Source organism: Phalacrocorax aristotelis, chromosome 3 (assembly GCF_949628215.1).
Source record: "Phalacrocorax aristotelis chromosome 3, bGulAri2.1, whole genome shotgun sequence".
NCBI classification, from domain to species: Eukaryota; Metazoa; Chordata; class Aves; order Suliformes; family Phalacrocoracidae; genus Phalacrocorax; species Phalacrocorax aristotelis.
Window position 1 is genome coordinate 109,357,720 of NC_134278.1, and position 72,089 is coordinate 109,429,808.

The 72,089-nt window shown below is 40.8% G+C and overlaps 1 long non-coding RNA gene across 3 annotated transcripts; it reads left to right on the forward strand.

The window, feature by feature from the left end:
• Nucleotides 1–23,761: 23,761 nt before the first annotated feature.
• LOC142055279 (uncharacterized) lies at nt 23,762–49,875 on the forward strand. Of its 3 annotated transcripts, XR_012659873.1 has the most exons (6): nt 23,762–24,037; nt 33,720–33,931; nt 39,492–39,601; nt 39,704–40,039; nt 43,531–43,624; nt 44,842–44,856. It is a non-coding gene; the product is annotated as an uncharacterized LOC142055279 (long non-coding RNA). The 3 variants fall into 3 exon arrangements; XR_012659872.1 differs by having other exon boundaries at nt 39,704–43,624; nt 44,842–49,875; XR_012659871.1 differs by lacking the exons at nt 43,531–43,624; nt 44,842–44,856 and adding an exon at nt 38,502–38,613 and having other exon boundaries at nt 39,704–40,626.
• Nucleotides 49,876–72,089: the final 22,214 nt, after the last annotated feature.

Sequence of the window (72,089 nt, forward strand, 5' to 3'; positions counted from 1 at the left end):
GATCTGTCAGTCACAACCAACCAGTCACAGCCTAATGTGGGACACTGCACTGCTGAGCACCCAGGCTATCTGGGAGCACAGAGGCCCTTCAGCTGGGGCTGGAGAGACAAGGGGGATTCTGCAGTCCCCTTATCTCCCATGCAGTCAGCTCTAGCTACAGAAAACATGCAGTTGTGCTTAAATTAGGGATTTAATCTGGGGGGACTGCAGTTAAATTGAATCTCTGTAGAGAAGGATATTCCCCGTTACCTCCCCCAGGAAATGAGTGTTTAGAGTTATTTTTCACAGGTCATACTAGCAGAGCAGCTTGGCGATCAGTTGCAAGGATGTTAGGGGGACTTAGCAGATTATAAAATACTGAAGTGTAATGATTATTCAGCAAGTGCCCTTTCCAGTCACCACAACCATCATCTGTGGCTTACCAACCAGAAACTTTGAGTCATGAAAACAGAGGCTGTTGACTAGTGAGCCACGTGTGTCCAGCTCCAGCCTGCCAAACTATCTACCGCAGCAGAGCTGGAGTGCAGCACTGGTGCACCTTAACTTTCAGTGAGGCATATCAGAGGCTATTATATCGTGTTGATCATGTATTATCTTGATGCTTATGCGATGCAGGCTCTTTCATAAATTGTTCAGTAAGGGGTTTTGGCAATGGTTTCATATTACAAGGCTTCTTTTTATATCCCCCGCTGCCTCTTTCAGGGTCTATCCACCCATTCCTTGTGACTATTAATAAAGTATCCCTTCCTCCAGCTGTGAGAGCAGGCTTTGCAGCCTGTTTTTAAGCTATTGTTGCACTTTTAACAATTAAGACTTCACAGCTTACATTATTTTCTTTCCTTGAATCCAAAGTGCATTTTTAATGGATCTATGTCAGCTGACATCTAGTCCTAAAAATAGGCATTCAAAAACCTAAAACCTATACAAATGCTTTCAGGGCTTTGAATTTGAGGGAAAAGTTAAACCTAAACCAACTATCCTGACAGCACCCAATGCTCATGCTGCCCTTTTAAAAAGCCTGTCCTCTTGCTGCCTCTGCATTGGCTATATTTACCCACCAAATGGACAGATGGACAGAAAGATGGAACATATAGGTTCTATATGCATTATCATATACATTCTGTAGCGGTTACATCTATTCCCCATATGGTACAGTCAGCACTGATCTCACCACCATCTTAGCAGAAGACCACATCTAAATCCTAGATAAAGCGCTAGAGCAATTAGGAGGTTATGGAAGAGAAGTGCAGAGTCAGGGATTGTCACACTGCTCAGCTTTGCTTCCTTTAGCCTGGACCAAAACAGGGTACACATTTCAGGTTCCAGCACAGCAGTACCCAAATCTGCATGCCTCAGTTCAGCAAACCAAAGACCAGACACAGAAGTGATGAAAAGTGAACAAGGGTTCTGACTGCATCCTTTTTTCCTTCTTTCATTTTTTCTTATCATATTAACACATCCCAAACACAACTAAGTTTTAGAAAATTCATGCTCTGTGCTTCTTTAAAAGCCACCCTTCTCTAAAATTTCTCAGTTTTGGACCCTTAAAGAATGGATGCACTCTAAACAAATAATCACTTTGAAAATCTTGGCCTATATCCCAGTAGGGAGTGCATCTAGTCACGTACACAACCACCTTCAAACTACACAAAAATTAAGCATTAGAGCAGTAAAACCACAACAAGCAATGTGGAAACAAAAAACTGAGTATGATGCAACAGCTAAAATCATGTAGCTCTCACTTATCTATTTAAATAGTAATTGACCGCTACTTGGTTTATTAGTCCTCACCGTGAACCAGAACCCCATTGACTTTCTGTTCCTTGAAAAGCAACCCGAAACACAGTTCGTATGCCATCAAATTTAAAATATGTGCAGTCAGAGCCAATATTCTGTGGTTTTTTCCCTGTGCTGTTTCTTCTTCCTTACTGAATGCCTGACGTGAGAAAGTCCCAGATTTCTCTTACTGACTGCTGCCATTTCTGTCTTTTTTCAGTTGACTCCATCTTTCAGAGGACTTGTTACCTCTGCAGTTCTGGTTTTCATTTTTGATGTAATGAGAAAGTAAAGCTGTACAAAAGGTATATATTTGATTAGTATTCTTCTTCTTTTGTCTAAGCATACTTATTCACAAAATCAAAATGCATGGCCAGAAGTAACAGGAAGCATCAGTTCTTGAACAATAAAACCACTGAAAGAAAAAGTTTTACAAGCCAGCTCTGGTCCACAGAAGACAATGTAAAAGCAGTTAGATTAAATTATTTTCATTGTCTAGGGTGAAAAAAGGAAGGAGAGAAAGAAAGAAAAAAAAATCCTTGTACCTCATTATCACATCTAGAGCTGAAAAAAAGATGGGAATGTAATCATTCAAGGTACTTCAGTATTCCACATTTTTTTCCTAAACTGGGATGAATAAATAAATATCTTTTTTTCATGTTTTTGTTTTTTTTTTTTATTTTATTTTCCAATAAGCAATAAAAGTTTGGGGTTATTTTGGGAAGAAAATCCAAATTTTAGTATTCATGAATTGAAAAATTTTGTTTCCATTTGCTGGACTCTTCCTATTGCATTTCTCACGAGAGTTACAGAAGTGGCTGTCTGTATCCCTCATCCTTTTCTATGGGTTAATGACCGCCATAACATACCAAGCAGCACAAACAGAACTAGGATTCTGCTGCTTAGTAGCAAACACCAGTTGGCAAGTTAGCTCAGACCAGCAAAGACACTGGGAGCAATAGGCATGCAAACTATAAATTGGCTAAAGAAATACACCACAAGAGGAAATGCAGAATTTACTCAAAACTAAATAGTCTCAAAATGAAAGGCTCCATTTACTTTTCCGAATGAAAAAGAAAACAGCACAAAGTTACAAAATTAAAATATTTTTCTCATAACACATTAATTTTTCAGAAGCTGCATTATAATATATCATGATGGCAGATTCCTGCCCTGTCTGGATTTGCCCCTTTGAATCCTAGGTATTTCATATTCCCTAAAAGATAATTCTGTTATCACAATCACCTTGGAATATGAGACAACAACAACAAAAAAAAAAGGTTAGGGCACAAGTGGTAGAGAAGCTATAGTAATATTTTCTTGGCATCTATTAAGAAAACTTTCCATGTTAGGGGAGAATACAAAGCTTAGGCTTCTGAACATGTAGATATCACAATGCTATTGTAATACAGAGAAGTAGGTCAGTTTCTAGTTCAAATATACAGAACTGGCCAACACACCTCCTAACTTCTTTTCCAAGCTCTGCCACTGACCTACTGTAGCCTTGCAGAAGTCATTTAACCACATTTGAAAGGTCTAATAGATACCTATTTCTTCCGCAAGATGCATAAGACATAATTCATGTGTTTGCAATACTATACAGATCCACAGTCAGAAAGGGATGAGGGAAATGGAATGTGGAAACAAATATAATAAATGCATATTTGATGCTGTTGTCTAGCCCTTAGTTTTATTAAATAACATGCCTTTCCTCCTGTAGCTGTGTTGAGGGGTTCCTACAGCACACTGTAGGAGTCCTGTCATATCAGAACTGCTTTCCTCCAGCATGATTTAAAATTATTTTATTTTTAAAACAATGTTTTAAAATAGATAAAACAAACTCATGAGAGAAGCTCTCAAATATTCCTCGTGGGTTTTCTCAGGTATTTTCTTCATACTGACTTAGCACAGGAACTGAAGAGAAGGACAGGAGAGGAGACAGCTTACACTCCTGAAATGCCCACAGTTGTCTTGGACAACCTGGACGCCTGTCTAGGCTCAGAGCCGCTTTATTTTATACTTGGGTGAAAATGATTCTTGAAGCTGGGCAGGAAACAAGCTTCATGAGCCCAGACCACAGATGGCATGCTTGCCTTCACCGTATGATTCACCAGGGGTTGAAATCTGGGAGACACCATTTGGAAGAGCTCACGATGTCACTTCCTAAGCTCTGTTGTTCATGGGCAAAAGGCAGGAAGGGTCTCTGGGTACCAGCATACAAAAGGAGCCTGTATGCATGAGAGGTCTTAGCACTGGCAGGCTCTAGGACTTGCAAAGTCAGAGCAATGAAGCCCAAAATACATATATATGCAGAATGAGCCACAAACTTTCCACCCCAATGAAAGCACAATGAGGAAAATCTTTCCGACAGATTCACAGCTGGTTTCAGTCTACAGCCTAAGCATATCTAATGGGCTGCCTTTATCAGAGAAACTCTCATAGGGTTCTGGCTGCTACTGAGGGCAGTTTGCCACTGTGCAGACCCGTCAACAGAAGTCAGAGAGGACACTGTGTACTCCCTACACAAACTGAGGCATGGGGTAACAGAGACCATCTGCTACAAATTCTGGCCCTACTTGCACCTTTATTAAACCATTCCAGTTCCTAAGATCTTAGTGCAGTTAATGTAGCTGCCCTATTAAAGTATCAGAAAAATACAAGGCATACTTCACAAGAAGCTTATTTCTTCTTATATCGCTCTCAAAGGTAATTTAAAGGATTCTACTCATGTGAACACAGAAAGTAACACCTGGTCTCAAATACTCCTGGATGAAACTCTGGCTTCTCTAGATACAGGAGAAGTTTTTCCATTAGGAGAGGTTAAGAGAAGCTACCACATTCAGTAAAAGCAGGACCTTTATCTTTTACAACACGCGCTACTTACTAAACCAAAAAATGTTCAAAACCTCACATCCATTTATGAAGATTCTCACACTAGGGACTTGTTGAGAAGTTATTGTGTGCATGTCATGTAGTAAGTAAAAAGTACTTCAAATATACATGACTCTATTTTTTCCCCCCAGTGGTTTACAGATTTGTCCTGGGACAATAGAAGTTTACAGGGAAGGGAGAGATGTCTGTGATTAAGGCAGCTTTCAGCTCTTCTTCCTACAGATACCCTGTGGATATTGCTGTATTCTCCAGAATCTAAGCTTCCACTTGAAAAACAATGAAGTTTCTAGCCCATCTGGGTTTGCGGAAGCAGAATGTAAACAGATGTACTGTTGTCTTATTTTAGAAGCTATAGCAAGCCAGACTGAAACAATAGCACTGAGAAATGTCAACTGCTCCCATTCATCTCAGTGGGGTGGGGTGTTAACTTTGAAGCCTAATTGTGACCGCTTTAAAGCCAACCTTTTAACCATTTCACTGCTATTGCCACACCAGAAACTCCAAAGTAATGAACTTACCCAGCCTCTGTATTTGTATGCATTACTCTCAGATCTTCCATTCACTTGAAAAGGACACTGCATTACAATCGAGCTACTTTGAATATTCTTTCACTTAAGTTAGCTGAATTGTTTGCTACTGTCTTTTAAAATTCAGGTTAAAAAAAAGTCAAGGGTGAAAGGTTAGCTTCATTGTTGATGCTCTCAGAAGTGCAACACGTGGGATTTCATGCTTTTTGCTTTGATCAGGGTGCACGGATAACAGTTCATTTCAATAAACTGACAAACAGATATGTACAAAACTCAAAATAATTACTATTCAAATAACACAGCACTATCAAGTAGCAGTTAAAAAAATCCTAATGACATGGTAACATGTACTTGCAGCAATTAAAAAACGGGAAAGAGAGAGGGAAGGGGTCTTCATTTTCAAGAACTTGTGACTTTCCTTACCTTAAATCTAGGTGCATTGGGCCTGGTTCTGAGAATACAGAAAAACCACCTTTCTGAAGGTGTTTTATATCCAGTTTCCAAGATGTTGAAGCATTCTTCATTAAGTCGCTCTTAAGCCAACATGTGAATTTTCCTCCGGAACCAACTGTTGAAGACTGGCAGCTCCAAGCACACATTTTTGTAAACATTACTTCAGACACTGTAGGAACTCGTAGCTGAAAATGATTAGGGCGAGTTACCCTAGCTCATGTTTCTGAGCATCCAGAAGCCCACTGGCATGGAGCTGGACTCTAGGTCCCAGAAGCAGTGGTGCTGCCGGGCACAATGGAGATGCACTGGTCTGGTTTGGTGAGGCTGTTTGCAGCTCTCTGCTCAGCCGGCCCTCCTGCCCGTCTCTAGTGCAGGGCCTTTCTGCAGTGTCTGCCTCATGTCTGCTTCAGGTCACGGGTGGCACAGGATGGCTGCAGAACAATATATGCATTATATTAATAACTCTTCCCAGCTCCCATTTCTACAGTTACATCTGCACTGGTGATCCAGCCACAAGCCTTTTTACTTGTCATTTTCTTCCTAACGTCGCACATATTAGGCTGAGAAGTCCACACTAACAACAACACAGCACTACTCTTGGCCATCATTAGTACGTCCATGTTAGGTACCTTAACTAGATAATGCTCATGTCTCAAGGTGCCCTCAACACAGCTACAGCCACCAGCTCAGTGGGAATGAAACAGGAAGGGGAGTATTGTCCAAGTCAGCTACATGGCACAGCTAAGGGAATGGGATCACCCAGCAAAAGATCTTGAACAAACAGCTGGAACAGGAGTAACCTCTCTAGCTCACAGAGCAGCAGCTGGAAGAAAGCATGGTGGAAGCATCTACATAACCCACACTACATTTACAGCAAGATAACTTCTTGAGTGCACATTCTCAGTCCTGAATAAAACTGTCTTCACTTGGGAAGGTCTTGAACTGGCATAAGAGTGCCTACGTGTGGTAAGCAGTAGGGTTATTTTGGTAGAAGGCGGAAACTTTCCTGTCTACACAATGCCTAGGTGTTTGTGGAAACAAAGCCCTAATTCATGCAGTTCAGGTTCTTTTGCCTGCTGCAACAGACAATACTCTGCCATTGTTATTAGCACATTATGAATGCACAATCCTTCCATGTGTAACTTCCACTGTAAGCTAGGAATTAGGGTGTTTGGAGTTTGCCCTAATAAAAACACCTAATCCAAAAACCTTGATTATCAAGTATCTGTTTCCTAAATCTTCATCTTTAAATCACTACAGAATATTTGTAAAATGCTCATGATAGAAAATTGAAAATAAAACTGTTTTCACTTAAAAGCCTGCAACACTGACTTCACATGTGAAAGGCCTTGTATGGAAAGACAGACACCTTCGCTTTCTATTGACTTCAGTCAGCCGCAGCAGGGCAATCAGTTCTCTGCAGAAGGTGCTGAATAAGATCACATATTATTTCACAGAAGTGTCTGAGTGCTGTTGAACATGTTTTCTGCAGATGCTTAGAGGTATAGAACAAAGGCAGATGAAAACAGACTTGGTAAGTTTACAGTTTTACTTTATCACTGTATTAAATTCCTATTCAACATCAATAAGGCACCACACACTTGTTATAGAAAGAATAAACAGCCTCATAAAAACTAGACTTGCCACTCTTTGCTTTGCCTCACATCCCTCTTCTTTTCAACTGCTAACAAGTAAAACAACCCCCTGACAGCTGGATGTGCAGAAGCCTGTGCCGGTGGTGTCCTGGTCCAGAGCAACACTGCAGGCTGGAATGCTGATGCTGGCAGGGCTGCCACCGCGTTTACTTAACACTCATTTCTCTCAGTCTGCTTCAGACCAGAAATGCAGGCAATGAAAACCTAGTCAACCTTTGAGAACCTCAGCCGTAGCAGTTAGCAGGGTAGGGTCTTTGCAGGTACATGAAAGAGGCATTCAGAAGACGCTCCCATTCAAGGGAGGTAGAAAGAGAGCCCCCAGCTGTCTCTGGTTACCTTTTATTGGCATGAAAAGGGGGAGGCAAGAGGGGCAAGGTTTCAGGACAAATGAAAACAAGCTTTCTAAGGTTCACTGTTAAACCTCAAAACAAAAGCTCAGCGAATTTAAGGTAAAGGAGCTTAGTTCCATTTCTTTCAGTTTAGTAATTTATTATAGTGAAAAGAATGAAAAAACTGTTTTGAGTAGGGGATTAAACATTATCCTGAAACAGAAGTAGAGTGGAAAGAATATACATTATGAATTCAGCAAGTTTGTCAGGCAAATAAATAGCAATTAGCAAACACATGAGAAAGTGTACCCTACTAGTAGGTGTCCAAGGACCTTTGGGTGAAAACGTTTACATTGTGATGATAGCTGGACAAAACAGCTGCCACAGAAGCATTATTAAGTAGAGGGTATAATGTGTAAACACTCACCACCCAAATTAAACTAAGGTCTGCTGAAATGGAGGAGAAATGTCTTGTTTCAGGAGGCAGGCGCAATGGCTGAGGACAGCCTAGTGCTGCCTTCCTGAGGAATCCAGCCCAGGGCAAGGTGAGGGCGCAAGGGTGGCACCAGCAGGAGTGTCACTCCCTGGAAAGCCACTGTCAGCTGGGGAAGGAGACGCACAGGCCAGCAGATACCCCTGCCCCTCTAAGCACATGGAGGCAGGCAGCCCTGCACTGTCCCAACCTTGCCACAAGCCTGAACTAAATCCAGTTTTGTAAACCTTATATGACATGGCAGACCTTCCCCCAGGCATAGTGGACACCCAGGTTAATCCTGGGTTCACTCTGTGTGTGCAGTGTCTTTGGAGAGAAGATGAATGGGCCAAAGCTTCCCCACAAGTATTAGAAAACTCAGTGGTCCCCATGCATCCACAAGCAGTTCATCTACCAGCCAGCCATGCTGCATGGTGGGGCATCGTGCAGGGGCTGCAGAACAGCTCCAGGCACCCTTCCTGCAGCCCGCAGGACAGCACCGCATAGCAAGCATGGCATGGTGCTGCACCAGGGTCAGCACACACGCTTGCTCACGTGGGGTGAAGAGCTAAATCTCAACACAGCATTGAGTCTGAGTTCTTCCTATTAAATGAGGAAGGACAGTACCGTGTTCCTGCTTCACAGGATCTTGTACATGAATGTGAGGTCCTCAGACACTGTGGAAGAGGGAACCCAATAAGTATAGATCAGGAATGCCTGCTAAATATGTACAACAGTGAATTTAACAATTTAACAGATTACATCCATTGGGAAGACATAATTAGTAACCATAATACCTAATATTTACATACTTCTCTATACAAACCTGTTATTTTTCTGTAGAGGTGTACAAATATTACCTAATCAGTCACCTGAAGATACGTGGCCAAAGCCTTGGCTTCCTGATGAACTGCGGAAGTCTTTTAAATTGTGAACATATGCTCCAAGGTTTGTTGCATTAAATCTAGGCAATACAAGTTTAGCTGCATTTATGTAAATACCTTGAGATAACTCAGAGCCCTTTATAAATGTAGGTGACCCTCATGCCACCTAAATTTAGGTGGTTTTGTGAGACCTGAAAAGTAACACAGACTAAGTTATTAGCAACTTCAATAATTCTTCAAAGACCAGTATTTGCCATCTAGGTTATAAGTTTTTACTACAATTTTAGTTTCATGTCAGCATGTCTCTTAGAGGTAAGCTAGCCAGAGCACAAGCTATCTGGTTGAAGAAATGGTCTGGATCATAGCATGCTAGCTATCACCTTGGTACATGATAATATACAGAAAAACAGGAAGGATTTATTTGGAAATTCATTTGGCAGTACTGTAGGATTTGCTGTAGGGGAAAATATACAGGAATTTATGTAATACCTTAAATCTTTGAAGAGGTGAAATGGATAATTTAGAAAAAGTTCTTAGAAACAGTTAAGAAGAAAAATATTTTACTCACTGCAGTAACTTCTCTTTTCTAGATCGTTCTTTTGGTCTCTTAACATATCTTCAAGCAAACATAGTCTGCCAAATATTTTAATCAGACTACTTCTGATCTGTAATCTCTCTGATATGGATCATATCTTAATAAATCATTTCACAGTCTAGAAGAACCATTAGGAGCAAACTACAGCACTCTCAAACAGGGTATACAGTAGTCACTTGGCATTACTGTAGGTGATATAAGAGGATAGAAACAATGGTCAAAATTCAGTGTTGATACCTGAATGTTTAAAAACTGGTGGATAAAGCCTTGGTTCCTGTCATTCGTCAAGCAATGCTACTGAAGCTGACCTTAAAAGCTAACATTAAATGTTATGAGAGAATATAACAAGGTGCATTCCTATAGAAACCTTACTCAAGTTAGTAGAAGTCATCCCACTGATGTGAATAGGATTTGGTCAAATCCCGGTGTTCAGTGGTGTAACATGCACACTGAGGAGAGAGACAAGGTCAGAAGCAACAGAGTTTTAGTCTCTTGGGCTCAAATTTATCGGTCTCAGATCTTCTTGCAAGACACACAATAGATTTTGGACACTACATTAAATAAAGGTAAATAAACCGGTATTGGTCTTACTTTCCTAAAAAGAGCACATACTGGTACCACCCTTTCATGTCTTCTCAGATTCTACATTGATGGCAAATTGTATAGGTAGTAGGATACACACTGTAGCAGACATTTGCTAAACACAACATAGTTATACTCTGTCATTAAAACTGCACTCTTTCTTGTAGTTTGGTTTTTTTTTTTTTGTGCAGTATTCACTGGTCTATATAACATTCTGTTTTACTGGTATCCCAGTATGTATGTCCTAATCAATAACTAGCCTGTTTTTCACCCAGGTCATCCTTGCCCACCTGACTCCTCATTTGCGGAGTTCTTCTAGCACTGGTTTGGGCAAGCTACACTTCCCTTTCCATTTTAACTATTATAAGGAAATGTATGCTAGCCTCTTGTAGAGAATGGACACTGCACCTGCACCTGAGCTCCCACCTCCTAAACAATATTGGCAGAGTGTTTAGGAGAGTCTTCTGGTTCACATTCCTGTCACTGGGCCAAGTTCAGTTCTGTCATGTGCTGCACAACTCTTCCTGTTTATTCCTTGACCCTATGCCCTTTCCTTCTCCTCCTCATCCATCCCCCCACCCCACAAGCAGAAAAAGGAGCTGGTCCCACTGGGGCCAGCAAGAGACTGTCTAAAGGTTGCTACAACTCTGCTCCTTCACTACCACAATAGCCCTACCATTAACTTAGAAGTATCAGCCACTTCTAGGGAAAGTCTACTCCTCACATAACACACTGGCTCAGGAGAGAAGTAGCAGTCTTTAAGGGGACTTAGCTCTATTCAAAATGAAACCTTTTTTTCCCCATTTAAACATATGAACAGCTGCACCCCTGTTTTACCATCCCCACTATCTAGGGCAGGAGAACAATCAGAAAGCTTTCCAGGAGTGGCCTTCAACAAAGAAAACAAAAGTGAGTTAAAAGGCTTAAAGCCACACAGAAAGACTCTTCCCATCCAAGAACTAGAATAATGAAAAAGAACAGTCCTGTGGCAATATTTGCTAGTGAATGGATCCAAGCTCTGTGTGATTCCTGACACGTAGTAGTAAATGCAAGAAAAGACAGTGTCTTACCTGCAGGAAAATCCAACTGAAAAATTTATTACTAAATATGATTAGAAAACACTAAAGAATTTGAAAGATTTGCTTCAGATATAATCGCCGTTCATTAGTGCAGGGAACTCACACGAGGAGCTTTCTAGGAAGGTTTTATGATCTTATTCCCAAAGAATTACAATAAAAGGCCAAGAAAAAGGTTTGAAATAATCAAATAAATCAAGCTATCGTCAATAACATTGCATGGACATTGAGCAATAATATTTACATACCATGAGATAGTAGGTATTTAGGGGTATTTGGGTAAATATTTTACTGACTCACTTCTTAAAGGCATTTCTGTTAGAAGGAGCTCTTGAAAAGGATACAGTAGACATGTTTTAGAACAGCATGCAAAAGGAGTTGCAACAGAGGCACAGAAACAGAGATTAATGAACAAGATTAATGAAGCTTTAGATATCATCAGTTGTTTATCCAAATGTCTGCAGTTTCCTTTGGTTTAGAAATTAGGCTTACGTAGTATCAGTCAAGCGAGAAATAACCACCAAACTCTCTCACTGTATCTTGATGACGACTCCTCTTTTCTTGTATTTGAATGTTAGGCTGTACATCAATAGAAAACTATTACAACATTTTTACAAATCTTGGAAAAAGGCATCTCCCAGTCTGGGGAAATCCTCTTCTCATCTGGACACATTCACACAACGCCACTAAAATCCAGTAAGAATACACTAGTGATACTTTATGCTGCTGCCACTGTCTCACAGAACAGGCTGAAACTAACCTTGTACACAACCTTAACTCCTATAAGTAAACATGGGTTATACAAAAAATTCCCTTCCCACCACTGAGACAGAATGCCCAACCAATTACACAGTGCATAAAACTACAACAAAACACTTCGGAAGAGGAAGCAATGGTCACAGCATAACTATTTGATGCTGCAGGGGGAAAAAGCCATAATTTAACTTGTTCACAGCACCTGGGTGGAACGCCTTATTCTTATCACTTATTCCATGTAACAGAACTCAGCCAGTTGATCGTTATTTGGATAAGTACCTTTGATGACTTCCGGATCATTAAAGCATTTCCCCCTTCTATCTACCATTATGCAGACTACAGACTGCAAAGTTTTATGAAGTTCTTGGAAAGGGGCTTTCCTCACAAGTTTTAAAAACAGCCAAAGTATTTAGTTTTCAAAGGAGGTGCAGTGAACTTTCATGAAAGACTTTGTCTGCTTTTAAGTGTTGTGGCTTTTTTTTTCTGCAGGGTAACACTAGTAGGATCAGTTTCTGGAAAAACAACTGAAAATGCTGTGAATACATAATATAAAGTAGGTAACATGGAGGAACTCAGGAGATTCAGCTACACACAGGATTATGCACCACTTTACAGACTTTACTAGGTTACAACTAGCAACTAGAGATGGAGGTCTGCATGGTTTCTATTTATGGTTGTCCAAAACCACACCAGGAGATAAAGAGTCACAGCTGTGAGGTACAGTGGGATGGGGTTTCAGAAATATAGCTCCACTTTCATATCTCAGTTGGGTCATGCTTATACAACAGGAACGAACAGTTTGTAATTGAATCAGCTGAACTGGACTTGTATAAACAAGGCATGCGGAAGTTTAAGTTTTGTCCTACAATTTCAAATATTCATCTGCAGCTTTTTCTAAGAACTTCCTATTCCTGGCAATTATGAATCTTTCATGAGGCCTCTGATGAACTGTGAGGACATAATGGGAGACTAGGTGATGGAAATTAATTCCTGTGTCTGGTTTGGCACTTAACTACCTTGGTTTCAAACATTGAATTGGCTACTAAATGTGTTAAAGGTAAGCTACTCTAAACACTAATTAAACTATTTGTAAATTGTTCTAGGATGTTTTAATGTGTTTACATGCCTTGTTCACAAATGTTTCCAGGATTTTAAGTAGTTTAATTTAATATCCCCAGTAAAGACTAAGCCTAAAAGTAATACATGTTGATGTGATCAAAGTCTCTCTCTTCCCTAATGAATATACAACTCAGTGCATAACTAACACAATGAAGTAAGTTCTGTAAAGTTATACAGGCCAACAAATCACAAACCCAGGAGAATGTCTACTGGTAGAAGACTAAGCCATTCCTCTCTGTCATCCCACACTTCTGACTAGAATTTCCAAAACTAAAAAAAGCAACCCCACCCAAAAAACTAAAACACACACCACCAAAACAAACAAACAAAACAAAAAAACCAAACACCACCGGTCCCCTTTTGCCCAAAAGTTAGTCAAAAATCATTATAAGAGGATGACATTAACACAGTCATCCATCATTAACACACCTACCAGACTAAGCAGAATCTCACTTCATATGAAGTCTCTCCTTTTTTCTTGTCCACAGTAGCATTATTAACCTAAGTATTATGGATTGATTTTCTAGGGGGGGAAACCACACACTACAAAGTAAACGTCAAATAAAAGTATTTCAATATTTAAACTAAGCAGTCTTTCTATCTATATTAATAAAATCTAGGCTATTATCTCTCTGGTTTCTTTAGAAAAAGTATGCATATTTAAACTCATGGGGACAAGGAAGGAGCGGAAGGTGGGCAACTGTTAGAAACAGTAACACAGATTTGCCCTAAAGTTAAGAGGAGGAAGAGTGAGGACGTATTCCAGAGGCTCTTCCAATTCCTGTCACCACTATAGGAAAGGACAAGAATTAAGACTGTTCCTGTCTGCTGCTGGCTCACTTTGTATATTTAGTGGTGTTTCACTGCCTCAGTCTAGGGGTCAGTGAGAGCTTTCTCACCCAGGAGTCTGTATCAGTTACTACCAGAGACACCACAAAGAGAGAAACCAGCAGCAGCAATGCAGTTCTTTCAGCAGTACAAGAGAGAAGTTATAGAAAAGAGTGAGGTGCCAGAAGATCTCTGGCCATCTGTCCATCCACAGCAAAAAAATCTCGGGGTGGGCTTGAGAGGGGGAAGTGGCCATTTTTTTCCCTGACAGAATAAGCAGAACATTTTCTAAATTGAAACATTTCTGACAGCATCATAGTTGCTACCGCTCTGTTGAAAGAATGAGACTATGAAATCTGTCTGTGGACATTTCTGAGAACTGCAGTGAACTGTCCTGTAAATGGCCCGTATTTATGTTAGCAACCTCTCTTAGCCGGTGGAATTGGGCAGCTACATGTAACCTGCCTATTCGGATGGTCTCTGGGATGCCCTGTCTCCAGGGAACGCTCTAAAGGGTCACAGGCAAAGATGACCACATCCCAGTGCATGGGAACATTCCCAGGCACAACTTAATTACTGGTACTTATGCAACACTAATGTCTTTTTAAACTACCACACAATACCTTTGCCTTTCACTAGGCAGTCACAAGTGACCAGCAATCCTGTTATTAACAAGTGGTGCGTGCCATCTCTGTTGACCCCAGGGACAAGTTGCAGTTTTTTGGGGGACACCTAAGAAGCAGGTACACCTCCACATCATCAAAACAGACAGACACCCTAGAATGGACTCCCTATCTAATATAATGAATTTTGTGTTATAGGGCTTTGTGGTAACAATCCTTAAAATTTTTCAAGCTCTAACACACACACACACACACACGCACGCACGCATTATAGTCTCTCACCAGCTAGATTTGCATTCATTGTTACTCCTTAACCTGAAACCTCAGGTTTAAATAACTGCCAGCTGATATTATCAGTGTTTGCCTTATGAGTCATCCTGCCAGCACGATGGGCCAAGGAAGAAAACACAACCTTTACAAACATGTCCTAATTTTTCTGCTGCCATGGGAAGCGGGAGAGGCAGGGAGAGGGCACATGAAGGATTTGAAGCCTGGACCAAAATATACATCCCAGGCTAGGATTATACCTGTTAGGCACATGTAAATTCATAAATCAGGTCATGAAGAGAATGGCAGGAAATCAGCTCTGGAACATTAGTCCTAGTGTTTCATTATAGTTTCAAGTTTCAGCAAGAAACTTTCTGCTAACTTGCATCCTATTAAAATTTGCTCCTTCACATAAACGCCAGATTTCTTTAAGTATTTATTTCTTTTCCTCAGTGAGGCTCCAGAAATTTGAAAAGAGGAAAGGGAGAGAGAAAACACTGCTCTGGATTTGGCTTTACACAAAGAAAGGTCATTTAAAGAGGAACTGTCTCCCCTGCCACACACATGTGATAAGGACAGTTTTTCTAAAATCAGCGGAGCACAGAATCAAGTTGTCCTCATGAGTTTTTTTGTCCTCCTCAGAATTCTGCAGCGTCCTGGAGCCCAGCAGACTCAGCCTTGCCAGGTGCTAAGCACCTCTGCTGTCCACTGCCTCCAACAAAAGCAGACACCTAGCAGCAGAGAGCGGGATGCAATCGCCAGCCTCACTCAGGTTGCACAGATATACGATATGCCCAGACTAGAATAATCTGGGATGCATTAGGATGGGAATTCTCTTGTCTCTGCTAGCACACCTGCTTTTTATTTAGGGCGAGTGGCATTGCAACAACAGTTATACATTAGACTGCACTGATAATATTGTCAGAATCTGGGTTTGTCACTCTTATCTCAATACTAAAATTAAATATTTCTATGAAAATTAGCCTTGACTTCTGTTGCACAAAGTAAATCAAAAACCATTTGTTTTGTTTAAACTGGTGGATTGCAGATATCTGAATAGAACATAACGAGTGGAAAATTTTGCATTATGGCACTAGGTGATTCATTATGTTTTATCTGTGCTGCAGAATCATTTTCAAGGGTACCATACTCTCTGTAAATTAGTACAGCTTCTAAACCTGATCACAACTTCAACAGTAACAGACCAAAACCAGTATGCAAATACTGACTTAATATCTTGTGCTCAGATCCTGCTACAATTGTTCTTCTACAAGCATATTTAAATTACAAGTGCTTTTCATATCTGCATCCTTTTTCAAAGGTGTGGACCCTTACACTTTTATGATGCCTGGTTAATGTTCTGGGCTTCAGCCTGAGAACAGCAAGGTAACAGCTTCTTTCATGTATTTTCCAGTGCTCCTTTGCTTCAGCCAAATCAAAAACATAGGCAGCACTGCATTACTCAGACTTTCGCCATGGACAAAAAACAGCCCCAGAAAGTTGCCTGGCCTCCCTGTGTGGTCAATTGGAGTAGGCAGGCCCTTCCCAGGGGCACTTATTTCCAGGATCACCACCCCCACCTCCCCAAATTAACACAGGTGGGATGAATTGCCCTCTGGACATGCTTATTTAGCCTCACTGACTATAAACAGAGCTTAGGTGACTAGATGCATTGCCCAAGATAGGCAAAATCAATCTGCTACTGGAACCTAAGCCTCAGGAAAGGGAGGGAAAAAAAATATCACATTCAGTAAGAACGTGGGTGTATTTTCCTTTAAAAGCAGTAGCCCTACCCTGCTGATGTCTCAGACTGGTATTGTGGAACCACTGGGAAATATGCAACTGAGTTGGCTTCCAGCTAGCTCTGGCGCAAGTCTTGCTGTTGATTTTTGAACTTTTGGAGACCTCGCTGTGTAAGGTAATACTGCTCACCCACCCCCTCCCCAAAACACACAGAAGACTGAGCGAGGCAGGAAACTGAAAGCAATAGCAGCATTCCATTAGGCAGGGAAAGAGTTAAAGATATGAGGATCAGGAAAGCTGACTTTCTTTAAGAACTCCTACAGTTTCAGTCACTTATTAAAAAAGGATTTATATTTCTGAAGTAAGGATCTGTACTTCCTCCCTCTTCTGAAGCTAGACATTTCTCTGCCAGACTGTGATGAAAAAGGCCCTCCTTTGCCCATTGCAAGCCAATGCTGAAGTCATCCTGTTATTCTTTTTCACCTTGCACACATGTTGAGGCTTCTCTGTGGAAGTCTTGCTGAGACACACATCTCTCATTATCTCTCATTCTTCTTTGCTCATGAGGCCTTTTTTAAATCCCGGATTTCTTTTGTGCATAGTTCAAGCAGGAATGTTTCTGGGATTGCAGTGAAGTAGGATCCATACATGTAGACAATGCTGTTTTCTGACTGCACATAAACCCAGGAGTCATTTCTATGAAGAAGGTATTGTAAAGAGCTCTAACTAGAAAGTCTTGCTCACCTCTTGTTTGAAAGCTCACCTGCTGTACCTAACTACAACTGATGAAAGCAGTAGGTAGGGAAGATGGGCCCCTTTCACACCACAGTAGGGTTTGGTAGGTTGCTGCTTTTGGCAAGTGGATGTGGAACCAGCCACAGGGTGATCTGGCTGCAAGAGACTCCTCTCCTGCCTGCATTGCTAGAGAAGTGTTGCAAAGGCTCAGAGTTGTTCACAATACTTCTCCATGTTGGAAGGGAAAGCAGCAGAGGCTACCTCTGCTCTCTATTTTAGGTAATGTTCATCCTTGAGGCTGAATTTAAAGAGATAGTTAGGGACTGTCTAGATTTTTTTACCTGCTGATATGGTTGTTTCCATGTATCCAGTATGTCCTCCCAGTCAAGAAAGGGTCTTTCATAAATGGGCATCACCATCACTTGCCAGAGGAGGTAGAACTCATAGGTAACCTGAAGTCTGTGCAGCAAAGACATGATGAGCACTGCAGGCTTCAGACCACCCCAAAGATCAGTTCACATATGATGCAGGTGTAGCCACATGCTTTCCTCATGGGAAGGACAGAAAATTGGATAGCTGTATGTGGTGTATCTTTGGGGTTGTTAGAACGATTAGAATAAAGTGAAGAAAAATTAAGAGGTGTACTAAGCAGTCTCTGACAGATCTGTTCCACTTGTCAGGAAGAGTTTCCCACTGAGCTCCCGGGAGGTGCTGAGCTCCTGAGGACTCCATGCAGAGGCTGGAATTTGCAACCACAAATGGCACTTTTTTTCTGTGCAAAGCTGAGCTATCAGGGAAGGTATCAGTGCAGCCTGTTGCTACTGATACTGTAAGCAGAAGACAGAAACAGTGGATCTTTTGTTTATCAGCTCTCTGCAGTGTACAGCCCCTTTGTGAATAGTAAGCCACCTTTCTGCAGCTCTTGTGTAGTGCAATGCAACATTTTCAGGTCAGTTCAGCTAAACTGAATCTACAATCGCCTGATATCAGTGAGTTAAAACAGTGCTGATAAGAAAAATGTCAGTACAAGAAAATTCTGAGGAGCACAGTGCAAGAATAAGTTCAGCCAGAGAGGATGTGTTTTTTCTAATAAATGCAAGTTACTTTTGTCTGGTCTTTGCATCTCAGACTTACTACTTGTACTATGGGAACTGTTGTATTACCTCATCACAGTGCTCATGTGAAGCTGTGCTTACTCATGCTTGCAAAGCACTTCAAGATCAGAGAGAGCAGGGTCTGTGAAACCATAAAGGATACTTCGTTACCATTATATTTGACCACAGCCATGGGGAAATATGCTTTAAAAATGCTTCAGTTCATTAGTTCATTACTATCTTCTAGTAGCTATAAGTGTAGCTGAGAACCTAAAAGCAAAAACAGGCAAGCTGCAAGGCAGAAGGTTCACACTTCATATACCTCAATTTAGGCCTATTTTTTTTTTGCTTCACCAGAGCCGGTGCTTACTTCTAATACTGTCTTTAATCCAAAGGTAACAAGTAGATGCAGAAGTAAAGTAAATGCAAATTAATCTGGGACTCACCCTAAAACATCTGTCTCCCAAAATGTTACCCTCTGGCCCACATCCCAGGTTGCTATTCTTCTCCCTGCATAAGCTTTTGGGGTCTCATTAACGCACCAGGCAAGTCTACACAGCAAAAGCCTGTTAGATATCCTAAGGTAGCTTTGAGGAAACTGGCTTGTCTACATGGTACATTGCAACGCCACGCATGGATGCTAGCTTAGATCCCAGAGGCAATTTAGCTGTGTCTGTATAGCAAAGCACCCACGCTAATTAGCCTTGCCCCTGAGGATGCTACAGGAATGGAGTTAATTAGGTATGCTGAGAGGCACCCCTGTTAATTAGCCCAGGGAGATCACAACACCACTAACAGAGCTTCCGATCACGGCATTAGCTCAGGGATTTCTACAGTGTACTTGGCTGTGTAGCATAGCTGAGCCCACAGGCTTTTGACCATCAGCCTAAGAACCTAAATATCTTCTTTCAGTCCAGTCTCACGATCTGACCCTGCCTTTGCAAGTATTCATAGGGGTTTTTTTCTTGATGGTAGGAAAATTAAGCAAATAAATAGATTCAAAAGAATGAAATAAAAAGCCAGTATAAACTACACTACAATAGTCTAGTAATATACATGTTATTAAATTCAGCTACAGGTAGCGACATGCCTGTAGGGAAGCACTGGATATTCCTAACCCATCTTGATAAAGGCATGCTTTGGCTAGTGGCGCATGTTTTGCAAGCAATGTATCTCCAAAGGTACTGTTAACTCAGGCCAACTCAGCCATAAATACAGACTAGGGTATATTAAGTTGTAATCGTGCAAGATTTTCCATTACAAGTTCAGGACTGAATGAAATCCCTTAGGCACAAGCCCACACCTAGGAAAGACAGAGCTCCCAAGAGAGCAGTTTTGTCCCCTTCCTTCTCCCCTGGTTGCATCACGTGGGACAACGGGGCTGTTCTGTCTGGTACTGCTGCCTTCTCTCTCTGCGAAAGCCTCGGCTCAACAAGCATCACTATCCATGGCTTTGCACAGCATATATAAGACTCTCCCCACAGCTGCCACTATCTGGCCTGGCTGCCAATGCTAAGCAACGTACGCAGTTATGCCTCTAACTTCCATGGGTTGCTATACAACGATGCTGAGGTAAATAAGAGTCTGTCTCCACTACAGCCAGCACAGATATGAGGATGGTGATGGGACTATTGTTAATGAGTGCTTCCAAATGCTATTCCAACCACCATATTGTAGGTACCCATTAAAACACTAAGTTAATGCCTTTCAAAAAGAAAATATGCATGCTTGTTTTCATTCCAGGAGAGGGGGGGTTATGGTTCTTTTTTTTGAAAAAAAGATCACAGTGATTTCCAATTATCTTCCAGGCGCATGCATAGAGACACCCAGTTCTTTCCGATATATTTCAGATAAATGTTTTTGTACATGGGTAACTTCTGAATAGGACATAAGCCCTTAAGTCCTGGCTTGAGTTCTTTATCAAACTGCAAAAATGCACAGTGAAATTTTAAATCAACCTCAAGAGCTTATAATGTGGAGCTGCTGGAACATTTGAGACAAAAAATATTTTTAAGAAAGTTGATATTATGAAATTATAAATACCAGAGAAGACAGAGGTTTCTTTTGGAATGAGTGTGGTTTGAGTAGACATAATACTTAGGCTTCTGTAAGGTGGCTATATTTTAGGTGTACAAAAGCTAAAAATTTCAGACTTTTATATTTAGGTTCCCAAGAATTTACTATTTAGGACAGGGTTGGGGAGTGGGGGGTGTAATATATCTGAAAATCAAAGTTCAGTATTTAATCTTTATTTCGTATGCTTTAGGAAAAAAATAATCTTAAAAGTATGGTTTCTATTTACATAGCTTTATAATTCTTGTCAAAATAATATAGTGTGCTATAGCATTGACTAAGGCAAACTGGGATATCTCACACAACCTTGACTTTACAACACGAGTTCTGGATGTATACCAGACACACAAAATAGTCATTAACTTGATATGATATGAGAAAGGTGTTGAAGTGAATAACTTATATAGTAGTAATAGTGGTTCTGCCTATGGACATTTTATCTTGCTCTTGAACAGCAGTGGGGAAAAAAAAAAAACATACCACCAACCCTTTAACATGCTTTGTCTCCAGGCAAGTTTAGAGTGACCTAGAGACTTCTCAGTTTCAGAGTTCAAAATCTGCCCCTCCATTTATACTTGGCTAGTGCTCAGACCAAAGCTGTAATACATCACATCATCTTACAGAGACCTAAAAAATAGAAGAGGCTGAAATTCTAGGCGGGAGCATCTCCTGACTCCATAAAAGCCAATACCATGTGCCAAAATAACAAAAATACCCCAACTCTGTTTCCAACTGTATAAATAGCTTAGATTTTCAGCTCTACTGCCAGAGCTTGGCTAATACCCTTCAGTTTTCCATCCAGTTTTACATCTGCCTATAACTATTTTCTCCTCTTCTATCTATTCAAAACAAAACCTGAAGCACAAAGGTTATCACCTTCCAAACCCTCTTGTGCATAGACAGACCCATAAGGTCTCTGTCAATGAACAACAGCTCATCATTCATTCTCATCATACTGGCAAATAAATCTTCTGAGTGGCCAGGGAAATGGGAAGCTTGCTAACCTCATAACATTCCTCACGTGCCTGCTGAAGACGTTTTGTCTATACATTGCCCGCAATTCCCAGAAATGCAGAGTTAAGAATAATTCAAGATACGTAACAAAGACATGGAGGGAAGGACAACCTGCATGTAAACTTTGTCAACAAAGTCCTCAAAACTAATTGCTGGAGGTGGTTAGGAAAATAAGAAGGAAAACTGTGATGGTTTTTATTCCATCTCTTATTCTTCAAAGGCTGACTGGCCTTAGTATAGCTTTGCACACCACCTGGAGGGAAAAAAAAAAAAAAAAAAAAGAATTATGGTAAACACTAGAGCTGAGGCTCATAGTTTTATTCAATTTGGAAGCCCTTTAGAAAATTTTCTAATGGAGGTGCTATATGGACAACAGCTTCACATTTCTTGAGTTACCCTGCACTGACGTCTCCTAACAGTCCACAGAAATCAGAGGTCCAGCAGACAACGGGCTGACTGCCATGGAACTACAGTCATCTGTGAGACAGAAAGGCTAACTGGGTGAGCAGCAGTGTGTCTGGGGTGCAAACATGGCATTTCCCAAAAACAGCACGCTCCAGACCTGCCTGATGTTTCCATACAGACCTAGCCCATTTCTTTTATACCTAGGAAGAGCTGCCATTTCATATAAAAAATAAACATCTGTCTGTCCTCCAAACTTCTAGAATTATAAATAGTTTGAGTGACAAATACTTCTGTCACAGTGTTCAGGATACCTTCAAAAGATATCCCTAGCACTGTATGTGATTAACCATTGCCTGGCAGAGTTCACCCTTATAAATGCATGCTGGATAACCTTGTTGGTTTGAACAAGAATTTATGTGTCTGTGTCTAAAGGAAGAGAAAAAGCAGGAAGGTAGGTTTTGTCAGTCAGTTGTACACTTTTCAAGCTGACTGGTATAGCTTGATATCTGTGCTTTGACAGTACTAGAAGCATTAAATTCCTAAACATTGTGTGCTATGTTGCTCAACAGATTTTATCACAGGAAAACTGAGTAGTCTTGATGAATGAAGTTTCATATAGGAGAATGTTAAAAAAAAATTTAGACATTATTTGCATAGATTGCATTAAGTTGCTTGTTTCTCACCCCTCCCAAACATCTCGGTACCTTAGAAATAAATTAGAGTTAGAGAGTTATTAAAATTAAAAAAAAAAACAAAACTGAAGTCAATCTCAAACCACAAGACAAAGCAAACAGCACTGTCGTCTATTTTCCGACTTCCTCAAAGTTGTTCGTATTCTAGCTGTCAAACAACCATGCATCTTCCAGCCGTCTTTTTTCCTGGAATTCTACTATGGTGTCTTCCACAGACACATTTAATTATTTTCTCCTCAACACATTTGAAAAAAAAGGAAAAAACAAACCAAACCCACCCTAAAGTCACATGGGTTTCTCTTTAAGAAAAAGCGTCGCCCCAGTTCAACTTAATAAGGAGAATAGGCCTCTGTTAATGAAGTCATGTTTCAATTTCAAAAATATCTAGGTTAGAAAGCAGTAGTATTAGTAGCAATGTTATTGTCACACAAGGTAGAAAAATTCCTTCTAAACCTTTTTTAATTCTAGCCTTCCAGGGACAATGTTTCAACCTGTACAAACCAGATTCTTTGCTAAATTTACAACTACGTTGAGAAACACATTACTTCAGAGAAGAACAAGGAAAGCTGTGCGAAATACTAAGGTTTAAATGCTCTTTCAAAAATATTTGTTGTCATTCTGACCCAACTAGAAGAAAAAGGGAGGAAAAGGTTTGCAATAGCAGCTTGCCTCAGTTGGTAGAGCCTGAATATGGGATTTTGCCTGGTTTATTTTAAGTCTGAGCAGCTAGCAGCTGGAGTATGTCCCACATGCTAACACTTGGAATTCCCCCAGGGAGAAGGTTTGTTTCAAATGTAACATTGGCCCTCCAAAGCTAGTCGTCTTTCTGCTTTATTAAGTTTACATACTCCATAACTGCCTCAAGTCTCGATAATGCGCATATTTTGAGTGATCGAACCTCCTCACCTACTTTATATGAACTGTTTTTTGATTTAAATGCAATTTATTAGCAATATCTACTTACACACACATACACACCCCAGCCAGATACTGAACAGACACAGTCTTGCAGACTTACACAGCAGCTGTGACAACAACTGATGTCACCTCCTTTGCAGAAATTTCCACAAGCATCTTCCAAAGGCCAAGTTAAACGAGATAGAGCTTATCAGTTTCTTTAAAGTGCTCTGGATGAGACCAGTCCATGTGACCACCTTCCCAGCCGCGGGGGTGTGGTATGTCACAGCTCCCCTATCAGCTGGCACATGGCGGTGAGAGATATGAGACAGCAGAAAAGTAGTAGTAACAACACCACCCAGACCGCCGAAGACGGAACGAATACGCTGAGTAACTTCAGTGTGTGTGCACTTACTTTCCGAAAACAGGTGGAGGGTTTTCAGCCCTGACTTCTGCTTGCACATCGCAGTCAGCACAGATGGGTGGTAATATTGCCTGCTACGCGGTGGAAAGGCTATGGTTCGTTAGCATCATATTAACACCTTAAGCAGTGAGTTGCAATTCTATTTTTTTTTTCTTCCCAAAGTTTTCCCCTCTTTTGGCTATTCCATGAATAAAAAAGAAATTACTAGCAGGGATATTCTTCAAAAAGCAATTCCTTAAAATAAATTCTCTGCTTCTGTTCTTGCATCAGAAATATTAGAGAATTTCAGAAGATATTCTCCTAAGTTTTACTGCTGAAACCACTGAACGTTTTAGGTTTTCTTCACTGCCTATAATTATGATTAAATTATCAGTTGCAAAGAGTTAATTTTAAAGCTTTCACAATGATTTATTTTATTCAAAATATTAACTAGCCAATAACATATTAACAAAAGCTTATATTTAAATGTTTGCAAAACATCTAATTTAATGTTTCAACCTTTCTAGGACAAAAAGGTTCCTTACTCGCAGTAATTTAAAAACATAGCCATAGTATTGAGCATTGCGCTCAGACAGCTTGCAACTTTCACCCCAGGGTTCTCCCAGTTTCCTTTCGTGGGCCTGTTAGCACAGAAGACAACCTTAAAATCTTACCAACATCTGTTAACTAAAATATGATAATTAGCTGGAGGTAACACACCTTTTTTACTTGTGAATGTACCCCTTCAATTCCTGAACTTACACGCATTTACCCCTCCTGTCACCATTCTACTGGACTTTATTAATAGTTACCCCACCATAAACAGTTCTGATTTTAAAAAAAGCTGGAAATATGCTGGGCGGAGGCAGGAGGGAGAGAATAATAAAGAAAGAAAATCCACTGAGCAAGGACAAACAACTTTCAGACATATTTTTTTTCTCACATTTCAGAAGTTAGGGGATTGCCTTCCTCTTTGCAGAACAGCCATTTGCTTTTTCAGTGCTGTACCACTGGACGTAATGCATCAATATATTCTTCTATGTTCTTTTTTCCCCTTCAGATTGTCATGCCAATCTGCTTCTATGAATTCATACTCTGCATGACTAAGAATTCACCTTATATGGGGACTTCTTTCACGAGCATAGTTATAGTCACTCTAGGTCACTTGGGCATGCCCCTTGTGAATTGTGCAAGATTAACAGATTCTGTCACAGAGCAGCACAAGGTTTAAATTCTGGATCTAGCACAGCAGTGAAAAGTTTTGTATATAGGTACATAAGAATTTGGTGACAAAGATAGTCAGAGAAACTGAAATCCAGTCTTACCCTTCATTCCTGAGGTCCTTTTCCTAGCCCCTCTACTGAGTGTTGATTGACACAACTATTTTTTTTTTTCATCCCATTTTCTACAGTTCTGCCAGATTGCTCCCATTTTACTGCAATCTCACACCGGTTAAGAATCTCACTGACTGGTCTAGCCAGCTCATATAGGATGAAAAAACTAGATCACCTTTACCCATTTCTTCTTTCAAAGTTAAGTGCCTGCAGGCAGAAGTAAGCTTTCTAGCGCATGGACAGCCTCTTGTATTTCAATTACTTCTTGCCCAGCACAAATCTGTAGCTGAAACCTAGATGTTAATGCCATCTTAAATAAAAATATTTTTTCAGGTGCTGGCCAGAGTTTTAAGAGATAGTTCCAGCAATAAGCATATTGGAGTAGCCAAGACACAGCTGCTTGAAACAGCAACATACAGCAGTTATGCATGCAATACAAAAAAAAAAAAATACCTCCTTCAAGAAAGCTATTGAGGACAGCTGCAGATCAGTCCTCCTCAGGGTTCATTAGGTTTTTTCCATCTTCTGTAAGCCAACCCTAGCCATGACTCTAGAAGATGACTAAACTAAAGATTTGTGTGTCATTACACCCTCTCCAACTCCAGCTGCAACTTTTTATCCATGAAAGCCCCAGGATTCATGATTCAGGATAGAAGCTTTCCTATCTCCGACATTTCCTTGGCATGCTGGTTACAATCACTTCTCCTACCATCACCTATTTCTGAACTGTCTGTGGTTAAAGATCCTTAATCCTTGCTGGAACCGTATAAACAGAAGCCACCTAAAATCACATGTGGGCCCTGGGCTATGACAGACAAAAGGCCTTTCAATATTCTCCCCAGCAAGACTTCCACAGAGGTATAATGGCTTTCGGGCCCAAGTCCACTTTATTTTTATGCTGTAGGGATGCTCTAAATGGTCCTGTTATGTACAGGACACATATATTTATATGTAATCCTGCCCATACAGATGGTGAAATGCCAGCTATGAATCAATAGCATTTATAAAGGTCTGCTGAAGGTACTCATAGCTGTGAGTTGCACACATGGGTGCTTTAAGTGCTAAAAGAGGCCCTGCTTTCTTCACAGCTGAAATACGGGCCTGTAGCCCCTACACCTACAGAACTGACAAGCCAGTGCACGATAGCCCGCGCACAGTGAATTTTAAATGCAGACACATGACCTCAGATTCCACTAATAAAGGGTGATCTGTACTGCAATGTTTGAGACTTACAAGTGCAAACATAGCAGAGGCACTATAAGGCTTATGTGAAAAATTAATTATTCCATGTAGAAAGGAAGTTGGCTTGCTTTGAGCAGAGGTGTTAATAGACTAACCTTTTTTCCCAACACCAGCCTGCTTACCTGAAAATATGAAAACATCTACTGACGCAGTGTTGTATTTATTTGAGACAGTATCATATCCCACACACGTTAAATGTATTGCTGTGATTCAGATGAAGAAGGCAGTTAATCTGAATGCCAGTTATAAAAGTCATTTACTAAAAAATAAGCCTTGGACAACTGTGCTACAATTTTAGTAATTTGGGGGCAGAGAGGCATGCAGATCATAGTATACAAATAGGGCTGAATTTAAAAGAGCAGCTTCAGAATAGATACCTTCCACCCTTCCACCATGTTTGGGATAGTTAATAAATGCTGGATCTTGCATGACAGTAACCAGACAGGGACTTGGCATAGAGACGACTTGCTTCATCACAGAGATCCACCAGAGTAAGGATAAAACCAGCAGCAACTGGAAAAGGTGAAAAGGTGGAAGGATTATACAGTTCTATGGTAGAAGAGGTATTTGGGTCCCCCTCAAAGGCAGTATAACTTTGTTTCCTAAGCAAGGTTTCTTCTCCGCCTCCTGTCTCCAATACATTTCAATTGCAACCAATAGTCATTTCCTAGCAGTGGCAGAAGTGACAACAGTTGGGTAGACAAGGCATTAGCAAATTAAGCACTGGGCCATCAGCTGTTCTGGTTGCACCTGATTAATGTCCCCCTAGCCTCCTGTCTTCCTCCATCAGCAGCAAATTAGTTTCCTCTGCCAGCATAAGCATGAACATAGTAAGTCCCTAACCTATCAAAATGAGTCAGGCCTGAAAATGGGGAAGACAAAAACCTATAGAAAGTGTTTAACTAACTGTAACTGTAACTCTAGTTACAACTAAGCCAGACCTTACTGAGAGAACCAAACAGTTATGCAGCTATGCCTGCAGACTGGGTGGGATCCCAGCGACACTGAGGGTGTGGGACAACCTCCTCACCTGCTTTCCTTCCAGCTGAAACTGCAGTAGGTATAAGCCAGAAAACACCTCACCAACAGCAAGACAAATTAGTTAGTGTCTAGGAGCGAAGGTCTATTGATGGAAACTAGGCCACAGTGACCAAGGGCACTTGTTCTCCCAGGAAATCCCTCATACCTCAGGGAGATGCAAGACTGGCATGGATGGGCAAGACATAAAAGTCTGCATCTCCTACCTTGAACTTTAAGTATGTAGCTAGTCCTGTTTGGTTCTGAAGTACTTTTGGATAACGTTTGGGTAAGAATAGGAAAGGATAAACTTCGTTGTCTCAGGTTGGATACACCCTCCCTTACATTTTATCTCCAGCCTAAAGGGGTTTAGAAGAGGGGCAGTGTAGAAGGTCATAAATTTGTGTCCTAAAGTAGGAAAGTAGACATAAAGCTGCTAGGACACTCAGTGGAAGATGCTGCTGGTCAGCTGCTAATCTGTCAGGCAAGGGGTCCCTAGACAACCACACCTCAGTGGATGTCCTCCCACACTGCTTCCCTCAGGAGCCTATTGTTCCTTGTTTTAACATCTCTGCAATAACCCAGTGACACATGATCTAGAAGAGAAAAATGAAAAAATGGCACTTGCATCACACACCCCTATCTATGTAACTCTTACATCTGCTTCCATAAATAGATCCATCTACTTTGCTCCTCCCAGAATTGAAATTGACTGCACTCAGGGGAGGGAGATCTTTGCTTTTGCTCTGTTTTTGGAAATGGGTGTGCTGATTTGGGTGTGCTTGGGTTTTTAGCATTGTTTGATACGCTCTAAAATAAGCAAGTTGCAAGGCTGCTTGTTTTATGGAGCTACACAACATGAAGAAATAATTTCTCACCAACAGCCCAAGGCAGATCATGCAAGGTCACTTGTTAAGATGTTGGAGTGCTAATATATGGTATGTATGGGCACCTTTTACATGTATCACACGCACCTACTTGCCTGGAAGCAAATCAATACCTCCCTGCACCAAAGCTTGCATTTGTCTGCTCTTATTAGAGGTGAGATGGTGCCCTAGGGAGTGCCACAGGCATTCCATTACTTAGGATCAGCGCCTGAGCAAAATGGAAATGCTGCTAAAAATAAGCAACATTTGCTCATTGGTATAAATAACAAAAGCAAGAGAGAAAGAAAAACAGAAAGAGAACAAGACGAAAATGAAAACTGGCCCCAGACCAGGCCTTGCAGAATGACTAGTCACCTCCTCATTGCCAATTCTGTCACCATCCTCAGTATGGGCAAGATACTTTCCACTGCCAAGTGCCCTTAGCTTCTTTCCTGAGAGGACCATTACTTGCAGATTCGCAGTGGGCCTGAGCATAGGAGGTAGTTCCCACAGCACACATATCTTTCCCTACGAGTTTCAGGGCTTGGGTGTATTGGAAAAAGGGTGCAGCACCTCACAAGCCAGCACACAATGCCAGTTTGATCCCTGCAGTAGCTTGTGAAGCAAGTATTTGGTTTATCTCTGTTTTGTTTTTAAAGGAAATTGTGGGGGTGGGCGGGAAGGGAAAGGGTTGCACTTCCATAAAGCTATCATAATTTAGAACTTTATCCTCTCTTTATTAAAATACAAATAACTTTTGGATTGCCATTTTTCTAACAGACTTCTCTAGCAAGTAGTTCTCAGAGCACATTTGGCTGCCTATTCTCAAGTACCGAAGTTGAGAAAGATAAGAAGTGCCTTGTCTATATTTGGAGGAAAATAAGAAGACTAAGCTAATTAAAAATTCACCCTTGCCCTGTATTCCTAAAAGCACTGTACACCCCCATGGCACCAGACGTTTCAGTGTGGGCTGCCTTTTTATACAACTGGAAAGTTTAAAGCCAAGTATGCTTCTGGTTACTTTTCATTTTAGGCTCTCATTAATAAAAAGGAATAATAATTGGGAACCAGCTCCCAAGTAGTACACTCAATTTTTCCTCTGCTTCTATTTCATTTGTTCTATTGTAATAAAGCACACATACACAAAAAATCTATTAGCCCTACAATTAAACAAATAATGGTCTTAACAACTCCCACTCACTGCCTTAAGCAGGTTTAGCTGGGAGAGCTGAAGCAGCTGTCTCTGTCCTGTGTTTCTGCCAGAGGTCACCATTCTGCAGCAGGATCAGCTGATCCTTCTGGATAAACTCCTGAGCAAGTGCAGTCTACAGGCTGCAACATTAACATAAACCACCTCCAATTTCAGTTTACTCTGGCAGTAACTTCCTAGGAAAATAAAAGGGAGGAAACCTAAGGCTGGTAACTGTTTCATCTCTTAGTATCAGATAAATCCACCTTTGATTACATTTCAAAGCCCTAAAAAATGGAACAGTCAAGAGGTTTATAATAATGTTCTGGCTTGCCATGAATTAACATGAATTCTCGTAATGAAAAAGGTCACTAGCATAACCATTGGAACACACTGCTAAAATAAGAGCTAAGAAAGGTCCTCTAAAGTTTATCCAGGTATGCGCAGACATCAAACATTTTCAAAAATAGCTATGGCTGCTAACTATGTAACGAAGCTCTTACCAAAAATTTGTCCTTGTCCTAGGTTTGGGATCTCTATATGGCTCTGACGATGTCGCAATATCCAAACTATCACAGCTACAATATGAATTCTCAAACAGTAGAAAGATGAGAGGACGAGGTTCCTACCTCAGTGAGGTTATTTTTCATGTCAGATGATTGGCTCAAAAGCTATCAATGTCTCTTTGGCATCCAAAGTGGAGATACAAATACTTATAGTGCATTTGCTTACTGGTAACTATAGAGAAAACAGCAGGTGGTTACAGTTAGGTTTCTGGGTGCACACATTTCACGCTGTCCAATTCACATGAAACAGAGGAAATGTCGGGTTTTGAGTAATGGTGTGAATGAGTAGAGCACTAAACAGTAGGTATACCTTGAAAGCTGGAAAAAAAATACAAAAGGAGTGCCATGGTCTCCATAGCATGCAGATTGTGTGCAACAAGTAGATTAAAAAATGAGGGCGAGATTTATTATGCTTAGCCTAGAGTGTGATGCTAAGGAGTTTGAGGCTGGGAGGAGGGGAAGGCTGAAACAATGAAGAACTTTCAAAAGGAGAATGATTTGTGATGTTTGGAAGGGTTTAGTTTTACAATGCTTGAACCACACTTACGTAGCTGTAATACCACAAAGTCCTGGTTATAGGTGCATTGCACTGAGATGAGAGGATCTTCTGTTGTGGCTTTCACCGCACTTGTCCTAGCCTCCTACATATGGTTTGCACTGATACAGCTCCAGCTAGCCCCAAGACATCAAGCCCTGACACAACCATCTCGTGCACCCCTCTCATGCTCCCCTTCCAAACACCACAGGCAAGCCCTTCTCCTCTCTGTCACATTTGTAGCTCTGGGTACCTCCCAGCAGATAAGGTAAATTCAGTACAGAGATGAGCATGATCTGGCATCTAATATGTAAACGCTGCCCAAAGTCAGCCTCTAAAACTGCAACTCTACGTTTTCAGAACTATCTTATTTAAACGATCCAGAAACACTGCCAGTGCAAGAGAGGAGGAGAGGCAGTGTGACACTGCCAGCTTGATGCACATGTGACAAGGGCAGGCGCAGAGCCAGCCAGCTCCCTAAAGGCTGGGGAGCCAGCCCCACTCCAGCCCAAAGCAGCTCTCCTTGCTATTCCTGACACAGGCTGCTCCGGAGAGCCTCTGCCAGCCAGTGGAGGAGGGCACAGGCACCTGATAAGGATAAGCAGGAACTCAAACGAGATGGCACCAAATTAATTTCGCTTTGCATGACCTATGCACTAGATTTTCTGGCCTCTCAAAAGGCACAAAGAGAAACCCACTGGAGTAAGCAGGGCCCTGTGTCAGCAAAATACTTCATTTCTTACCTGAAACATCCAGGCGGGCAGAGCTGCAAACGTAAGGATTACTCACTGTTTCCAAGCACAGTACCACATGTTTAAAAGACAACTATGAAGGGGTAGGCTAAGTATTTATCTCATTTTCCTTTCTTCCTTCTTTAAAATGACTTAGAATGCGCAATGAAGATGTGAAAGCTGCCTTTTTCTGCTCTCAAAAAATCAATACAGGGAGAGGGAGTCCACTGGTTTATTACCAGGCAACACACTTATTATGAAACACTCCATGGACGACCAAAAAGCAAATATGATGACATCATCACAAGCATCACAAAAGTAAAAACTGAAAGAGAAAAGGATTTATCTTCAACCTGCCTAATGTGCAATCAGGCAAAAAAATCTTGCCAATTGTAATTCAGTTAAGAATTGAGGAAGGTCTGAAAATACATTTAAAAGTGAAGGTCACAAAGTCTGACCTTCTGTATTGTTTAGCCAATGAAATTTCCCCCTCTTACACTTTGTCCATGGCTTTTGCTTGCCGCAATTTTTTTGTTAAATATTTCAGCCAGCAAAAGGAAATAGCAAAACCAGAAAGGAGACAAGACATTCTTTTTCAAGGAAACTGGAAACTAATTTAGCAAAGTGGGTCAAAGGAAATGCTGAAAAACACAAATCCATCCTACAGTTAACTTAAGCCAGAAAGTACCAGTCTACACATAGTTTTTGTAGCACTTAATAGACATATTAAATTTGGTTTAGAAATTAAGAGAGAAAAAGCAGAACAGTCACCCAAGGTGGATAAATAGGCCAGCTTTTGGAACTCATGTTATGCTAATAGAATAATATTGTGGCAAACACATGTATTTTCCAAAGATCACATAGGTCCCTTTCGAGGAAGAAAGACCTGCACTGAGAAATGCAGGAGCCCGTTATCTGTTTATCTACTAAAGGTGCAGCCTAAAGAGAGGTACCTGACAGGAGGGGCCTGGAGGTCAGGAGAAGCTCTGATGACAAACCATCTCCCTCCTTTAGACGAGGCTGATGGTGGCTTTAGTTGCATTACAAGGGAGCAAAGCAACGGAAGCAGCCCTCCCTCACAGCAGGATTAAAAGAGATTGTAAATAAGATGGGATTGTGCATCTGTGTAGTCCTGAGAGGAGGAAGTAACTAAACCAGGAGAAAAGAAGTATGAAAGAGCAGTACCAGAAGGAAGTAGAGGAAGATAGTCGAGGATGTGGAACAGGGATTGTCTAGTCCAAAAACATACTGCTGGAAAAGGTTCCCACTGGCTACGAGCATCACCACCTACTTGCAGCGTGGCTGTTTTGATTCAGGTTTTTCTGGAGGCTCCTGTGAGCAGAAGTAGGTGCACTAAAGTGGTGGGGAGGCTTCGTCACAGACTGTTTTGCTGAACTCTGACACTCCATAGCCATGTCTTACACCAGGTTTCTCCCTCACAAAAAGTGAGAAAACATTTGCAGCAAGCAAAAACTTTGAAGGGAAACCACAAGTACTGAGGAGAATTGTTTGCAGCCATCAGACTTGTGCCCTATTTTATGTCTACAAATACAAAGTAAATGAGAGGTGATTTGGCAATTGTACAAAGAGGCTGTCCCTCCGAAACTCCAACCTTTCCCTCAGTTTCAGGCCATGCCATGCCTCCTATTTTACTTTCAAAGAGCTAACTGTCAGAGAAATCCATTTTGTAAGCCTGTAACTACACAAAATTAGCTCTAGCCAGCTGTGAATTCATTTGTTCTTTCTATTTGCAGTGTCTCCTTTGCTGAAACATAAAACTTGGTACGAGTCAGCTTATTTCACCGTATTTTAAACTATAACAACAAGGACAAAAACACAAAGAAAAATATCACTAATACAAAAGATGAACAAAAATCTAGCCTAGGGACAATCATGCCAGCAGAGCAATTTAGTATGCCTGAACTACCGTATTGCTACCTTTCATTTGCTAGTTGAAGTATAGCCTCCTTACCCCCCCCCCCCAAAAAAAAAAATTAAAACTTGTAATCTCTTCCTACGGATGATATAGAAAAAAAAAATACACACCCACCAAACTAACCATTCTTCATGCTGACTTGTAGGATAAGACTTCTTCTGCAAGCTTCAAGTACCTCTGTATAATTAATAGCAAAATAAACACCACTTGCCAAATCAATCTGCACTAATCTAATCTAACAGCATCTAACCACTCTCGTGTTTCCCTATTGTTTTACCCCTATGGAATGATTTTGCTAGCCCTCCCCTAAACCCATTGCTTCCTGTACCTCCTGCATCTCAAAGGCATGCAAATGAATCCTTAACAGCTTTTCCCCCCTTCTTTGACACATACACTTTTTTTTTTTTAAACAGGCTAGAAACAAACACACTTGCATTTATTTACATTGTGATAGTCTCCAAAGGCTCCATCCAGCATCGTGGTTAAAGCAAACAACGAATCAGCAAAGCAAGTCCAGAGTTCAAGCAGCAACAATCAATGCACTGAGCTCACACGCTGGCAAACTTTGGCTTGTGGGTACCTGCACAACAGTGAAGTGCTCACCGGACTGCAGCAGTACTATGAGGTATAAATGCTTCCTCCTCTAAACTGTTTGGTATTTGAAGTATGGGAATGTATTTCTTCTTTGCAGGGTTTCTACACTTTACATTATCATAAAAACTGGTTTCTGTCACCCCTGTCAATGTATACAAGCTATTGGGATAACTAGGCACAACCTTTATTACTGGTCAGTTAAATCTACGTGGGTAGGACAAGCATTATTAGAACAAAGCCAAAAAACATACACTTAAATGGAAGTATGGTTTCTTGACTTGGATAAGATCTAAAAAAAAAAAAAGAAAAAGAAAAAGTCAAGGGCAGCATTTTCAAACATCAGGGCAAACAATAGGCCCCTAAATCTGTACAGTGACACACTAATTAAAACCCTATCCCTTTTTAGGAATCTATTTCAGTTTAAATAGGATCATTTGGATTTAATAAGATCTCTTTTGGTTAAATCCCAGACAACATACCTACGAAGCAAACTTTTAACAGCAGAGCACAAAGTGTAGTTCCACCAGGACTGCCCACCACAGGAAATTACAGGGCTGTGATTGTTGACTGAGATATACTTGTGTCCCCTTGTGACACAGTTACTCTGAGCAAGTACAGAAAAGGGTTCATTATTTACCTCTCTTGCCAGCACTGCCTCTGGTAAAACTTACTGCAATAATCAGCCTACATCACTTACCTTGCTGCATAAAGCACATCCCTACGTCTCTCTGAATAACCATGGTGTCACTTTTTCTTCCTAGTTGTGCGAAACAGCTTCTGAAAGTGCATCACTTCAGGACAGAATAAAAGACAAACAGTAAGGCTGGCTCTAGCACAAAAAAGAGGACTGCCCCTCCTAGTCTCCACAGCATCACACTTGGCTGTAAAAGATGATGGTCAAAACAGCAAAAGCTGTCAAGAGTTAGTTTTTCCATGGGGTTTACCTACTAGGAATCTTTAAGAAAATAAATCTAGGCTTCAGGTAAAGATGCCAAACTGTGTCAGTGATGTTAGGCAGGGGTCACTGAGGTGCCCTTTCCACACTTAAAAGTTTGTATTTGGATTGGAGGAGGGAGAAGGTAGGAAGCTTACACTGAATAGAGATTATTCCTGAATTTTGGGGCCAGGAGATGTCTACCAGATTAACGCAAAAGACATTTCTCCTTCCCTAATCAATCAAAACAGACATTTCAGGGAAAGTGGGCACCTCCAGATGTTCCCCTGAACCACCCACAAGTATCCAAGCATATTTAGGCTGAGCTTTAACCAGATGACTGATAGAGAGAATCATCCCACTCTTGCAAGCAGTTCACTGTGTGGTCTTAAATAAATCGCTTGCATATAATCAGCACTAGAGAAGAAGGAAGTTTTCTGCTCCTTTTCTTTTCATGTATAGAGGCATCATATGAAAACAGGCAGAAGTATTGGCTGTTAACGGGGACGGGAGGGGGGGAGCAGAAGGGAGGAAAAAAGTTGATACTTTGTTATTTATAGGGAATCTTCACTTTTTTAATTTTAGAAAGAGATTTTTAAATGAGATCACTGTACCACAAAAGACCACTGCAAGTAAATGAAAAAGGGAAAATTTCAGTTGGATCTGGTAGCAGGTATTAGGGTATCATCCCGAAGTAACACAAATAAACGAAAATACTTGAAGAAAAGTCTTCATTAGAGAAAATTAGGGATTGTCATATCTTAGAAAGAAGAGAAACAGCCATCTAAGAGCTTGACAGGAAATACAATGTTCCTCTCCCTTGCCTTTGAAGGTCACTTTTATTCTTGGTGAGATTCTCTCTGCAGAAGGTGTGAACAAACAAAAATGCATCACACACATCTGCTAATCTTCTGTACAGAACTAAGTTTTCCCTGAGGTTCCTTGGTTTTTCCTCGGACTTACCACCTATTGATACTTCTCTGCATGTCCAGAAACCAGTTAATTTTTATCAGTAGAATGGGTATGTGTCTATAAACTGATCTAACTGGTAAAAGATGACTCTACCTACAGATCTGCTTTTAGGAACTGCCATTTGAATTAGGCAGCACCAGGGATGGATTAAAAAACCCTGGGTGAAGCACAAGGTACAGCTGGACCATGAAATGAAATTGTATTTTCCGAGGCCCCTTTCCCCACACCCCCAGTGCTGTGCTCCCCAGGTGCTGTGCTCATGCCCTGTAGATACGCATGAGCTGCAGTACAAAGCACAGTTGGCAGCTAATTTGGATTTAGCCATTTCACACTTGCAAGCCAGGGATTCAAAGCCAAATACCCGGGCCCCCTCCTACTTTCCAACACAGAAACAATTTAAAACAGATCTAACACCTATGTAGTACTGATTTGGTTATCTTCAAAATCCCCATTGTTCTGTTTAAAGAGCATATCCTCCTAGAATAGTCTCCTTTTGATAAACAACTCCTTCTGCATGTCAGCCAAACAACAGTTTTGGTCTTTATCACAAGTGGGCCAGCAGCAGAAACAGTGTGTGGCAAAGCGGGGGAGGAGGGGGTTTTAGCTGAAAATAGAGTTCATTGTCAGCTGGGCTTTAGACTCAGGTTTTTAAATAGGTTTTGGAATGTGGATATGAAGCAGTTAAAAGAACCCTAGCTCCAGCCCTTAAAGGAAGAAATGTCTATTCACACGCTTAAAAGCGTAGTAGGACCTCAGGTAATGGCATCATTCGTGTGTTGTACACAAAAGTTTCTTGTATAAGATGATCAAAATATACAGGAAACTAATTATTAATTCCTCAGGTAACAAACAAACACACACACACACACTTTCTTAAATAGAAACACACAACTCCAAAGAACCCATTTAGAAAAAAAAGATTAAAAAGGGATGAAATTGAAATGCATATTTTAAAAAAACATAATCAAAGATATATAATTTTTTAAAGTTGTTTTAGAGAGAGATTTCTGTGCCTTTAATGCAATTTGTAGGAAATTAATGGAGGTACTTACAAATTATTGACCTTTTTTTACACTCCAGATATGCATTTAGTGGAATGTGGCCATTTCTGAAGTGTTTACTTAATGAAAAATATTAACTCTTTTCAGTAAAATATCATTGGCGTGAATTTATAATGACACTATATAATTTGATTGTATATTTTACTTCCATTATCCCCTCAGCATGGTTGAAAATGGTTTTACGTCTTCAGTTCTTAGGATTAGTGGGTATGCAAATGTGATATACGCACTCTAAAATCTGTCACAAGAAAATGTTGTGTGTTTCTTAGGAGCAAGCACTCCTAAGAAAGCTGAACCTTGAAAAGCTGATGCGACTGATTTTAGTGACCATCAGCACATGTGTTAAACAGTAAAATGGAAAAAATGTGCACCCAAACACAAAAATAATGACCAAAGGAAAATACAGGCTAAATGCCATTTGTAGTCTATCTTCTGGAAACCATGCAACTCTTGCAATATCCATGTGTTTTGCTAGCAACTGCATAAAAGGTTCCTGTAGTTAGGGAAGAGGTGGTATTCCTAGCACAGTGTTAGGTTAAAAAATGCTCTTAGGTCAACAAACCACCAGGGAATCCACATCACTTTGTTCCAAAACGTTTGCTGAAAAGCCGTAAGTGGCCTAAACAACACAAACTTCAACATCTTCAGCAGTGCTATCTCCTGTCAGGGCTAACTGACAGCACACCCAGGCCATGGGGTGACCCCCACTTGCACAAACAGGCTAGACCTCGGATAAGACAGTTGAATTTGGAAAACACTGGCGGTTGGTGCTGCCTGGTTTCTAGGTTTCCCACAGATAGAGCATCTGGGCAGCGTTAACTGTGGCATCCTGTAAACACCGGCTGGACGATAACAGAGTATAAGGCAGTCAACAAAGTGACTGTGTAAGACTGTTTTCCTCTGTTTTGGTGGTAATCAGATGGCATAGCCAAATGTTGTGCCTGTGGAAACGAGCTCTGGAAGTAGTTAAAGAAGTGTTTACAGCACAGTCTGCAAGAGATACAGAGACAAGATGCTCTTCAAAAGTCAGGAAAATCTATCCAAGTGTAAGCTTTTTTTCCTGTTCAACACCAAGAGCCAGAGATACCTCAAATGCAACATCAGCCAGGAAGTCAGATGGGCTTTTTGGCAGATTTCCAGTGTTAGGGGCTAGCAACACTCGACAAAGTCTTGGTCCACTAACATCATATGGCAAAGCTCCCCACTGATCAAAAAGGCGACAGAAGTTGTCAAAAAAATCTTCCATATAAGGCAATAAACTTTTCAGGTCTTGCCATTACTATTTAAATAGGCCAACCAGCCTACATGCACATGCATATATGCAAATCATCAAACAAGGTGAGAAAAATTCATTGTTGTGCAACTGACAGGAAGGAACTAATGTTGATTTTCTTTTTACTAATGAGTTTTTCTGCAGCTTGGTGGCAAATGTAAAATATTGCCTCAATTGTAGTTTCTAAACAAATACAAGTTAATTCTATTCATTCAAGGCTCTATACTGAGAAACGAGTAGCAGCAAGGATTCACAATTGCTGAACCGATCTTCCTCCCATTTATGATCATCTAACTTCCTTGTAGCAACTACAGTAATTGCTGTTGCAGAACAATAACTGTTTTAAATCTGTTTTGGCTAGCCTTTGCTGAAGTTCAGCGGTTGAATGGAGGAGGATGACTTCTTCATGTGACCAGCCTCCAGAAGTTCTGCCTGGACTGCTGACGAACACTCACTCACAATGCGAGAGCCTAGTCTGTGCAGCTCATTGAAAATTACATAAGTTATAAAAAAGATACATCAAAGGAAAATAAGTAACTCTTATAACAATTTTTTATGCTTGTAAAAACCTAGAAATCTGCTATTATAATGAGGACACTTGACATTTTACGTTCATCTCAGATTTAACTGCAAGAAAAGAGATACAAACTATCTGCTCTTGCAGACACCTTTTGTTTTCATTAATTTGGGCTTTGGGCTGGATTTTTGTTTGTTTTTTTTTTAAAACTTAATTAACCTACATTCAAATAAAGCATATGGTTGTTTGCCATGTAAAGAAATATAAATGCTTTCCATCTTTTAAAGTCAGCTAAAACTGAAAGGAGCTTAGAGACCAAAAAAGGAGAAAAGCCATAGATTTCTTTTTAAGGAAAAAATAATGGATTTACCTAGTAAAGACAAGACTTAAATTTAAGGACTTTGAGCAACACTACTGGGGAAAAAACAAAACAAAACAAAAAACCTATAACAAAAAACAGTCCATGCATTCATGCTATCATGCTGCAGACAGAAGAACATGCATGTGGCAATTATGTGCAGATATTTTTACAGCAAACTAAAAGGTGAGGAGAAACAGAGCCCAATTTTGGACCTAGGGCTCTGACAACATGCTTTAAATATTCATAATACAAGCTTGAGGTCATCAAGATTGCTGTGAAGGGAATCTAGGTTTGTTTCAATGACACAGAACAACTCCTTTAAGGAAATCAAGTCATACTGCAGAAATGTAGAGGCCTATCAGATAGCAGAGGGGATTAGAGCAAAAAGAGAGTCCCTTACTCTCAATGCTTCTTGGTGCAGCTTCTACAAAACAAACATTTTTCTCACACTTTTCCTTACTTTTCTTTTTAAGAAATTTGCAAATTCTTATGAATAGAAAACAGAGACAAGATTGCATCTGGTTTGTCTATGGCGCCATTCATTGCTATAGGGAGACAACTTGGAAAAGGTGATGAGTGGTAAGTTGGTGAATTATATTAATAGAAAAACAATAGAAAATTACTCTCAATGCTGTGGTTAACCCTTTAGCATTCATATTTTGGTTTCTCTCTCTTTCTCGGGAAGCCCAAGCAGAGGATAATGATTACATCTTTCCCTGCACAAGTCGTTAATTGCTTTCCCCTCCAAAATGTTAGCATTTTTCTCCTTTTCACTTCCATGAGCACTGTGTATGTAAAAATACTTTTGGAAGAGGGGGGAAGCAACCCGCTGAAATGTTATCTTTTTCCTGATTTGGGTCCTTAAGCAGAACTGAACAGCATTTCAGACTTCAGTAAGAAGGATGATTTGTACCTTCAGCACAAGCCAAACACCATCTGATATTGTATTTTTTTCCTGAAGGTGTAAGTGGAGAACGTATAGGTTTAAAGGAAAAACTCCACCACTGATACCCACTGAGCGGTGAGTTGAAGCATGCAAACCACTAAGCACTTATTGTAAAGATATAACTTTGTTAAATGCAAAGAGCATCCCGTCAAGAGCCTTTAATAAAGAAAAAAAGGCCACATAGACATCATCTGCAGTTTCCCAATGAGCACATCAATTTACTTAATTAAATATTGCTTTCAAAGTTTCAGTCACAATAGCTCTTGTCCCTTGCCAGTTGCAGTAAGAAAGATACATTGAACAAGGATGTCAGCTGAACACTAGCACTGACGTTAATGCCAACTGTCCAAAGCTTTGCCAAGTAGCTGACGTTTAGGGTGAGGACTCCCTCGTTTTCAGCTCTTTTTAAGGCTTTGTTAAAGTACTGAAATTCTAGGAGCCCATTTTTGTGCATTTTGCAGAGACACAGGAGACCTTGTATTTTCAAACAGGACAAGATTCATCTACCATGCTGAGGTTCTTTAATGGAAAGCACTTGTGTCACAAATTATTTTTATTTTCATTGCTGTCTACCAGATTTTGGTCCCCCATTTTGTTTCATTAGATTTAAGCTCACTTTGCAAGTGCACTTATATTTTAATTCAGATTAAAAAAAAAAACAACTTCCCTCCACAAAAATGCCAGTCATTTTCTGAAATTAATCTCCCACATCCAGATCACTATAGAGTGACACCTACATTTTTTTCTTGGTTTCTCATTTCTGCACAGGACATGGAAACTCAGATACATGCCCCTAGGTAGATTTATGTGGTTTTGCCTACATCCTCAATTAACTCCAGCCTACTAATTTTTAGAAGAAGAAATAATTGTTTTCTCCTTCATCTAAAAACTATGTTTCTAAGGGAAGAATCCAAGAACAAAACCAGTTTTTAGCAACAGTGTCATTCTGCAGCTCCCTAGGCATCAGGATTGAAGGGTAGGATCAAAGAACTGCGAGAAGAGTGAAGACAAACCTTCCCCCCACTGTCCATCCATCCCCTGCTTGCTTCTTTTTCACTTTCAGTCATAGAGATATAAAAAGCAGCAGTAAAATATGTCCAGTGACACTGAAGACAACACGTTATATACACACCTATGGAACCTGTTCAGCTACCAGCAGGCTTAATATCGACTTCAATTCCCCTGAAACAGAATCACAGACTCATAGAATCGTTAAGGTTGGAAAAGACCCTTAAGATCATTGAGTCCAACCGCTAACCTATCACTGCCAAGTCCACCACTAAACCATATCCTCAAGCACCACCTCTACCCTTCTTTTAAATACCTCCAGGGATGGAGACTCAACCACCTCCCTGGGCAGCCTGTTCCAATGCCTGACAACCCTTTTGGTGAAGAAGTTTATCCTAATATCCAACCTAAACTTCCCCTGGAGCAGCTTGAGGCCATTTCCTCTCGTCCTATTGCTTGTTACTAGGGAGAAGAGCCTGACCCCCGCCTCGCTACAACCTCTTTTCAGATAGTTGTAGAGAGCGATAAGGTCTCCCCTCAGTCTCCTCTTCTCCAGACTAAACAACCCCAATTCCCTCAGCCGCTCTTCATAAGACTTGTTCTCTAGACCCTTCACCAGCTTCGTTGCCCTTCTCTGGACACGCTCCAGCACCTCGATGTCCTTTGTGTAGTGAGGGACCCAAAACTGCACACAGTACTCGAGGTGCGGCCTCACCAGTGCCGAGTACAGGGGCATGATCACCTCCCTGCTCCTGCTGGCCACACTATTCCTGATACAAGCCAGGATGCCGTTGGCCTTCTTGGCCTCCTGAGCACGCTGCCGGGTCATGTTTAGCCAGCTGTCAGCCAACACCCCCAGGTCCTTTTCCTCTAGGCAGCTCTCCAGCCACTCCTCCCCAAGCCCGTAGCATTGCATGGGTTGTTGTGACCCAAGTGCAGGACCCAGCACTTAGCCTTGTTGAATCTCATACCCTTGGCTCTGGCCCAACAATCCAGCCTGTCCAGGTCCCTCTGTAGGGCCTTCCTGCCTCCAGCAGACCAACACTTCCACCCAGCTTGGTGTCATCTGCAAACTTACTGAGGATGCACTCAATCCCCTCATCCAGATCATCAGTGAAGATACTGAACAGGACCAGCCCCAACACTGAGCCCAGAATTTGCATTGATGACACTTCCTGCAAGTGGGTGCTTCAGCCCAGACTCTTGGTGGGGCTGTCTTGGTCCTTGTGGACTTTTAAGGCAAGGTGCATAAATAACTGGTCACAGATACTGCCTAATCACTCTGTTGTCAACTTGATTCCAGAGGCAACTGCATTTTAACTTTGACTTAGTCAGGCAGACATACTCGCAGGCAGCTAAGACTCACATCTTCTCGAAATTAAGTGAATGAAATTTTGACATTTTCCCCCTGACATTCTCAAAATCCCCTCTTGCACTCACATTCTGTCCAAAGTCAGATGTATAGGGAGCATACACAGAGTGCAAAACCTTGCCCTTCTGAAGTTTCATTCAAGGAATCGTCCTTTCTTTTTTTTTTTAAGGCACCTTTAGTTAATCCTACTTTAATGCTTAATATCAGACAAGTAAGTTTATTATTTGCTTGGGCATAAACCAAACTATTTTATATTGTGAGGTCTAATCCATATTTGGAAATTTATATTTTAGGACACATCACTTGTAACTCACTGAACAAAGGTTTTCTTTAAAAATTAGTGACCTCCTAAAAAGCATAATAGGTTAAGACTCATTTCTTGTCAATTACATTTTAGTGTAACACATACACAGATCGTGCCCAATAATAATCCAGCATTTTTTAAAAGGAGTTTAAAAAAGCCCCAAATCTAGTTCTGAATTCCTATGACACACGCATAGTTTTTAAAACAATATTTCCACTCATCTGAAGCAGCAGCTTATCCTCATAGCCTTATTATGTGCCTTGGAGTTAGTCTTTTAAGCAGAGTTAGAGACTTGGATTCCAAATGTTTGATCTAAATGCCATCTCAGGACTGGAACAAATGTCACTGTGGTACACAGCCATGGGAGGGGAGGGGAAAAAATAAATCTGAACTATCACTCTTCAAAGCTACTGTCGTCAGAAGGAGCAGAGGGTGCTGAACACCTCGTAAGCCTGAGTTCTGTATTTTAATTTAATTACAACTGTAATTTTACTCAGAATACAAAAAAAACAATAACTGAATGTCTTCTTCATGATTCCCTAGTGCATAAGTTGCACGTTGCATGTTCTCTCCATTGCTTTGTCCAGGCCTCCAAAGCCTTAGAGAGACTGTTGCACCATTTCTTGAGGCATTTGTCCCAAAGTTTCAATGGCAAACCAAATAAGAGGCAGAGAATAAAAGGGACTATAACAGCGGAGGGTGATTCTCTCTGTTGCATAACATCACAGCTTGAAATTATAATGAAATTAGTTGTACAGAAAAAGGCCAATGTCTAAGTCATATTACATGTAAAAATGTTTCATATTCTTAAAGAACTCCTCATATCCCAGTGGATTCATGAGCCAGTTTTAAGTGAGTTCCAGCATGAAATTTTGCCCACAGAACCAAAGAGGCTGGATGAACAAACATGAGAATGAAGCACGAAGTGAACTTAGAGGTGTGAGCTTGGTGCCTTCAGCATTATGAGTATCACCTGGTAGGTATATCGAGGTGTCTCTACTGCTGCATTTTTGACACTTTCCTTCAATGCTGGCTAACATCTGACTGATGCATCATTTTACAAGCAGCCACAAAAATCATTCTCATCTTGATGGCCTAGTGTGATGGTTTTGGCTGGAGTAGAGTTAGTTTTCTTCACAGTAGCTAGTATGGGGCTGTGTTTGGATTTGTGCTGGAAACAGTGTTGGTAATACAGGGATGTTTTAGTTGTTGCTGAGCCGTGCTTACACTAAGTCAAGGCCTTTTCTGCTTCTCACCCCACCAGCGAGTAGGCTGGGGGTGCACAAAAAACTGGGAGGAGACACGGCTGGGACAGCTGACCCCAACTGACCAAAGAGATATCCCACACCATATGTCATCATGCTCAGCATATAAAGCTGAGGGAAGAAGAAGAAAGGGGGGAGGACATTCGAAGTGATGGGGATTTGTCTTCCCAAGTAACAGTTACACGTGATGGAGCCCTGCTTACCTGGAGATGGCTGAATACCTGCCTGCTGATGGGAAGCAGTGAATGAATTTCTTGTTTTGCTCTGCTTGCACACATGGTTTTTGCTTTACCTATGAAACTGTCTTTATCTCAACCCATGAGTTTTCTCACTATTACTCTTCCAATTGTCTCCCTCATCCCACCAGGGGGGAGTGAGGGAGTGGCTGTGTGGTGCTTAGTTGCTGGCTGGGGTTAAACCATGACACCTAGTTAACATACGCAGTGCTCAAATCATTCTTTTGCATTTAGAGTTCCTTCTATTTTTTCTGCCAACAACTGAGACTATAAAACCATCTCTATGTTTTGCTTTTATAAGCAAAGGTCTTTCCATAAGTCATCAAATCTGCCTTTTTCCCTGAGCATTACATACAGCTCAAGAGAGCCTAACATCTGGCATTGCACCATTTAATCAATCCTGGAAAACTGCCCTTTATTACACACTGAAATAGAAAAAGACTAACAGTGTTTATTCAATATAGTGCAATTGGTCACTATTACTTAAAGAGTCTTTCATGTGCTCCAAACACTGTTCACATGCCATGAAACTGCACTGTGTAACATGCTGGAAAGCAGCAGCTAACTGCACCATTGTGGAGAAAGAAGAACGTAGTGACTCAGGACAAAAACCCAGCTCACCCAGAAAATGTTATGTGCTCTTGAATGTTTACACAGTGCAGACAAACCTTTTTTACTTTGTTGTTTCCAAGGACGCATCAGATGCCTCATGCCACAGCAGAAGCCAGAATTTTGCTTCTCTTCTTCCAAAGGATAAAGGGCTGAATCAACCATTACTATAGGTCCTGCAATCCTAAGGAGCCTGTAGTTTTTCAAACCTAAAACTGAGAGGCTTTCAAGTAGCAGCAGTGTCTTCACACACGCTTAAAAAGAAAAAAACAAAAAACACCAACCCAACCACGCAGCTCTTTCAATATAAGCTGCTCTTGAGAGCTCTACATTGTGCTATGCTTTTTCATTCACCCTTCTTGTTTTGATCGAGCAAGGATGACTAATGTGCTATTGTGATGCACTTTTCTCAGAAATGTGGCCAACTGAGGCTGCTTCCACCGTAGTTCCACGGGTGTTTAACATTTAAAAAGAGCCCTCAGCCGGGCAATGGGTAAGTCATTACATTCCACTTTAAAACAACAGGCCCCATACATAAACCATGCTCTCATGCAAATCTGACCTACATAATGTTGAAATCTTCCAATGTCAGGAAGATTTCACAAGTAATCCCATGTGTCCCATAGCTGTAAAACTGGTGTTACTTCAGCACCACAGGAAGCACCGCATGTGCCTCAAACAGCTTATCGTGGCATGCTTCAACCCCCTTGCTGCCCTTCCAGTTTCTTACAGTTTGGCCAGGAAGTTTAGATGGGACAAATGTCTTCAGGACCATTCATCCTATGCCAAGAAATGCTCTTCCAGCTCAGTATATACACAGTTTAACCACCTGGTAAGGACTGTAACAACTCTTTATGGCTTAAAAAAAGATTTAAAAAAATTAAAAAAGGGAATACTCTAGACTGAATATATGAGATCACTGTGAAAACAACTGACTTCAGCTGGACCAGGGTTTTAGTCCTTATCCCTACAGAACTGCTGAATATTCATTTAGGCCCTAAGGTACAAAGACCAAACAGCGCCCCAGAACACAAGCGATAAGGAAGATATTATTTTGCTATGAGAATACTTCGAATCGTCCCTTGAAAACCAAACTCTCGAGCATAATTATATCACATTACTGGCCTCCTACACTATGGCCAGAGTATTTTAGACAGACTCTGCTCCAACAACTTTTACTGCATTTAAATGCTCCAATTTGAACAAGGCCTTGACTTCTTTAGACTGAAACCTGTCAACTCTTTGCTTTGACAGAAAATTATAACACGTTTCAACTTTTTAAACCATTTTTCAGCCCAGAATAATGACTTTTCTGGAACACAAGGACATGAAAATGTACATTTTTAAGATGGGCATCTGTCCCCAAATCCATCTAGTCTTTTCAACTGACCATGTAGGTTAGTAAAGTTTGTTGTAGCACAAGCCATTAGATCTCATTTCACATTTCAAGACTTCTTTTTCACTCTTTCTGCCAAATGAACACTTGTCTTTCCACTGCTTTTGCAGAAGACCTGCAGTTTCAAACTCAGGTTTAAAACTGAGCATTTCTACACAGAAAAGGACTCCTTACTTTTGACGTTCACATAGGCCTATGGTTATCTGCATGAAAAGGTTATTAAAAGAGCATTTTTTAATAGCAATACTAGATATTCTTAAATACATTGCTCAGCCACAGTAAATACAATCATTTTATTCATCTCTTCCTGGAAAGCTTACACTTATTCATGCCTCATTAACCAAAAGATCCTTCATCATATTTATCATAATTCACTGTCTTTATTAAATATAAAAAAGAACATTTTCTTACCCTAATCAAAAGGATGATATGCTCCTCAGAATCACATTATGAAACAATACATGCATCCACCTTATAAGGATGCCTTATAAATCTCCTTCCTTATAAGAAGCAGGAATAAAAATGTTAAATTAGACTAAGTTGATTAATCTCTTGGGCCCAAATCATCCATATCTGATACTTGCAAATATTCTAATATGTCACAACATGCATGTTTTAAAAGCTGACAGTCTTCAAAACGGTTGGCAACTAGATGTGTTGCTCAGAAAATTAATATTGCTTTTTGAAGTATTTTTTAAACAACAAAACCAAAAGCTTGAACCTAATTCCAAACACAAAATTAAATTCTTTCCTCTATACTAGGAATTTCCATATGATATTTCACACTTGCCCTAAAACAACACTTTTTCTGACCCCAGTGAAAATTCCTTGCATTGGAAGGAAGATTGTGAATAACAAAATCCCCAAGACATATCAGTGGAGAAAATTTTAGCAGCAGGAAAAGCTTCATTACAACTATCCAGGCTTGAAAAGAACAAATTTATAGTAAGATCCTCCTTAATAGTTTGTGACCGTGTAATGCATTTCTCTTACACATGTTTTATGCTAGTCCTTCTCTGCAAATAAATATATCCATAAATATTAAGTTTTGGTTTTTTTTTTTTTTTTCTTTTGCTCTGACTTTCACCCAACTATCTCAAACTGAATCAAGAAGACACTAAGAAATACAGGAACTAGTTACTTATATGGGTCTAAGTGTGACTGTATTTCACCGACTTCTTTTGTGGCAACACAGAGAAGGTTCAGGACAAATTACTTAATAATGATCTTAGCTAAAGAGACTATGAAAGTTTGAAAAAGTCCTTACTATGCTTGCTGAACAAACATACAACTGATCCCTTCATGGAATAACACTGGTGTGAAAGACACTGTCATTACTGAGAAAAAAGCAGAACCTAAACCTGTTTGCTTTATTTCCCCATATTATTTCATTAAAGGGAATGAAAGCATCCCGCTCATTAAGATTATTTGACAAACAATCTTATGTACTGGAGGTAAAATGTAGATATTGCATTCAGCTGTGAAAAAAAGCTAATTGTCCTGCTTTTTCTTTTCCATGCTTGACTTGGTAGACAGCAGTTTTCTAATGCTCTTGCTAACAATAGCAGACAGGAAGAGTGCGGTTCAACCTAGTTTATGTTTAGGAAGAGGAGCACTGACTTCCCACAATTACTCCTTGAATACAGCATCGAGCCAAAGGAGCAGCAGGGGAAACAATGGAAGGCTTCCATGTGCGTAAGAATATTGTTTCTCTCCTTTGAAGAGCTTGTCATTAGACAATCCCACAACATAAAGGAGACTTTAGGAGAAAAGAAAAACACTGATCTGTATCTAGTGAATAAAAGCAAAATTACAGAACAGTTGTGCCACATTTATCACTGTAGAATAATTTCTCTCAAATAGTTCTCTCAAAAGTTCTCTCAAAGAGACAAATTTATGCAGTGAATCAGAAAAGTGGAAAGGTCTGCATAAGGGAAATTCCCTAGGCTTTTCTTGAACTGGTCTTGGCACTTGTAGACCCCCATACATTAACAGTTTGGTTCAGTAACCCACCAAAAACTACCCAAGACCTGCCACACCAGTGAACTGAATGGGTGTAGCATGGTGGTCCTATGTACACCAGAGCTAGCAGCATGCAAAGGGAGGAACGGGCCCCTTTTCTCAAGGGTGAGCAAGCAGATCATGTCAGCTGCACTCCTGAGCCACAGCATCCAGCATCTTCTGCTCTCTCTGCCACAATACAGACTGGTGGCAGGAAAAAAAAAAAAAAAAAAAAGAAAAGAGTTTACATTTCCCCATCAGATATTCCATATATTATCATTATGTCATGCATTATTATTGGTACTATAACCATAAAGGGTGTGTGCAAGCTGAGGAAGAACAAGAGAGAGGAAATGAACAGAGGAAAGATGCTTTTTGATTAACATACTGACTGGAACTTGTGAGATCTATGTTAATTTCTGAGTTTCTTACATATTTCCTGCATGACTGCAGGTCACACGTGGTCTAATAACTTTTCCTGTTCTGCATAATTAGCTTATCTAGCAAGAACATTGGCATTTTTATACATTAATAGAAGCTTCTCAGGCAGAATTTGCCTATCGCTAGATTTATATAGCAAATGAGCCTATATTTAGTGCATGAAAGTAACAATAGTAGGATTGAGAGGAGATATCAGAATGGGAAGAATAAGAGGGTATGTTTTAACTCCATTGTTTTAGATAGAAACGTGCTTCTAAAATTTTATTCTGTGTATTACATGTGCAATCCAATCCTATTTTAGCTAAAAAAAAGGCATGAGGTCTAGTATACACAAGCTCTGTTGAGTAATACCTATGCACACAAAAAAGAACATTGTCCTCCTCAAGCAACCTATCTGTTCTTTAGTTGTATTTCCCATCCAAAGAGATAATTCACTTTATAGAACCAGAGCACTAACGAAACCCAATATATTGACTTGTAAGATGCAAACCCAAACAAATTGCACAACACACAGAGTGGAGTTAAGCAGTGATGACGCACAGACTGTACAACACAAAAAGAGAAGCATCATAACACACAAATGTACAAGTACACACAGGCTGGAAATTGTCAGACATTTAGATATGTGTTCTTTCTTTATGTTTTCGGACTTTGGACATAAGTCCTTTGATGTTTATTAGTTTATTGTTTTTATCAGTTGTAAAATTAACTAATCAGTCTGCAACTCTTAGGATCTGTTATTTTAAGCAATCTTCATGAGAAGCACAAACAGAAAATCCAAACTCCATGGCTAAAGTGTAATGCATTGCATATAAATAAGCACAGAGGCTCATCCATGTGACAACACACTATGTCTGTGCCAAAGTATGTCAGCAAGCCAAGTTGTCCTTACTTACAGCACATAACAACTGGGGCCTACGGGGATTCCTCCTGACTTTGTATTTCTCCAGCAGTGGGGCTGAGCGAACACATTGGAAGAAGAGACCCTGATAGACATAGGCATGTGTAAGTTGATTAATGCTGAATGACCAATATATGGTTGATATATTCCAGACTCTCTGGCCTTTTGATGTTGATTGTAAGAATGAAGGTATCTATTTGTGCATTTAAAATTGCAATAAAAGCCCTAAATTAGAGTTGCTTCTTTCAACACTTTTAAGAGCAGAAGGCTGAAAGGTTCAAAGTAACCAGCTTCTCCTCTGGAGATCCAAGGTTAAGCAAATAAAGTTCCTCAAGTCTCAATAAGCTATATCAGCAATAAAAAAAAAAACAACAAACGTATAATGATAAATACGGTAGCATAGAAGCAACCAGGCTGAAGAAACTGGAAAAGCTTACCAACCTGAAGGGATGAAGGCAATACCTGGTCAATATCAGCTCTGATCCACAACAGAAACCTTCAACCATTGCTTTTCTTTCCTTGTCCTATGAAAGACACAAATAACTGGTACGTTACTGATGTACAGAGCACCCTGGATTCCACAGAGCACGCTGGAGTCCAGTGATGATGGTATAACTTATTCCAAGCTGAGGTGCAGAAAACCTAGACTTGTGTTTAAATGATGGAAGATTCAGACGTGATTATAGTATCACAGTACCGCCACCACCAATAGTGCTTTACTTTCTAAGGGCACTCTCCTGCAAGTATCTCAAAAACTGTTATAGACACCATTGCATTAACCAGTGAGACAGGCAAATATAGTTCATAGTTTACTTCAGTGAGGAAGGCGGGGGGGGACATGGGGGGGTGGTGTAAGACCAACAACAAATAACCCACCACAACACTCAGATCAACTGAATCCCAAAGCCTCAACTGTCCTTGCTCAGTAATGAAGATATTTAAATCTGAGAACAAAAGGAAAACTTTTGAGACCTACCCATAATAGGCTGTGCTGAGAAGCAGCTCAAGCAGAATGGGAAAGCTGCCCAGGAGATATCAACACAAACATAGCTAGCAAGGGCTTATCTGAGGGAGAGGAAGAGCTGCGTAACGCTTTAGACCCTTGAGTCTTCCAGCACATCCACATTGGTTATGCAGCTCAGCAGACATGAGACACTTCTGGAGATACACAAACTCAGCTGAAAATGCTGACGTAGCAAGAGATACACCAGTCTGCTGCGCTGCTCATCTGTGTAAGCGTGGGCGGTAACTGCGTCAGACGACCCCATCACAGCCAGGAAAGAAAAAGAAACAAATATTACAAAGTTCGACTCATCTTTCTGTGCAGACAGGACTTCTCAAGCAGTGCAGGGCCTCAAAGAGAAGCCCAAATTTAGGCCTAATTTCACCAGATTTTGGAGACCACTTACCCAAGTGGTTTTATCATTTTAAGTCATTACTTGGGGGGGGAGGGCGCGGTGGTTCTATGTCTATTTAAAATTGTATCCGTAATTTGTTCAGACTTACAGACGTTTCCTGTGCAGACTTGCATACTGACCTCTGTCCACTAAGGATTTTAAAATTGTCTAGTTGCCAAGAGGCATGTGAACAATGGCAAAGAGTCTATAACCTTTAATATTGACTGATACGTGAAAAGCAATTGCATTATCCAGTTACAAAATGTGTCATTCTGCAAACTTCTGGAGGTTTCCTTCCTTCAGGAGCTGGCAGAATTCACTATATTGGGATGATGGCATACACCTGGTTCCCAATTGCTCCAAGAGTTAATAATTAGACCATTACCAGTAATGATTAAAATACTGAGAACAGAAAGACAGCGTTTTCTGTCAAAGGTCTGGGAAAAAGACATAACACAAAGTGCAAGCCCCATCAGCACAGGTAGATCAAAAATGCTAGTCCATTCCTTCTGAGATGGCCTCCAAAAATACAAAGCAGTTTCTAATTTGCTTGAGAATACATTTTAAGCTTCATTTTAAAAGGTGCTAAGTACATGCAAACAGAAATACCATAAATGATAAATCTGCAAGGAGGAAAGCACATAAAAAGAACATGCATACTTAAAAAGGTTAAGTAATCATAACAGTAATTATTAATTGCATTATAATTATTAACTATAATGTAATACATCTCTGGCTGTTCTTTTGCAAGGAGCCTAAAATAATTTCCAGGCACTATATTAAGTTATGCAACAGAAAGGCATTCCTGAAACAGCTTTTGAGCAGCAAATCTCACTTCAGCAAAACCATTTCTTTCCGCAGCGTATCAAAACTCCAGTGAAGCGTTTGACTGTCTCAATAAGATGCATTATGACCAAGTCTTAACAAATCTGGAGAAGAGGAAATATTATGTAATGAAGAATTTCTTTATCTGGGTTTTTAATTAAAATAAAATTGGAAAGTAAATTTATATATTTACATGTATGTATAAAGTTATGCTTTATAGTAAATAACTCTATATATAAACACATGCACATATATATGTACATATATATAACATTTTAATCTTTATAGTTCTCCTGGGAAATAAGTCTTTTTTTCCCCACTAGTTCTATTCTCAAATACCCTCCGAGGCAGACACTGCAGTTGCTATAGATGGGCCACTAAGAACCAGATTTAAGAATTTGTCCAAAAGTCATTCAGAGCCAGTGGAAGCATGGAGAGCAAAACCTGCCTCTGGCTCTGCAGCTTGCTTTGCTTTCAAGAGGCAATATCTTGCAATGAAGTCTGCTGCAATATGTCAGCGGTGCATTTATGTCACACTGACCTGGCGTGGTCCAGAGTCACCCATGTGCAAAGGGCAGTTGGGCAAACGCCACCACGTCATCCCCTGGGGCTGGAGGTAACAGAGGGAGGCTAGGTCTCACAGACAGCACCCTAAAATGGATATGAAGAATGCAAGTGTCAGGCATGCTGCCTGCCTCTTACAAAGGTTTTAAATCTCTTTCGAACACTTTTACAGAGTGGGATGTCCTTGCAAATGTGGCCAAGGTAGCTGCATCACTTTCATGAGAGTCTTCTGCATGCTGCTTTTCAGAGGCCCACTCTTCTGTAACACTTCTTGGCAAATTGTAACTAACGGAATATGTGCAATGCTATGTTTCTTAAAAACTTGTGTTTCTACCCTACGCTGCTTATTTGTCAAAATTAAAAACTATCATACCAGAAAGTTGTGCATATATTAATTTTAAATGACTAAACAAAACAGATAATTTTGGAAGATATGGAAAAGAAAAATAACTTCAGTAGTAGCATGAGGGTCATATTCCACATTTAAACATTGCAAAGCAATAAAGTCATTCTATATATTTTGTTTCATTGAATCTGATCATGTTTGAATCTACTGGGAAACTTGCCTCAATAGCTTAAAGACACGGTCTGCTTGGACCCTGGAGCAGTCCTCAGAATATACAAGCTACATCCAGGAGAAGCTGCATCAGAAGTATTTTCTCCACTTCATTTATTAAAGAAAGAACCAGGAAAATAACATTTTTATATATTCATCTGCAGCTCCAGCTTTTTCTCTCATGAAGTCATAAAACCGCACAACATGCTTACATCACTGCCAGAATTCAAAAACTATAAATAGGTCTATAACCTTTTGGTTCAAATTGGAATATGGGATTCTTTTGAAAAGACAAAAAGGAAAATGGAAAATTTGTTACTCAAAAAATAAACAATGTCCCTTCTATACAGGCATTGTAGCACATATGTTCAGCAGTAACCAAATGTGATGTCAAAAAAAAAAAAAAGAAACTAACCCAGAGAATTATGATTTTTGGGTGAGGATATAAACAGCAGGAACAGATGAGCATTATAAAAATAAAGAGCCTATTATATTCAAATGAAACAAAGAATGAGGAGAGAAAATAACAGGCTATAAAAATATATCTGTCAGCAAAGCTGTTTTGGGACTGAACGTTTCCGCCGTGAGATTCTCAGGAAGCGCAAGGCACCCTCCAGGTTTAAAGCTTTCATCCCTGGTCTCTGAGCTATACTGGTTTCCTGTTTAAAAGGAATCAAGACAAGAAGAAAACATTTGACCGACTGCCCCAGCAATCATACAACATTTTACACTTTGTGGAGTGCTGCCTAACACAACAAAACCAAGTATTGTTACAGAGGACTCAAAGAATCCAACCAATTATGTCCCTTCATGGGTACGGCTAGACTAGCCTTTGATCACCAGTTCTAACTACCAGCAGTAAAGCAAACACAAATCTGCAGACAGCATCAATAAACCTTGCAGTGGAAGGGAACAGAGATACTCAGTGCCCAGTTGGCTTTTTTCTTTTCTTTTCTTTCCACCTTTCTCTAAATTCCCATCAATATTATCTACTACTAGTCTTCTCTAACTCACAGGCAGATTCAAGCAAAGTGTAGCCTTGTTGACTTTTTAAAGTGAGAAAGAAGAAAACTTAATTTTAAAAAAAGCACACTTCTTCAGCAGAATTCTCTAACCAAGGCAAAATTCAGTCTGCTAATTACCTGGAATTTATCCATGCTTTTATTAAACTCTGTCTTTACACACACAGATACATAATATGTGTATTCATGATCAAAGAGTTTGTAGAAACACTCTTCTCTCTACTTCACGGTTTGTTTACTCTGAGGACTCTTTCCTGAAGATTTTTGGGCTAAACACAACCTAAACGTTCAAAATTTTCTGGCGATTTGTGCTATTATTTGTCTATGTTCTCACAATGCAGGATTTAATCAGTGAAGAGGTCTGGGGTGAGTGTGTGAGTATTGCTCACCCAGGACTGCAGCTTGGGCTTTTCGTTCCCACAGTGCAGAAGTTCAACAAAACAGACCTCCCATACCCAAGAAGCACATAGTCTTTTCAAGCTGAGAGGCACAGCTTCAGTGTAAAAACCACAGTGGTGGTTTTCATCATGCAGAACAGACAGGTTTAAGGCAGAGATCTGAACAAAAGATTAGGAAAGGCAGTCTAGTCCAGCGGTTAAGCCACTAGCCTGGGTCCTAGAAATCCCGGCCCAGCCAGCACTGCCTGCACCACAGCCTGTGCTGCTGGTGACAGCGCACAAAATCACACTGGCCTCAAGCCTCAGAAATATGCAGGGCCTGAATGCCCTTGAAATCATCTAGAGTCAGGCATCAAAAACCTTTGAGGGTCTAGGCCTTGTTTACTTTGGTGCTGCAATAACTGTCCATAAAATGAAAAATAACTTTTCCCTATCCCACCAAGTACCTCGAATACCCACTGTTACAAGGACACCTAGCATACCTGCTAAAGCTGGGTGCTATATCACTTCAGAGAGGCATGATAACAAAAATCAGGTTTCACATCAGCCTTGTGCTGCACTTCTAGCCTGAAAGAGGCATGGTCTAAGTAAAAGCACAGGGTTGCAACCTCACAGACCTGTGAAGAATTAAATAAAATCCAATCCTGTCACCCTCATGTCTGTGGTCAGATATTTCTTAATAACTGGTGGATGCTAACTGGGCTTTATGCCTGCTGTCTGCTTTGTCTGGCACATGATTCAGCTCCTGCCACTGCATAAACGCTCAATTTAGCCGTGTCTCCCTGACTGGCAGAGCCAGTCCTCCCTTCCCTTCCAGCTCTGCTGCTTTAAACACCTCGCAGTGCATTTCACTTGGGAGAAGCACTGCTCCCATGGCTGGCTGGCAGGAACCCTGTCTCTCATGTGCAAATAAAGGCAAGACAATGCTTTTTTAACCACATTGCCCAGAAAACAAGGATCTATTTAAAATTTTCCATGTTCTTTTCAGGTAAAAATTTACATACTATTATTTAAAGTACTGTGTAACAACCATGCCAATCCAAAATTTAGGGTGGGAGAATCTGGAGGAAAGAGAGATAATTCTTACTTGTAACATACTAAACCAGGAACAACGTGACTGGATTCAGTTTCCAACTTACAATAAACTGCACATGCGTTCTCACCACATCTTCCCAATACCCCTGTTCCTTTTGCACATGATCCAGATGATATGGCATCTTTTCTCTCATAATTTTTCTTATCTACTCATAACATAGTCTGGAGAATAACAATTTCTTTGGCTGGGAGGATCTACAGCCCTTAGCACAAGAACTTAGTGAAAAACATTACAGTTAAAGCTTTTTCACTTTAGTAGCACTACTTACATCTGGATGAAAATGTAGTGCATGCCAAATAGGTAGTAAAAGCCAAAACACATGGGTAATAGCAAAAAGACAACTCAAGCTTTATAATTTACAACCTGTTAAACTCATGTCTTTACCTTTAAAAAAAAAGAAAAAGAAACAAAGCACTAAGGAGAGAAAAGTCAAAGAAAAATGAAGCATGGAATGAAGACTGAACGGAAATTAAAGCCAAGCCCTTACATAGAAATGAGGTAGGTAATACAGTATCTATAGCAAGCAAAGCTGTATTTAAATAATTACAGCACTATAATAAATTGGAAACACAGTAGATGTGTGAGCAAAGACACAAGGTGAAATTGCATCTAACATGGTGATTCATACTAACTCAGAAAATCTGGTTCTTACTATACCAGTTGATGCCAGGCTGCATTTTATTCAAACCAATAAAATCTTTTGTGTGGTCTCTTGACCTCACTAATTATCTAATCTACATTTAAGACAATAATGTTGCTTAGTAATTTAAAAGGGAAGTGTTCCCACCCGGGAGTGTTATCCCTGCATCTCCTCTGAAGAAACTTTAAACTAGAGAATGCTGCAAGTGAATGGAAGTTCGCTGAACCCAGATTGTAATTATCTCTCTTAATTGGTTGAGCTCCAGAGTGTTTGAGGTTTTACATATCAATTCTAACCAGCGTGCTCATAGGAGACAAAATCTGGAGTTATCCAGATTTGGCAAAATCTGTGGAGGTTAGAGGAAAGTAAAAGTCTCTCCTAAGCAGGCTCCAGGGTACCAGAATGCAATCCAACAATGCACAGACACTTAACAACTTTTCATGGCCTTGCATTTAAAAGACCAAACCCCTCTTGATATTCTGGTCATCAAATGTGAGTACAGAACTCAAACAAAGAGAGACTGGGACCACTGTGCAGCAACTTAAATCAGACCTTACTGTACTAGGCCTAGGAACTGCATAGCCTAGGAGAAAAAGCATTATGCCTTGAAAATCATTCAATCTCTCCTATTCCAGTAAGCAAAGGGGGGAAAAATGCTAAGTGATCTTCAGAATCTATCTTGTAATCGTAGTTTCTGTTTATGTAGTATCTCTTACCTTCAGAGCCTATAGTCCTTTCCAAAAAGCTAAGTTGGCACTACAACTGTGGCATGAAGGGAGAACTTATGCAACTTAAACACACAGAGATACAGCTGAAATCAGTAGTCTGGTTTTAAAACTTCATATTTTCCTTCCAGTCACTGTAAAGGGTCCTGCTGAGTTTTTTTATATATAGTCTGGTTGTTCCTATTCAAACAGTCTGTGACAGACCACAGGTGGTTTCTTCCTAAATATAAAACAGGTATAAAACCATCTCAGAATGACATAAAACCCCTAAATGTCATCTTCAGTATTACTATACTGACAGCTAGTCTACCAGATGAGGCCACTTCCATCTGGAGTCTCTGTGTGTGCATATGAACAGAAAGCAGAAGCTGGATCAGGCCACGGGGTGCATCAGGAATTACCAGTATCACTGCTTTACACACTTGTGTTCAGTCTCCCATTTTGCCACCCATTTTACCTGGGTCCAAAGCCACCCACCTCTCCACGCCTCAGTTCGGTGCCACCTCACTTAACATCAGTGTGACTTTGTGGAGGGATGCGTACAAATAAAACAGATTGGATCTGCAAATCTGAGTTGATAAGAAAAAAAAGGTTTTCCTGCTGGTTATTTTTGTGTGTGGAGATGTTTAACCTGGATCATTTGAGCACAAGCCCACAAATGGCTGCATCAGCACAACCAGAGCAGCGACAAACTGCAGTGCAGAACAGCCATGAGCAGCAGGGGTGGGAAGTGGGAATTTCTTAGAGTTTGTTTTGTGTCAAATCCAGTTTATTTAACATCTAATGACATCCTTAGAATTACTAAAGAATGGGGGAAGGAAGTGATCGTTAGTTTTTAAGAAAATATGTGATGTAAATTACTTTATATCACTTGTACTTACACAGGAAACAAGACTAGGACATACAGCATTCACTTTCCAGTTCTGTTCTGAAATGAACTAAGGGAATTGTTCCTTGAAGGATTCCTGAGAGCTAACTGATAGTAACTGATGAAATCCTCTCAAACTTGCCAATTCCTGAAATGTTTCCCTTTTTTTTTTTCCAAACAACACTGCATTCGTCCAGCAGTAAAGACATCAACGCATCTGCAGCAGCTGATACAGTGTGCCCCTGAACAGATGACACAATCTGAGACATGACCATGATCCTCATGAAAAGAGGGCAGCAGTACACTCCTTTAAAGCTTGTAGTTCACTTGCTTTGCTTTTAAATGGTTTAACAATAAAGGATTGACAGTACCGGTTTAAAAGGATACCAGCCCCTGCTGGTCTTGCCCCGCTGCCCAGGGTTGCTGCCTGGTCATGGGGTCTACATATATCTGCTCCTCAACTGCAGTTCACAGCCCAGGTTAATGACATAAAATAGACAGTAGCTAAGTTAGAATGCCAGGAACTAGGCAGTGGTGGCTGAAAAGCTGATACATGCACTCATTACAGAAACTCCTACTACAGAGCAATGTTTCAGAGAAAAAGAAGTGTCCCATAACACCTAAATCCAACAAAAAAAAACCCAGTCTTTCTAAACCAAGTCACAGAACTAAACCCGCAGCAGTGTCTAGAGAAATACTTCTTTCAGTTTGCAGCATACAACTGCAAACGTACCTCAACTCTCAGAAGTACTAAAAGCAGATCATACCATGGGAGTCATGAGGAGGCAGCCCTTTTATAAATGAGACCATGCAGTTCCCATCCCTATAGCTGCAGTTTTTCCCAACTAACAGCTCAGGTCATAAAAGGTTGAGTCACCTCTCACTTGAAGGATTTAATATAGCTGTGTATAACTTACACTGGTTGACAAAGTTATGAATGCTGTGGAAAAGATGAATGAGAAACAACAGTTCATCTTATCTCTATACAAGAAATAAGGAACATCTAGTGAATTTTTAGGAAAGAACAATCAAAACAACATTGGATAAGAGAGAAACCCACTGCAATGACTTGATGCAGAGGCATTCAAGACAGGACTCTTTCAGTTCAGGCAAACTCCTGGAGGATAAGTCCCTTAACAACTGTTATGATCTGGAGACAACCTACAGCCCAGAAGTCCCGCTTCCCTGCAGCTGTGAGGGTGTGCCTCATATAGTGGCACTATATGTGCTGTATTTCCTGCACCCTCTCCAAAGCTATGGCCCTTCTTGGACAGAATACGGGGCAAAAGGGATGTGAGGGACATTTCGTCAGGAACAGCATGGCTCTTCTGAACGAAGCACGTTTGTGTTGTCATTGTTTGTATTTGTCTGGCACGTCTATGGAGACTGCAAACACTGTGCAGTTTTCCTCTGGTGTGTACACAGAGCTAGGCACAGTGGTGTTCCTATCACGCCTGCAGCCTCCTGATATTACTTACTGCAGGGCAAACATAGTAATATTAACAATTAGTCAGTGACTCAGGTAAGGTGCCCAGTTATAAATTCCCCATCCAAATCACTGAGGTTGTATGCAGTATAAACTCTTCCAATGCACAGCAAAAGCTCTTCCCTCATGCTGGGATATGTGTTCCCACTCCCTCCCATAGACCAGCACTAACACTTACATGACCTTCTGGGGAGCAGGTTCACACAGCTCTATTTCTTTTTCAGTTTGCTTTTTGGCTGGATCAGCTCCCTGAAACAGTGCGGCAGAGTTGCATAAGCATCAGTGTTGCTGCAAAAGAAGGCGTAATCAGGTGTTACTGCAGATGAGAGGTAAGAAAAAGATGAGACATGCATAACCTGACCTGAAGCATATCCTGAATCTTGACTAGAAGGTGGCTGTGGCCATCATGAACCTAAGGGATTTTATAAGCCACAGAATTGCATGGTCCCAGCTCCAGCAACTGCCATCCTGAACTTCTCTGCAAAAAATTCAGAAAAGGGACCATAAGGCTGTGAAGAGATGGGCAGATCAGAGTGCCCCACTGGATATGTACTTGGCAGACAGTGGCAACCCCAGGCATTTACAAAGGCAATAGCAACTGCCAGAAATTAACTGCTACACACAGGAGTCTTTCTTCCAAATATCAAAGCGGAGACTATATTTGGCCCCTAAAAATTAGATGTAGTTGAGCATTCTCTGACAACCCAGCCATCTCATGTGCTGCTCCTTTGCATGTGGAACTGTGCCTGTGGGGCCCAGGGGCAGGAGCCAGCTGGAAGCACTTGCTGTGCTGGTCAGAGGTTCATGTTACATACCAAACTGGTCAAGACACCAAGGGAAACCGATTTCTCTCAGACATCTTTGGCAATTCATATTGCTGCCAAGTGTACTCCAGGTTCCAGATACAACTCTCTTGCCTACAAAGCCTTCCCATGGCCTTAGCACATCAGTCAATCAAAAAGAAAATTGGATACAATTTTTCCAATAGGCTTCTCTGCTCAGAGACACTTTTTATTTTTCAGATATACAAAAATTAGTTTAGTTCTCAAAATTGACCTATTAGCAGAAATAGCTACAATTTATATTGCCAAAATACTTGGAGCTATTTAAGGAAAGGCTCCAGCACAAGGAATTCTCAGTCAAACAAACCTGGGTCTAAGTAACACCTGAAAAGGTTAGAAAATCTGGCCAAAATGTTGCCAAAGCAGCCCCACAATCAGAACAAGAGGGAGTGAATAAATGCCTCTGCACACAAGGCTCATCTCCTTGCTCCAGGTAATCTGTCCAAGCAGTTTCCATTAGCGCACAGCAGAAAGCACGAGGTTCAGCAGGCACACTCTGGAGGTGGGAAACTAACTGATGTCAATGGAAAAGGGCTGTGACAGCTTTATCTAGGGCAGCTCTCAAACTATTCAGCTTAATCTAGCTTCCTATTTAAACTGATTTATATTTGTTTTACTTGCTAATGAACTTACCCGAAGGGGTTTGCAAAGCCTAGGAGGATTCCCCAGCTGTCTTGGGCTCAGGCTCTTTTCTGAGCACAGGGACATGAGGCCCAGGGATCAGCTATCACTCATATTTCAACAGCTATCAATCACACCATTTTCATATCACAGAAACTGTTCCAAACAGAAAAAATACTCCCCCTCAATACACTCAAGTTTAATTTCTCTCATGGGGCGGGGGGGGAGAAATCGAAGAGATACGGGCACATTTCTTCAAATCAAAACATTATCAGATCAGACACTGGCACAAGTTCAGACCTAGTGTTTGTCGGGCTGGATCAAAGCAGAGCCCCAGACCTAAAACCCAAGGAATTAACAGGTCTGGATCTCCATGATGTGTTTTTTTTGTAAACCAATATCTTTCCTACCATGTACATTTCTTAAGGGTAATGGGTTACACATTTCCTAACATAACACAAGGGTGCAGAAGCACAGCACTCCCAGGAATCGCACCCAAGCAGATCAGAACCCACCAAAACATGGGGTAACCAGGAAGGCACAGAAGGAAGAAGCGTAAAGAACTGGTGAAGGATGAGAGCTGGAAGGAAAACTGTTTGTACAAGTATTGCAATGCCTCAAAGTTCTGGGATCCTCAAGCAAGTGCCTGTTGTGTTCACCAGAGCAACACCCTGGTTTACTAAAAATTTGGAGAGAGCTCCTGCTCCTATAGCCCTACGGACTAATTGCTCAACGCTGGCTCTGAAAGTCACCCTCCTCCCCTGGCCACCTTGTGTGTGTAACATCAGTACAGTGCTACACAATGTAGCACAGGGACAGCACTTGTGGAGGCCTGCCCAGGTATTTTTAATTGCAGTGCTGTGTGATTATACATACAGATGTAAAAATGCCTAGGGTAAAGTCCTGGCTGTCGCATTAAAGACACCTATGCTCAAAGGCTCACTGGAGCTTTGCACAAATAGAGGACTGTGCACACAGTTTTGGCTGTATGCAGAGAAACCAGGAAATTACTTCAGTCAATGGCCCCCAGATTCCTAGTCCCTGGTGTAAACCGTGGGTAAATAATATCCAGCAAAATGCCAGGGGGCTGAGATACTCAGGTATCTTCTCTTAATCTGTGTGGACAGGGGGAGTGTGTGTGGAATCTGGTTTTGTCCTTTTTTTTTGTACTTGGGTCAGTCATGATTTCCTTTCATCCTGTAGAAATTCAAAGGTGACAACCTAGACAGCATCACAGAAAGCATGCTGACCCAGGGAAAGATGTCTCTAAATACCTAAAGTGCTCTCTATTTAGTTTGCCGAGCTCAGACGAAACAGAAAATTGAAAGAAACATGTAAAGCAGAAAAGGAGAACAGATCATTTCAGCATGTACAAAAAGGTGTAAGGAAACACTGAAGGGTCCCTATCCAGACTGTCACTCTAAAGTCCTCTCTTAACAATGCTGAAGAAAAACTTCAGGATATATGGAGAGAGGAATGTAAGAATATATCATGCATTTTATAGCAATACTTGGTTAAACCAATCTGCCAGACTCAAAGTCCCATTGGGGTCTACATTCAGATTTTGTGGATACTTCCAGTTTAACACAGATTTACCCAATTTCTGGCTTCAGGACACACCAATCTTTTAGGAAGGCTTAAATATGGAGACTAGGTGGCCTACGCCTGGGTAACTCAGCGAGGCCAGTCATCAGTCTCTTCACAAAGATACAAACATACCACAAGTTTGCAGCACATTTGCCTTACCCTGTAATGTGTGACAATCAAGGATGACCACAGAAAGCATGCCAGGCATTTCCATCCAGCTGCTAAATTTGAACCATTCTGCTTATAGAAAATCTGCCAATTATAAAAATAACTTAATTCCAGGTGGTTAGAAGCAGGTAGGGGGAGGGGGGGGCTGTCAATAGAATGTTAGTACTGTTGTCCAAACAAAAATATGTTTCAGCTAAAAGCATTTAAAAAAAAAATCTGGAGGACATGAGGAATACCTACAATTTTCTGTACATGATCCACTGAATGTATTGCTCCAGCTGATCTGAATTATATCCTGCATTTGAAGATTTATTTCAAAAGGCATTTATAACTAAAGGAATAAAAATCTGAAGTAAGAGTCTTCATTTCCACAGAGGAGTCCTCCTGTGAATAACGGCTATTGGTTCCTTTGAGGAAAGAAGGAATCACCATGCCAACACTGATAACATGTGAAAGCTAACAGCCAGCTCATGTCAGAGCATAACTCTTTCTAAGACTTGATGAACTTTTCAAATATGACTAAACTGTGGCAAAGCCTGAGGTTTCCTAAAACCACAGCAGTATCTGAGGAGACACTTAAATCCTGAAGTTGCCTCAAATGACTGTATTAGGACAACTGTATGGTACCTGGCTCTTTCCAATGTCTCTACCCTCAGTGTTCCAGTTATTCAGTTATACCAATAAACATTACAACTAAGTTGAAACAGTATTGAAGACGGGCTGGTTTATTAAAATGAACAAAAATGTACATTTATTTTTTGAAGTTTAAGGGCTATCTCTTCAAGTGTGACCAAAGCAAAGATGCATGGTTCATTCCTTCTCTGATACACCCTGGGCTGGGACACCTTTGTGTGATGTTCTGTTTCAGCAGAAAAGCTGCTAGCTGTTTGAAGGGTGACACTGCAACATATGACGTCCTTAACTGCCATTTCGCAGTCTTAGAGGGCAAGTTAGTACCAACAGGCCTAGTTTATCGAGGTAGAGTTAACCCCAGCCCACAAACTACTCCATCTTATTCGTGCTGTACTGTACCAGACCCTTTCCAAGGAAGGGTGGCAAGACTCCTGCACCTCTCCGTGCAGCCAGCCAGCCAGCCCAGGGCTGAAACACCTGCAGTTCTGCTGCCAAAGACCACGCAGAGTTGCAAATGAAGCACAGAGGTGTCGGAAAGCATGTGGAAGCAAGATGGGAAGGGGTGAAGAGAGGGTCCCACAGTCACACACACATCTGAACTTCCACAATTTACTGTCTACAGAATTTTTCTACTAGGAAAATGGTTTTACCTTACATTGGGAGCAAAGAAAACCTTCCAAGTAAAGCAATATATTCTTTATCTGTTAAGTTTAGCTGTATCTTTTGAACTAAAGACAACAACAAGAAAAAAGCATGGAAGGTGGGGATGAAATGACAAGAGAAAAAGACATAAGGGCAAAAAGTTTAAGGGTAAAATCTCTAGACTTTTTCCTTTAGTAAAAGAAAGGAAAAAACCTTCCCTCTACTCATATTGCTTACTACTGATATTTATTAGAGACCTGGTAGTTCAAGCTCATTGAAGCTGTGAACATACTACAAAATGCAAACTTTCTCCTTCATACATTCAATAAATTAGAACACAATTCTTTGCCCAAATTCTTGGGTCACCTTGTAAGGCAAAGGTCTCAGCCCTGACCTCTAGCACAACACAAGTAAAAGGAACTTGACTAGCTGATGTGAAACAGAACTTCCAAAATGCTTGTCACATGAGCCTTAATAAAGCTGTGAAAAATGCTTTTCATAACCAAAATAAACAAGATCCCTGAAGTACCCTGAAAGTCCAGTCTAAGGAAGTTAATCTTTAACACTTTTTCATCATATTCTACAGACAGCATGTTCCTTCTTTGGGAGGACGGTGTTTTCATGATGGTTATTGGGAGACTGGGAATAAATCTCCCTTCATCTTGATCACTTATTTCCACCCTCCTAGTACAGTACCAGAGTGAATGCAGAGTGTATTCAACAGTGTGGCCAACACGTATTATGCATGCTTTGCTCTCTCTCTCTGAATGAATTTGGGAGTCCTGCATGTGCACTGTAATCTCTTGTTTTAGCACACATAACACTGGCTCTTTATGATAATGACAGGCAATGACACAGCTTGTGCTACAAGCAGTTCCTGTTTCACAGTCCCATTTTAAGACCCTTCTGGGGAAGTTACATGTCAGAGTTGACTCACTCTCACAGTTAGTACATCATGTCCTGTGCTCCTGCCCTGCCTTCTCTCCATCCCAGTCGTGCTAACGCACCCTTTCTCTTGCATCAAACTAATGTTCATCAGAGCCTTCACTGAGCTGATTCAGTTCATTAACGCAGAAGCAAACAATTTACTTTTTTGTCACATTAGTTTTCTTCCAGGCCAGTGAGTTGAATCCATCTCACTCAGGGCCTGATGACTGCTAGACTTGCTGCCAGCCAGGAGCAGGGAAGAGAAGCAATAAGATGAGGATGGGGCACTGGATGTCCCCAGTACAAAAAAAAAGACATCATCCACTGTAATATGTTGCTTTACCTTCAGAAATCTGACCCTGATTGAAGAAGGTTTCTTTGCAGGCAAGGAGTGAAACCACCAGCTGCAGCTCTCCTCAAGCTCCCAGCAGTCTGCCACAAACCCTTATTCCAGGCCAGTAAGGACCCCAAGAGCCAACAACGAGACTTTGAACCCAATCTGATACTTTTTGCCCTGGTTTTCCATAGGGTAAATTTGATGCACTCACAACAGCTGCCATCACTGGAGAAAAGCACATTGCAGCTTTCTGTGTTTCCCAATAGCTAACAGTTTTAAGACTGCTTGTATTGACTGGGCATTTCATCACCTGCAAACAACTTGGAAAAAAAACAGGTCTGCACAGAGTGAGTGACAAAGGAGATATCAGAATGGCACAAAGTTTGCCATGTTCTTAATCCTAAAGGCCTTCCTCATTCTGTGCTTATTACAGATCACCTCCTAGATTATTCCTTGCCAGCATTTTACACAACTTCTTCCTATTTGCCTGCCTCCTCATGCATGGAAATCCTCCCTAAATACCTCTACAGCTGCTATAGCCTTTTCCTTTTATAAAGCCTCTAAGAGCAGCATTCTTCTGCCATGCATGTTTACAAGAAATCAACTACTAATTAATAGCTGGGAAGCAAAAAGCTAACAGTTATATGTTTGTATTTGCATGTGAATATGTATCGAATGCTTATATACTTAAATATGTACAGTATATTTAATACAACTGTTTCCCCTCTTCCACTATTTGTTGGATGCCAGGGTATCTAAGTTGCCCTGGAGCTTAATTCCTTTGACTTGTTGGGAAATCTCATTTTAAGGTGCAATGCTTTAATACACTGGAGGCTCATCTAATTCCATCCAGTTTATTCACATAAAAAATAACACACACGGCTAAACCTGACCCTGTGTGTGCTGACACTCCCTTCCAACAATGAAAGCGATTTGTTACTTTTCCTCTAACAATAGCTAGGAGGGAAAGGTTCATTCTCCACAGCTGGTTCTTGAAAATCTACCGGTACACTACAATGACTGACAGACCTGTCAATAGAGTAGGCTGGACATTTATTCATCGTTAATTGATACACGCCTTTGATAATGTGATAAAAGATGCAGTTGACTGCTTTGTAAAACAGCCAGAATTTCAAAGACTGTGTAAAACAGTGGATAGCATAGTATTTAACCAGTTTTCTCCAAAGCAGAGTTAATCTGCATAACTCATTTGTTCAGTGATACTCATCTACATATTAGCCTTACACACACAATCTGACCTCTGTTACGTGTAAGGTTTCAGTTTAATTTTTGGCTTCTCTTCCTACTGTGTTTTGCATCGCAAATGCATTGCTTGTAATTTCCCAGCCAAAGTAAATGGGTTAAATTCATATAGCAGTTAAAGCTTCTGCAAATGGCTCCCCTGAAACCTCTCTGCCACCACCACAGCATCCATGATACCATCAGGACCGGGTACAGTTACCATCTATAACAAAAACTTTTCCAAAAGCCACTCTTGCCACCTTCCAACTCTGCAATGAATCGAAGCACAACTGCTGTGCAGGGACAACCTCTGCTAGAAAGGCAGCTCTGAAAATTATGGAGGAGGAAAGCAGAGAGGTCCCTTTAGGTGGTAAAAGAGGTTACGGTTTTATGGTTTCCTTCCAATAACAGTTACCATATCCTTTGATATTCTATCTACATTATCATTTTCCCTGGTTTTGCAGAAGAGCAGCTGTGATAACACAGAGCCCATCTTCTGCACTGCCTGTCACTGCACAGAGGGAGATCAGTGAGGACAGAGAAAATACTTGTTGGGAGCCTTCAGCTTGCCTCAGCTAGGAGGCAAAAGATGAGCCACCACCTGACCCAGGAGTCAGGGGTCACCCCCTCTGGGGAGTCACTGCGTTGTTCGGTCCATTGGCAGCTAATCCTCAGTGAGTGGCTCTTGCTAAAAGATTTCTTTATCCCCTTGGCTAAAAAAAAATAAAAACAGAGTTAACAAGCCCAGTAAAAATCCATGACTCAGGCAAATACTTAAGGATCAAGAGGGGAGGGGGAGGGAACAAACTAATCAGAGAGTCCAAAACGTCTTTTGCCAAAGCCTTTTAAAAAACAAAAACTTCACTATGGTCTCCTCCTAAGTGGCGATTAGACGGGAGGCATTTCTTTCTTTCTTAACTAAGAATCTCTTCTCAACAACACAAACAAGGGTGCCCATTGACGTGGTGCAGTCCTTTCTAATCCATCTGACCAGCTGGCTTTGTATGTCTTTTATACATACCGCGGGGAAAAAATGAAAGGCTTTTTGGGGAGAAGAACCTCCGTCTCCTCAGCAGAAATACTGGTTTTACTGCTGGATGGCCTGCAGTGCTCCTGGGGAATAGATAGAAATGTTTCTTTAATAGAAACATTTACAGTACATGATTTTGAATATCAACAGTAATTCACGTAAGTTATAAATGATCGCTTCCTCCTTTTTCCCCAGAGAAAATTATGCATATTTTAAACGTTGGTTCTGCCACTAGTTTCCAAATCTGAAAACATCAGCCCAGGTTTCCTAGGGTTAAAATAAAAGCATTAGTAATGTCACTAAATTTCAGTAGATGCCTCACAAATGAACATGAGAACAACACAGGGCAGCACGTACACAGCAGAGGGCAAAAGGTACATAGGAAGGGCCTGGAGGGACCTGTGAACTGCCTGTAATACCAGCTTGCAGTGCTCATTTACTAGGTTGAATTCTGGAGTCAGATGTAGGAGAGATGAACCCTCAGCTGCTGTCACCCCTTTCAGTGGCTTCTAGCTTGGGCCAGCACCAACGTAACAGCTCAGTGCTGCAGAAAGCAAGCACTTCCCTCCACCCCCATCCCAGTCATGTGGTCCCGTTGCCTCCCAAGGGCACCATCTCTGGCATTCACTTTTCCTTTCACAGAGCCAGTAATAGCCAAAAAAACAATCAAATAACCAAAAAAACAGCCAAGAAAAAAGAAGAACTGACAGTACAACAACAGACAGGAACAAACACTGATGCGGGGACAGGATCCTCCCCTTTTCGTAGCATCACTATCCTGTTTTGGCTCAATCTACCTTATGATACCATGCCCCAGGTGGTGGTATCTTTACCTGCCCACTCCAAGTCTTTAGTTCATGGTCACTCTCTTTTCTCAAAGCAATGCCTCTAGAAAGCACTTTGGCCACCAGCTTTCTTGTCCTACTGTCCACACATATTCTGCCCTTTTTTTTTCTTTTTCTCCTTTCAAATACCAACATACAAACTATAGCAACAGTGCTGGACCCAGCACAGCTTTCTTCACTGAATATTAACTGTTCTGGAAAGAAAATTTACATTTCAATTCCAAAACTTTTATATGGATTCATGTGTCATAAGCTTCTGCACAGCACATTTCAAACTCAGGAACATTCACTGAAGGCTGCTACGGAGCCCTGAGCACACCTGAAGAAAATTAATTTGAAATTATACACTGAATACCACAGCTCTTCCCTACATATCTTCTACTCAGCTAGCTTCTGTTGTCTGCATTTTTAATTGACTTCAATATTTTTGTTTATTTTTATGATTCACATCAAATAACATGAGTTGTCTCACACTTCATTTTATTTCACATGCTACATCCGTTTAACTGAAGAACTTAGCTCCATTTTGCTTCACATCTGAGAGTGGAAAAGTTTTCAAACCATTGTTTCCCTAGCAAAACTCTGGGCCCTAGACCTAATTTGAGGGGCACAGGTGTAGGTTCTGTTGGGGGCAGCACAAGGTGGTGCTGCAGCAGTGCAGAGCTCTGTTAGAGCGGTGCAAGATGAGGCTTGGAGTCAACAGTTCACTGTTTTGTTGAATGCTGTTAGGATTCACAGCTGTGTTTTGACCAGCTTCCATAACCTCATGCCTACATGAGAGCCTTCCTCAGACATGGCTTCCACTGAGCCCCCAAAGCAGCACAAAGCCTTCTATAGCACACAGTTGGCAGGGCTAGCACAAATACAACCTTTACGAGCTCTGAAGATGCAAGTCAGAGCTCACCTCTTTCTGCAGACTCCTCTTCCCCTCCACTTCACATCAGAAATATTTCCGTCTGCCTGCAGATGAAAGATGTCTTCTAAAGCAGTGTATACTCAGAGGTTTGGGTTACTATTCTGCCCTAACATTAGAAACAACACATAAAAAATTGTTTTGAAAGGTGCTAGCAAAGGGAATTTTAACTTTATGAGCAATTAAAAACTCATGTGGTTACTGTTCTGTGTTTTTGAAAAACATACGTGCATATCTATAATAAAACGATGGGAAGGCATGACTGAGAACTAGCATTTAATCCTGGAAACTTTGAAAAATAGTTCAGTCATTGTTCAGATGGTCCCAATCCTTTCCAGAGTTGACAGCTCTAAGGGTAGTCACTTAGCATTGTGCAATGCAGCAGTGAAACAACACAGCGAAGCACTGCACAAGACAGACTGGGCGAAGATACACATCTACTGGGAGCAGTCTAGCTACTTTTTTCCTCGTAAGCCAGTTTCCCCTCAAAGCTGTGAGTAAAGGAAACAAAAGGCTGGATACTTAAGACTTTTTAAACATAACTAGGCTACTTCATTTTTCATGTCTTTCATTTGCTAGGGGTTTGCAATTTGCCTCCAACCTCCCCACCGTAAAGTCCTCAGTCAAGTCAAACCTGTTTGCCATTTGTGTGTGTGAGTGCCTTTAGACCCAAACCCAGCCAACAGTTTAGAGTAAACAGACCTACCCAGGGAGGAGCTGGAATTTGAACTGCAAATCATGTGTGTCCCAAACAATTACTCCCTCTCCAGGTGAGGGAACGCAGCAACATTTCTGGTGTCTAAGCAAATTTCTCTGTCACAGTTCAAAAGATGGGAGATTGGTCTTTTTTTCATCACAGGTGGGGCAGTGCCTTAGAGAGACTCATCAACAAAAAAAACCTGCTTAGTTAACTAGTCTGCTCCTTTTGCTTACCTACTGCTGATTTGTTGAGCTAATATTTTAAGAACAGTGGGTACATCCTGGAACCACCCTCTTACCTCAATGATTATGTCTAAATTGTTCTGCTGAGTATCTTACATAAGACTTGCACAAGTAATGCATTCTGCTCCTGGTACGTCTGGTTGCTTTAGCTAATGAGGAGTACCACACGGTGAAATCCCCAGACTGCAGAGCTGCAGAATGCCCAAACTGCACTGCTTGACACAGTGCTCATCCTTCTTTAGCACAAGACTGACCTTTCAAAGAAGATTAAACCTAGGCAAACAATTGAAAAGCCTGAGCAAGCTGAGACCTGGCAACAAAGGCAAACACTAGCACAAAGGAATCACAAAGGGGAAAGAAAAGGGTAGGAATAAATAAGAGAGAGTGGTAATCACTCTCCATCTGAAAGAGCAGGGACCAGAGACAGACCTGAGCATGGACAGGTTTTGGTATGGAGCACTAAGATCTCCTCCCTCCATCTCCTCCTCTCACCACCACCACCAGTTTAGGGATGCTCAGACTCAGATCTGTGAACTCACCTGCTACATATTCATGTTGTAATTACACCAGGTAGTCCACTCACCTCTTGACCACATAATTTGAAATGTAAATCACAGGTCTCAGATAAAGGTTACCTATTTGCGGGAAGAGTGTGTCTCATGCAAGACTTGCACATCCTGCTACCCATGGGAAAACATCTCTCTTCTGGATTGACTTAGAAGGTTCCTCTGAAGACAGGTCAGGGTGATGGAGGCTGAGGAGGGCAAGCTACATAATTGGTGTGGAGGGGTATCAATTCCAGGCTGTAAACTGGAAGTGCAACTTTAAAAAGCTCCATTAAAACACTAAACATTACTCATGATTTAATCTCTTCTGTCTCTTTTCCCAAAGCCCAAGGATTCAGGCTTTGTCTACATAGAAATGGAAGAAGATAACATGCACAAAATACATGGCCCACATTCGTCTCACAGAAAGCCTGCTATTCATAAACAAGAACCCATGGCAAATTAAGAGAGATTAAAAAATGAGCGCAGCCAATGATACTTTGATAATCATAGATAATATGAATGACCTTCACTATGTACAGGATTATTTAAAACTTACACTAAATCTGTAAGGAAGATAGACAATGGGACTAAAAAAGAAAACAAAGAAAAAACCCAAACAAACCCCAAAAAACCACACCACCAGACCAACCCACGAAACTCAGAGTGGTTGGGAAACACACTAATGAAGGTGGATGGTGCAACCATCATTTGCCTCCCTTGTCATTATGAGGCAGTCCTTATTACATGATCACACACTGTTTTTGCCTTGACTCCTACCTCATTCACTGCATAATTATAAAGAAAATGAAGGTAAATGTTTTAATGCTAAATGTCTTGGAAGCTTAAATCTAGGATTCACTTCAGCTTTGCTTATAAGACTCATAGCTTACATTTCTGTCTACACTGAAACACAGTCAAAGCTAAAAATCGTGTATTGAGCACCAGGTATTTTATTTGGTGTGATCAGCTTGGTTATATAACATCAGTCTAGCCTGGGAGAGAAGCAAACTTTGGATCCCGACTCACTTTGTTGTCAGCAGGTGCTACGTTGTGTTGTGACCTGTTCCAGCCACACCTATAATCACACAGTAAGGTACAGGTAACTCCTGAGATTGGCTTTTATCTTTAATCGCTTCCTGTTCACACTTCATTCTGCCAACACCTCCTGTCAGGATTATTGCTGTTTATTTCCCATGAATATCTAAGAATATCATTCATCCTGGCAATAAAGGTTTCCATGCAGTGAGGTATGCTTCAGAAGTGACCTGCAGTATTTCCTAAAAGGTTACTTGACTGACTTGTTGGATGGGAAAGTAAACAGGAAGACCTACATTGTCTGTCATAAAAAGCAACAGTATTAGGAAGGCAGAGATCACTGAAGCAGTTATTCCAGTGTAGTTCGCTAGAAATGAAAGTCTCATATGCAGGTTAAATCATCTACTAGTAGCACCAGTACTATGAGTCTGATCTTGAAAGTTCTTAATCAGGTTGAGTTGTTTCCTCTTACAAATACTCAAATGAGACAAAGCTGCAGATTTTAGATAAACTGGATTGGTCACTAAGTACTCAGATCCAAGATTTCTAAGAGATGCTGGTTTTATTTAGTGTATGATCCTAACTGCACAGTGCAATAACCGAGTCATACCACAGTCTCTTAGAAGTCCACACCTCCCTCTCCCAGCTACACATAACGATACCTCAGCGGTCAGCCTAACCACTTTAAGGGGAGACCTGAAGA